Source organism: Musa acuminata, chromosome BXJ2-9 (genome assembly GCF_036884655.1).
Source record: "Musa acuminata AAA Group cultivar baxijiao chromosome BXJ2-9, Cavendish_Baxijiao_AAA, whole genome shotgun sequence".
In the NCBI taxonomy this organism is placed as follows: Eukaryota; Viridiplantae; Streptophyta; class Magnoliopsida; order Zingiberales; family Musaceae; genus Musa; species Musa acuminata.
This window is the reverse complement of record NC_088346.1, coordinates 32768515-32840603: the sequence shown is the minus strand read 5'-3', so window position 1 is coordinate 32840603 and position 72089 is coordinate 32768515. Positions and strand designations below refer to the sequence as shown.

At 39.6% G+C, this 72089-nt stretch overlaps 3 protein-coding genes and 1 pseudogene across 3 annotated transcripts in view; 2 read left to right on the top strand and 2 right to left on the bottom strand.

Annotated features, from left to right (window-relative positions):
• Positions 1 to 23542: 23542 nt before the first annotated feature.
• LOC135623357 (fasciclin-like arabinogalactan protein 2) lies at positions 23543 to 25239 on the top strand. The gene is made up of 2 exons (XM_065126226.1): positions 23543 to 25010; positions 25100 to 25239. Exon 1 carries the CDS (start codon positions 23802 to 23804, stop codon positions 24999 to 25001), a length of 1200 nt encoding a protein of 399 aa, XP_064982298.1. The 5' UTR covers positions 23543 to 23801; the 3' UTR covers positions 25002 to 25010; positions 25100 to 25239.
• A 464-nt stretch (positions 25240 to 25703) lies between these two features.
• On the bottom strand, positions 25704 to 39293 carry LOC103998374 (transcription factor BIM2). Its single transcript, XM_009419833.3, has 7 exons — positions 39043 to 39293; positions 38498 to 38615; positions 29341 to 29410; positions 29158 to 29250; positions 26832 to 27241; positions 26573 to 26705; positions 25704 to 26088 (listed from the first exon to the last, which is right to left on the bottom strand). The coding sequence occupies exons 1-7, from the start codon at positions 39110 to 39112 to the stop codon at positions 25987 to 25989; spliced, it is 996 nt and encodes a 331-aa protein (XP_009418108.2). The 5' UTR covers positions 39113 to 39293; the 3' UTR covers positions 25704 to 25986.
• A 30038-nt stretch (positions 39294 to 69331) lies between these two features.
• LOC135624069 (5S ribosomal RNA) lies at positions 69332 to 69443 on the bottom strand (annotated as a pseudogene).
• A 2459-nt stretch (positions 69444 to 71902) lies between these two features.
• Positions 71903 to 72089, top strand: part of LOC135622025 (uncharacterized) — a 441-nt gene continuing 254 nt past the window's right edge. The window contains exon 1 of the mRNA XM_065123655.1: positions 71903 to 72089. This exon is cut by the window's right edge and continues 254 nt beyond it. Within this exon, the coding sequence (XP_064979727.1) occupies positions 71903 to 72089 (187 nt within the window).

Here is a 72089-nt window from a genome sequence, read left to right as displayed (position 1 = left end):
AAAGTAAGGTTTTTGAGTTTTCTGTTTGACGATCGGTGGCCAAACGTTGTCAGTTTTGGCCCAAATTTTATGTGGAGAATCCTTGTAGCAAACTCTACAATCCTAATGGTGTTGATCTGTAGTTTACCCTCTCTAAGGTACTTTCCTGTGATATCCACTTTGTGAGATCTAGAATTCTCTTACGAGGAGATCCATCCTACATGATGAAGATATGCTATTCTTGAGCCAAGATCTATGATCTTGATGTTATTCTGATCCTCTAGTTATTCTAGAGAAGACCTATTATAAACCTGTTATCATTATTATTGATAGTGGAAGTTTGAGGTGGACTACGGTCTCATGGTTTTTCCCACATTGGGTTTTCCACGTTAAAAGATTTGGTCTCACTATGTGATTGATTTTTGCTCTATTGTTTATGCTGTGCTGGTTGATATTTTCATTTGGATATCGAGTTTGTATTTTGATGAGGAACCTATTTTGATACACAAAGAGGGAAAGAATTATTCCGCTTTAACAGGTTTCTTCCCAACACTTTGCACAACTCTTTCGATCGCTGAGCAACTCATTCTACCTTGCATGGTCTCATCCTTTACCAAGCACCTCGCTTGTCTTGAGCACCATCAAGTATAGTTGTCAACGTTGAGCCGTAGCTCAAACTCCGCCATCCCAACCTTTGTGCACTCCGCATTCTTCCAAGCTTGCCTGTTCTCGTGGTGCCTCTTGCGTGAAGGGTTGGCCATTCCTCTGAATGCCAATGTTAGATGCCCGCTCCTCTGAGCGACTCCTTTTCCCTACATCTCCATGCCCGTTTTCCCCTAAACGGTCGCGCGTGTGCTGATTGCCCCCAACGCAGCCCCGTTAGGTCCCCCACGTTTGCATGCTAAGTGTTTCTATGAGTGCTTGTCCCACTCTGATACCATCTATCTACGAAATTAGCTGGTTTTGCCTAAGTCGTGCGGCACCCTTGCGTGTCCGTCCGTAAAGGTCAGCCTCCCCGAAGCCTCCCATTGTCCCTTAGGACCAACAAAAGAGAGAACGGGCTAGAGAGAACGCCTCAATCAGGATCCACAAGCAAACATCTCCGAAAACACTTCATAGATAATGCAAATTAAAAACAGACTTTACAAGCTCTAAACAATGGCACAACAAAGGGTAAAATGATCCATTACAGACCGAAAATCTCTCGTATGTGTCCACATGACACAACCTTTATTTACAAGCCTAAAGAGGTCACTAACCCAACTAAAATGGGACTATTAAGCCTTCGGCCGCCCCTCTACATGCTGTACAAGGCATGAACATGCCAAAAGACACGGACATACATAAGCATTACATCAAACATCCTGTTTCGAAGTTTGTCTGTGACAATTCGTTGGAAGTTCTATCAGAATTGACCAAGAAGTCCCGGAGCTTGCCAAAGAAGCTCATCGGAACTCACCAAGTAGATCATCATAAAGTCCAGGAGCTTGCTAGGAGTCCGTTAGAGCATTGCCGAGAGATCGTCGGAAGTTCGCCGGACGATTACCGGAAGCTCGCCGGAAGAAACCTAGACTTACAGACTTTATTTAGTTTAGTAAATGTCTTAAAATTTATAGTTAGCACATAATAGGGATTAGAATTGGGCCAACCCAATTACGAGAAAGTTGGGCCAAGTCTGGGCTATGTTGGGCCAAGAGAAAGGCCCAAACAGTGACCAAATAGGTGAAACCGTCGTGGCACAGTCTCCGAGATTGTGTCAGGCGATGGTACCACCCAGACTTAGTCTCTGAGACAGTCTGGGCAGTGGTACCGCCCAGTGTCAGGCTGTAGGCGGTGGTATCGCTCATACCCTAAAATTTCGAGGGTTTGAATTTTAGGCTCCAAATTTAAATCTATTTGGGGCCTATAAATACCTCAGCTATTCCTGCATAGATAAGTAAGAAATATTGAGAAAAACTCTATGATTCTAAAGTTGTAAACCTTAGAAAGTTGAGTTCCCTCCTCCCAAAGCTTAGAGAGAGTTCTAAGGAAGGTGTGAGAGGGATACCTTGTAAAAAAGGGTTGTAAAAGGTTGTCTCCTAAACCTGTGAAAAGGAGAAGAGGGGTATAAAATGGTAGTTGGTCTTCGCCCATTGAAAGAAGATCGATAATGGATGTCGGTGGCCTCAACGGAAGATGAATCAGCGAAGTGGATGTAGGTCACGACGACCGAACCACTATAAAAATCTAGTTTGTGTTTCTCTTATGCAATTTACTTTACTGCAAACCACTTTATTTGCTTTACATCCACTATGCTCTTCCGTACGCTTTCAAAGTTAATACCTTTACGAAATGATTTTTCGTCGGAAATTGATTTAATTGTAACAAAGTTTTGAACCGATGTAATTTTTACCGCTGCACTAATTCACCCCCCCCCCCCCCCCCCCCCCGCCCCTAGTGCCGACTCTTTTCCTAACACGATCTAGTCCATGTGGCCATGTATGACCCAGCCCATGTGGTAAGATATGACCCAACCAAATGGCTAGGTATGGGCCAACTCATGTGGCTAGGTACGATCTGTTAGGATCAAGAGCACTAAGAGGGGGGGGGTGAATTAGTGCAGCGGAAATCTTACAGCAATTTAAAAGCTAAAGCTGCGTTCGTCCGACAAAAAAAATGATTTCGATATAAAAGCAGAATCACAGTGCAGTTTGCGTCTAAGCGCAGTTTTGCGTCTAAGCGCAGTTTGCGTCTAAACACAGTTTGCGTCTAAGCGCAGTTTGCGTCTAAGCACAGTTTGCGTCTAAGCGCAGTTTGCGTCTAAATGCAGTTTTACGTCTAAACGCAGTTTTACGTTCAAACGCAGTTTTACGTCAAAACGCAGTTTTACGTCTAAACGCAATTTTACGTCTAAACGATGTTTTGCGTCTAAACGCAGTTTTACGTCTAAACGCAGTTTTACGTCTAAACGCAGTTTTACATTTAAACGCAGTTTTGCGTCTAAACGCAGTTTTATGTCTAAACGTAATTTTACGTCTAAATGTAGTTTTGCGTCTAAAAGCAGTTTTGAGCCTTGAAAAGCGTTTTATGTAGAAAGCAATTTGCAGTTATAAATGGAATCCGAATGTAAGCGTAAACTGCAGTGTGAAGATTGTACGAAAACACGATTTACGTTTGAATGCAGATTCTGAAAGATCAAAGCTTAGAAACTCGTTCGTAAAGGCGCAGAGGGCAGTAGCAATGTAGGAGGTTTGCAGTAATGATAAAGTGCTCAAGGTAAAAGCAAACCAGAGATTTAGAGTGGTTCGGTCAGTCTTGACCTACTCCACTTTTGGCTTCCTCCTCCGACGAGGTTACCGACGTCAACTAGCTGCCTTCCTTCAATGGGCGAAGGCTAACTGCCCTTTTACAGTTTCTCTCCTTTTGACAGGCTCAGGAGACAACCTTTACAGATCCTTTCTCTCCTCTCTTTACAACTCAAGACTTGAAGAACAGAAGGAGGAGAACTTTAGGACTTTACACAAATTTGAGCTCTTAGAATCACTAAAAAGATCAAGAATTCGGTGTGGATCTGTGTCTTTTCAGTGCTGAATGGGTGGGGTATTTATAGGCCCCAACCTAGTTCAAATTTAGAGCTCAAAACGATCAAATCGATCAAATCCCAGAATTCTGGGATCAGGCGGTTGCACCTCTTGACTGGAGAGGTGGCACCGCCTGGCAGAGCTCGACGACTGAGCTCAGGCGATTGCACCTCTCTGCCAGAGCTCGAAGACTGAGCTCGATGGTTGCACCGCTTGGCAGAGCTCGAAGACTGAGCTCGTTGTTTGCACCGCCTAGCAGAGCTCGAAGTCTGAGCTCGGTGGTTGCATCACCTGGCAGAGCTCGAAACTGAGCTCAGGCTGATGCACCTCTCTGCCAGAGCTCGAAGACTGAGCTCGGTGGTTGCATCACCTGGCAGAGCTCGAGACTGAGCTCAAGCTGATGCACCTCTCTGCCAGAGCTCGAAGACTGAGCTCGGTGGTTGCACCGCCTGGCAGAGCTCGAAACTTGAGCTCTGGCGGTGCTACCTCTTGACAGAGGAGGTTGCACCGCCCAGTCTAGCTCGAAGACTGAGCTCTGGGCGGTTGCACCTCTTGGCTGGGGCGGTTGCACCGCCCAGCCTCGCATCCCTGGCGGTTGCACCTCCTGGCTGGGGCGGTTGCACCGCCCAGCCTCGCAGCCCTGGCGGTTGCACCTCCTGGCCTAGGCGGTTGCACCGCCTGGTGCAATCAGGGTCCGAATGGTTCGCTCCATTCGGCCCAATTTGAATCTTTTCAGGGGCCCAATTGCCCCAAGATTAAGCTAATGGGATCACCTCCCATTTTCAAGCTTAATCATCGTGCTAACTACGATTAACTCTAAGACAACTTCTGCAGCTTTGCTCTGATGCGTCAATCGCTTCTTCCGGCGAGTTTCCGGCGAACTTCCGTCGATCATCCGATAAACCCTCGGTGATCCTTCTGCGGACATCCGGCATACTCCTGGACTTTGCGACGATCCACTTGGCGAGTTCCGACGAGCTTCGCTTGGCAAGCTTCTGGACTTCTCGGATCTGTTCTCGCTGAACCTCCGACGACCGTCCGAACTTCCGTCGAACTCTCGAACTCCCAACGTGATCATAATCTTGACTCCGGCGCAACACCTGCTGCTTGTCTTACTCTCATCGTAGTTAATCCTACACACTTATCTCAACACATAGATTAGATAACAAATGACAATTGACTTCATCATCAAAATCCGAGATTCAACACGATCCAATCCATGTAGTCATGTATGACCCAACTCCTATGGTAAGGTACGACCCAACCATGTGGCTATGCATTGGACAGTTCATATGGTTAGGTACAACCCAATCCATGTGGTTAGATACGACCCCAACTCATATTTCTAGGACCAACTCATGAGCGAAGAAATGCCTATTCAATGGCAAGGCTCATCCCAACTTATAAGTGAGGCTTATCCTAGTTCATGAAGTTAAGCCTGCTCAGTTACGCGATTGGCATTAGACATATCATTGTTCCTTTTATATAGCCCATCGTATCTCAACTCAACTTAGTACTTGGAACAGGTATATGCAATGTATGTGGAATTGGTATATGCAGTGAATGTGACCCGTCCAAGACTCGGGTGGGTTGGTTCGGTTTGGGTTAGCACTATACGACATAGTCCAATTTCCTCCCTCTCTATTGGTTTGAGCTTATTAATTGACTAAATCAAATAGGTTTGATCAGTTAAAATCGGTTTAGTGTGATTCCAAACTAACTTGACTAGTTCAAACCTATTTGACCTAATTAAGATCAATTAAATCTAAATTAGACCAATCTAGGGTGATTCCAGACCAGTTCTATAAGGATTTAATGTTGATTCCGTTAGATCATAATCGAATTGAGTTTGGTTTAAGTCAATTGAGCTATTCTAATTAGGGTTTTGGTTGACTGAGGACTATTAAGATATTGATGTTTCATGTTTGATAAATTTAAAGGTTCTATATGAAGATATCATTTGAAAATGATTATTGGTTTTCTATTTTCTTATGTTTATGATATTGATAAGATAAGTATCATTTAATAAATGTGACTAGACTAGTAGTTCGCATTGGGAGTACAACATGTGAAAGGAGCTATGGGCTCATCATAGTGCGGAGCCACCAATGAACATAGTCTAGTGGATTTACATCAAGTATGGTCTCTCATAATATTTAATTATATTGATTTCTTGATGTATACGTGAGTGATTGGATGAGTGTAACTAAATGATCATGAATGTTTATGTATCCCTACCGAGGGCAGGTATGGCGATTCCCTTCGGGGATTAATGGGCCATCAGACGTGATGGTTAGACGGTTCCTCCATCCATTGTTGGGAGGAACGTGTCCCTACTTGGGCGAGTACGGGATACCACTTCATCCGCTATTGGGAGTGTGATATGGATTATCTCCATTCGCCGTTGGGAGGAATCCATCTCGTGGAATATGCCTCTCCATCTGTTGTTGGGAGAGTGTACCATCGGGTGATGTATGTCTTTATTATTATATATGTGTTGCATGTGGCTGATGCATAATTTTATTTATTATGTAAGAAATTATCATCATTTTTCTGATGCATAAGTTTTACGATGAATAGATATATATTTCTTATTGAATTATTGATATTTATTTATATTTCATAAATATTGAAGATTACTTTTATAATTTTTCTGAGGTTCCTACCAGCATGTGTGATTGCTGATATGTTTTTATTTTATATTTATTTTTAGAATAATCTCTTATTGTGTAATAGATCTGAAGCTTGGGTGAAAGAGACTTATAACCCTACCAACAAGATGTTATTATTTTTTTAATTAATAGAATATTTACTACTGTGAAGATAAGGATTTGAATTCAAAGACGAATGAAAAGAAAACGATGGAGTTTATTATTTAAATTATAGATAATAAAATATTAATTTATTATTTTTTTTATAAATCTGGGATGTGATATTTTCTCCGAGATTAAGTAGCATTAAGTACCGGCATTTGCAGTTCTCTTTCTAAGAGCTATGCTTTGTGTGTTACTTTGTCTGGCAGAAGGTCAGATGAGAGCCTGGACTATCCTCAGCTCCAGTTGACCCTCTTTTGCAGGAACTTTGAAGCTGTTTGAAGTTGTTCTGTGTTACTTTGTCCTGCGAAGCTCATCTTTCCTTCTTCTGATAGCATTGACAAAATAAGCTTCTTTTAGCATCGAAAGGTCATGTATATTTATTTAGTAATTTCTTCTGACTCTTTTTGCTGTTGCTTTCGATTGCATACTATGCAGCAAGGAAACAAAGAAGAAGCTAAAATGTGCCAACCTAATATTTATAGGTTTCATAGAGATGCTCATGTCTTTAACCTAATCTAGAAAGATTAAGATTGTATCTTCAATATGTTGTGCGATTATTACCAACATAAGTGTTATATTGTAGTTCTTTCCCCTCGTAGGAAATTTTCTTCTGAAGTATTTTAGGCTGCACTTTTTTCAGAGGAGAAAACTGTAACCACAGAAAATTAAAAAAAAAAACAAAAAGGAAATGCAGAAATATCAATTAGACATTAGTGATCTACTAGTGTAGAACAGCAACCTTACACATTTCTCTCGCGCTTTGGTAGGCCATCTCTATCCGGGGTTACAATATGCTGCACGAGAACAATCTGCCGGAATGAGACAGACTAACTACTCTGCCATTGCAGTACACGAATGATGTAGAAGGATATGAGAGAAGAATAAAGGCAACACGAACTGCCATGTCTCCATTCTTCCATTATGGAAGCAAGGATGCAGTTGCAGTGCTTATTGTGCTGGTTTAGAACACAATCAAAGCCCTGCTTTGCATGGTTTCGTTGTGCATCTCTTGCTATGGGTGAAAGGAACAAAATCATAAGTGAACTTATTAAGCAATTCTTTTAATTATATTGGAGATGTTAAACATATTTAATGTTACTGAAAAGGATAATCACTTCCAGAATCGACTCCCCCTATCTCTCTCTCTCTCTCTCTCTCTCTCTCAAGAAGAAAATAAAAAAAGAAATAAAGGAAAAGAATTGCTGTCTTATGTGATGGGTGAACAACCGGCTTTCTCTGTCACTCATCTCTTTGATTTGAGAAGCATCACAGTGACTTTGCAAATAGACCACCAAACTAACTCATTTGCTAAACCATGAAATGATTGAAATGCATTAACAATTGCTTGTATAGAGTATAACACTAAGCGAAAATTTGATTGGTTCCACAATTAGCATATGCATTTTAGCATAGGCATTGACACGATCGATTCATTGTGGTGGGAAATCACTTTCAACATCACCATTATGATTAGGATTGCATTATGGTGCATACGGACACTCGAAAAGCATGTATCCGCAAATAAGGTAACAAACAAAACACCATGTTAATGACTGCGATAATATGGGGAATATTTATCTCTCGTCACACAGTTCGATACGTTTCCTCTAATCAACAAAAGAAGACAAAAACATCAACCACCGATGGTCATTTATCTTTGGTCATAATTCGACACGTTGCTTACTAACGGGGGAGAGCCAGAAACTTACCAAGAAGCTATTCTACATGAGAATAAGAATGAGTGGGTTAAAGCTATGCAAGAAGAGATGAGATCCTTACTTGAGAACCACACCTATGACTTGGTAAAATTGTCTAAAGAGAATAAAGCTCTCAAGAATAAGTGGGTTTACAAATTGAAGACTGAAAGCAATAGCTCACAACAGAGATACAAGGCACGACTAGTTGTGAAAGGATTCAGTCAGAAGAAAGGTATTGACTTTGAAGAAATATTTTCTCCAGTTGTGAAAATGTCCTCTATCCGAGTTGTTCTTGGTTTGGCTGCCCGCTTGAATTTAGAAGTTGAGCAACTTGATGTAAAAACAGCATTTCTTCATGGTGACTTAAAAGAAGAAATTTACATGGAGCAACCAGAAGGTTTCAAAGTCAAGGGAAAAGAAAATCTGGTATGTAAGCTTAAGAAAAGCTTATATTGACTCAAACAGGCACCTAGACAGTGGTATAAGAAGTTTGATTCCTTTATGATGAGCCAAGGGTATGATAGAACCACATCTGATCATTGTGTGTTTATGAAGAAATTTTCAGATGATGATTTTATTATTTTACTACTATATATTGATGATATGCTGATTGTTGGCCATGATGTTAGAAAAATTGAAAAGCTTAAAAGAGAGCTAAGTAAGTATTTTGCCATGAAAGACTTGGGATCGGTGAAACAAATACTTGGCATGAAGATTCTTCATGATAGGAAGAAAAGAAAGATTTGGCTATCTCAAGAGAGTTACATTGAAAGGGTTCTTGAAAGATTCAATATGAGTAAAGCCAAAGCAGTTTGTTCTCCACTTGCAAGTCATTTCAAGCTGAGTTCGAAACAATGTCCTACAAGTGAGAAAGAAAAAGAAGAAATGTCCAGAGTGCCTTACTCATCTGCAGTAGGCAGTTTGATGTATGCTATGGTTTGTACTAGGCCAGAGTAGCTCATGCAGTTGGAGTCGTCAGCCGATTTCTCTCTAATCCTGGAAAGGAACATTGGGCAGCAATGAAATGGATATTAAGATATCTAAGAGGTACTTCCAGGTTGTGTTTATGTTTTGGCAGTGATGAACCTGTGTTAGAAGGTTACACAGATGCAGACATGGCAGGTGATATTGATTTCAGGAAGTCTACTTCGGGATTCTTGATGACATTTGCAGGAGGAGCAGTCTCTTGGCAGTCTAAGTTACAGAAGTGTGTTGCTTTATCAACCACAGAAGCAGAATACATAGCAGTTACTGAAGCCTATAAGGAAACTTTATGGATGAAAAAGTTTCTATAGGAATTGGGCTTGAAATAGGAAGTATATACTGTTTACTGTGATAGTCAGAGCGTCATTCACCTCTCCAAGAATTCAACGTACCATTCTAGATCCAAGCATATTGATGTGAGATATCATTGGATTCGTGATGTGCTTGAGATGAAAGAATTACAGTTAGAAAAGGTACATACCAATGAGAATGGATCAGATATGTTGACAAAGTCTTTGCCTAAGGAGAAGCTTGAAGCATGTAGGCGAAAAGCGGGCTTAGTACAGCCCACCATATGAGCTGGAGGGGGAGAATTGTTGGGTCCAGCCCGTATGTGGGCTTGGACAATTGGGCCTATTGAGCCCAAATCAGCAAATGAAAAAAATTAAAAAGAGGAGAGAGAAGATGAGGAAAATAGATCAGATTGCAGCGTGCAGCGTGCGGCATCGTGCAGAGAAAGAGGAGAGAGAAATAGAGAGAGAAAGTAAGGTTTTTGAGTTTTCTGTTTGACGATCGGTGGCCAAACGTTGTCAGTTTTGGCCCAAATTTTATGTGGAGAATCCTTGTAGCAAACTCTACAATCCTAATGGTGTTGATCTGTAGTTTACCCTCTCTAAGGTACTTTCCTGTGATATCCACTTTGTGAGATCTAGAATTCTCTTACGAGGAGATCCATCCTACATGATGAAGATATGCTATTCTTGAGCCAAGATCTATGATCTTGATGTTATTCTGATCCTCTAGTTATTCTAGAGAAGACCTATTATAAACCTGTTATCATTATTATTGATAGTGGAAGTTTGAGGTGGACTACGGTCTCATGGTTTTTCCCACATTGGGTTTTCCACGTTAAAAGATTTGGTCTCACTATGTGATTGATTTTTGCTCTATTGTTTATGCTGTGCTGGTTGATATTTTCATTTGGATATCGAGTTTGTATTTTGATGAGGAACCTATTTTGATACACAAAGAGGGAAAGAATTATTCCGCTTTAACAGGTTTCTTCCCAACACTTTGCACAACTCTTTCGATCGCTGAGCAACTCATTCTACCTTGCATGGTCTCATCCTTTACCAAGCACCTCGCTTGTCTTGAGCACCATCAAGTATAGTTGTCAACGTTGAGCCGTAGCTCAAACTCCGCCATCCCAACCTTTGTGCACTCCGCATTCTTCCAAGCTTGCCTGTTCTCGTGGTGCCTCTTGCGTGAAGGGTTGGCCATTCCTCTGAATGCCAATGTTAGATGCCCGCTCCTCTGAGCGACTCCTTTTCCCTACATCTCCATGCCCGTTTTCCCCTAAACGGTCGCGCGTGTGCTGATTGCCCCCAACGCAGCCCCGTTAGGTCCCCCACGTTTGCATGCTAAGTGTTTCTATGAGTGCTTGTCCCACTCTGATACCATCTATCTACGAAATTAGCTGGTTTTGCCTAAGTCGTGCGGCACCCTTGCGTGTCCGTCCGTAAAGGTCAACCTCCCCGAAGCCTCCCATTGTCCCTTAGGACCAACAAAAGAGAGAACGGGCTAGAGAGAACGCCTCAATCAGGATCCACAAGCAAACATCTCCGAAAACACTTCATAGATAATGCAAATTAAAAACAGACTTTACAAGCTCTAAACAATGGCACAACAAAGGGTAAAATGATCCATTACAGACCGAAAATCTCTCGTATGTGTCCACATGACACAACCTTTATTTACAAGCCTAAAGAGGTCACTAACCCAACTAAAATGGGACTATTAAGCCTTCGGCCGCCCCTCTACATGCTGTACAAGGCATGAACATGCCAAAAGACACGGACATACATAAGCATTACATCAAACATCCTGTTTCGAAGTTTGTCTGTGACAATTCGTTGGAAGTTCTATCAGAATTGACCAAGAAGTCCCGGAGCTTGCCAAAGAAGCTCATCGGAACTCACCAAGTAGATCATCATAAAGTCCAGGAGCTTGCTAGGAGTCCGTTAGAGCATTGCCGAGAGATCGTCGGAAGTTCGCCGGACGATTACCGGAAGCTCGCCGGAAGAAACCTAGACTTACAGACTTTATTTAGTTTAGTAAATGTCTTAAAATTTATAGTTAGCACATAATAGGGATTAGAATTGGGCCAACCCAATTACGAGAAAGTTGGGCCAAGTCTGGGCTATGTTGGGCCAAGAGAAAGGCCCAAACAGTGACCAAATAGGTGAAATCGTCGTGGCACAGTCTCCGAGATTGTGTCAGGCGATGGTACCACCCAGACTTAGTCTCCGAGACAGTCTGGGCAGTGGTACCGCCCAGTGTCAGGCTGTAGGCGGTGGTATCGCTCATACCCTAAAATTTCGAGGGTTTGAATTTTAGGCTCCAAATTTAAATCTATTTGGGGCCTATAAATACCTCAGCTATTCCTGCATAGATAAGTAAGAAATATTGAGAAAAACTCTATGATTCTAAAGTTGTAAACCTTAGAAAGTTGAGTTCCCTCCTCCCAAAGCTTAGAGAGAGTTCTAAGGAAGGTGTGAGAGGGATACCTTGTAAAAAAGGGTTGTAAAAGGTTGTCTCCTAAACCTGTGAAAAGGAGAAGAGGGGTATAAAATGGTAGTTGGTCTTCGCCCATTGAAAGAAGATCGATAATGGATGTCGGTGGCCTCAACGGAAGATGAATCAGCGAAGTGGATGTAGGTCACGACGACCGAACCACTATAAAAATCTAGTTTGTGTTTCTCTTATGCAATTTACTTTACTGCAAACCACTTTATTTGCTTTACATCCACTATGCTCTTCCGTACGCTTTCAAAGTTAATACCTTTACGAAATGATTTTTCGTCGGAAATTGATTTAATTGTAACAAAGTTTTGAACCGATGTAATTTTTACCGCTGCACTAATTCACCCCCCCCCCCCCCCCCCCCGCCCCTAGTGCCGACTCTTTTCCTAACACGATCTAGTCCATGTGGCCATGTATGACCCAGCCCATGTGGTAAGATATGACCCAACCAAATGGCTAGGTATGGGCCAACTCATGTGGCTAGGTACGATCTGTTAGGATCAAGAGCACTAAGAGGGGGGGGGTGAATTAGTGCAGCGGAAATCTTACAGCAATTTAAAAGCTAAAGCTGCGTTCGTCCGACAAAAAAAATGATTTCGATATAAAAGCATAATCACAGTGCAGTTTGCGTCTAAGCGCAGTTTTGCGTCTAAGCGCAGTTTGCGTCTAAACACAGTTTGCGTCTAAGCGCAGTTTGCGTCTAAGCACAGTTTGCGTCTAAGCGCAGTTTGCGTCTAAATGCAGTTTTACGTCTAAACGCAGTTTTACGTTCAAACGCAGTTTTACGTCAAAACGTAGTTTTACGTCTAAACGCAATTTTACGTCTAAACGATGTTTTGCGTCTAAACGCAGTTTTACGTCTAAACGCAGTTTTACGTCTAAACGCAGTTTTACATTTAAACGCAGTTTTGCGTCTAAACGTAGTTTTACGTCTAAACGTAATTTTACGTCTAAATGTAGTTTTGCGTCTAAAAGCAGTTTTGAGCCTTGAAAAGCGTTTTATGTAGAAAGCAATTTGCAGTTATAAATGGAATCCGAATGTAAGCGTAAACTGCAGTGTGAAGATTGTACGAAAACACGATTTACGTTTGAATGCAGATTCTGAAAGATCAAAGCTTAGAAACTCGTTCGTAAAGGCGCAGAGGGCAGTAGCAATGTAGGAGGTTTGCAGTAATGATAAAGTGCTCAAGGTAAAAGCAAACCAGAGATTTAGAGTGGTTCGGTCAGTCTTGACCTACTCCACTTTTGGCTTCCTCCTCCGACGAGGTTACCGACGTCAACTAGCTGCCTTCCTTCAATGGGCGAAGGCTAACTGCCCTTTTACAGTTTCTCTCCTTTTGACAGGCTCAGGAGACAACCTTTACAGATCCTTTCTCTCCTCTCTTTACAACTCAAGACTTGAAGAACAGAAGGAGGAGAACTTTAGGACTTTACACAAATTTGAGCTCTTAGAATCACTAAAAAGATCAAGAATTCGGTGTGGATCTGTGTCTTTTCAGTGCTGAATGGGTGGGGTATTTATAGGCCCCAACCTAGTTCAAATTTAGAGCTCAAAACGATCAAATCGATCAAATCCCAGAATTCTGGGATCAGGCGGTTGCACCTCTTGACTGGAGAGGTGGCACCGCCTGGCAGAGCTCGACGACTGAGCTCAGGCGATTGCACCTCTCTGCCAGAGCTCGAAGACTGAGCTCGATGGTTGCACCGCTTGGCAGAGCTCGAAGACTGAGCTCGTTGTTTGCACCGCCTAGCAGAGCTCGAAGTCTGAGCTCGGTGGTTGCATCACCTGGCAGAGCTCGAAACTGAGCTCAGGCTGATGCACCTCTCTGCCAGAGCTCGAAGACTGAGCTCGGTGGTTGCATCACCTGGCAGAGCTCGAGACTGAGCTCAAGCTGATGCACCTCTCTGCCAGAGCTCGAAGACTGAGCTCGGTGGTTGCACCGCCTGGCAGAGCTCGAAACTTGAGCTCTGGCGGTGCTACCTCTTGACAGAGGAGGTTGCACCGCCCAGTCTAGCTCGAAGACTGAGCTCTGGGCGGTTGCACCTCTTGGCTGGGGCGGTTGCACCGCCCAGCCTCGCATCCCTGGCGGTTGCACCTCCTGGCTGGGGCGGTTGCACCGCCCAGCCTCGCAGCCCTGGCGGTTGCACCTCCTGGCCTAGGCGGTTGCACCGCCTGGTGCAATCAGGGTCCGAATGGTTCGCTCCATTCGGCCCAATTTGAATCTTTTCAGGGGCCCAATTGCCCCAAGATTAAGCTAATGGGATCACCTCCCATTTTCAAGCTTAATCATCGTGCTAACTACGATTAACTCTAAGACAACTTCTGCAGCTTTGCTCTGATGCGTCAATCGCTTCTTCCGGCGAGTTTCCGGCGAACTTCCGTCGATCATCCGATAAACCCTCGGTGATCCTTCTGCGGACATCCGGCATACTCCTGGACTTTGCGACGATCCACTTGGCGAGTTCCGACGAGCTTCGCTTGGCAAGCTTCTGGACTTCTCGGATCTGTTCTCGCTGAACCTCCGACGACCGTCCGAACTTCCGTCGAACTCTCGAACTCCCAACGTGATCATAATCTTGACTCCGGCGCAACACCTGCTGCTTGTCTTACTCTCATCGTAGTTAATCCTACACACTTATCTCAACACATAGATTAGATAACAAATGACAATTGACTTCATCATCAAAATCCGAGATTCAACACGATCCAATCCATGTAGTCATGTATGACCCAACTCCTATGGTAAGGTACGACCCAACCATGTGGCTATGCATTGGACAGTTCATATGGTTAGGTACAACCCAATCCATGTGGTTAGATACGACCCCAACTCATATTTCTAGGACCAACTCATGAGCGAAGAAATGCCTATTCAATGGCAAGGCTCATCCCAACTTATAAGTGAGGCTTATCCTAGTTCATGAAGTTAAGCCTGCTCAGTTACGCGATTGGCATTAGACATATCATTGTTCCTTTTATATAGCCCATCGTATCTCAACTCAACTTAGTACTTGGAACAGGTATATGCAATGTATGTGGAATTGGTATATGCAGTGAATGTGACCCGTCCAAGACTCGGGTGGGTTGGTTCGGTTTGGGTTAGCACTATACGACATAGTCCAATTTCCTCCCTCTCTATTGGTTTGAGCTTATTAATTGACTAAATCAAATAGGTTTGATCAGTTAAAATCGGTTTAGTGTGATTCCAAACTAACTTGACTAGTTCAAACCTATTTGACCTAATTAAGATCAATTAAATCTAAATTAGACCAATCTAGGGTGATTCCAGACCAGTTCTATAAGGATTTAATGTTGATTCCGTTAGATCATAATCGAATTGAGTTTGGTTTAAGTCAATTGAGCTATTCTAATTAGGGTTTTGGTTGACTGAGGACTATTAAGATATTGATGTTTCATGTTTGATAAATTTAAAGGTTCTATATGAAGATATCATTTGAAAATGATTATTGGTTTTCTATTTTCTTATGTTTATGATATTGATAAGATAAGTATCATTTAATAAATGTGACTAGACTAGTAGTTCGCATTGGGAGTACAACATGTGAAAGGAGCTATGGGCTCATCATAGTGCGGAGCCACCAATGAACATAGTCTAGTGGATTTACATCAAATATGGTCTCTCATAATATTTAATTATATTGATTTCTTGATGTATACGTGAGTGATTGGATGAGTGTAACTAAATGATCATGAATGTTTATGTATCCCTACCGAGGGCAGGTATGGCGATTCCCTTCGGGGATTAATGGGCCATCAGACGTGATGGTTAGACGGTTCCTCCATCCATTGTTGGGAGGAACGTGTCCCTACTTGGGCGAGTACGGGATACCACTTCATCCGCTATTGGGAGTGTGATATGGATTATCTCCATTCGCCGTTGGGAGGAATCCATCTCGTGGAATATGCCTCTCCATCTATTGTTGGGAGAGTGTACCATCGGGTGATGTATGTCTTTATTATTATATATGTGTTGCATGTGGCTGATGCATAATTTTATTTATTATGTAAGAAATTATCATCATTTTTCTGATGCATAAGTTTTACGATGAATAGATATATATTTCTTATTGAATTATTGATATTTATTTATATTTCATAAATATTGAAGATTACTTTTATAATTTTTCTGAGGTTCCTACCAGCATGTGTGATTGCTGATATGTTTTTATTTTATATTTATTTTCAGAATAATCTCTTATTGTGTAATAGATCTGAAGCTTGGGTGAAAGAGACTTATAACCCTACCAACAAGATGTTATTATTTTTTTAATTAATAGAATATTTACTACTGTGAAGATAAGGATTTGAATTCAAAGACGAATGAAAAGAAAACGATGGAGTTTATTATTTAAATTATAGATAATAAAATATTAATTTATTATTTTTTTTATAAATCTGGGATGTGATATTTTCTCCGAGATTAAGTAGCATTAAGTACCGGCATTTGCAGTTCTCTTTCTAAGAGCTATGCTTTGTGTGTTACTTTGTCTGGCAGAAGGTCAGATGAGAGCCTGGACTATCCTCAGCTCCAGTTGACCCTCTTTTGCAGGAACTTTGAAGCTGTTTGAAGTTGTTCTGTGTTACTTTGTCCTGCGAAGCTCATCTTTCCTTCTTCTGATAGCATTGACAAAATAAGCTTCTTTTAGCATCGAAAGGTCATGTATATTTATTTAGTAATTTCTTCTGACTCTTTTTGCTGTTGCTTTCGATTGCATACTATGCAGCAAGGAAACAAAGAAGAAGCTAAAATGTGCCAACCTAATATTTATAGGTTTCATAGAGATGCTCATGTCTTTAACCTAATCTAGAAAGATTAAGATTGTATCTTCAATATGTTGTGCGATTATTACCAACATAAGTGTTATATTGTAGTTCTTTCCCCTCGTAGGAAATTTTCTTCTGAAGTATTTTAGGCTGCACTTTTTTCAGAGGAGAAAACTGTAACCACAGAAAATTAAAAAAAAAAACAAAAAGGAAATGCAGAAATATCAATTAGACATTAGTGATCTACTAGTGTAGAACAGCAACCTTACACATTTCTCTCGCGCTTTGGTAGGCCATCTCTATCCGGGGTTACAATATGCTGCACGAGAACAATCTGCCGGAATGAGACAGACTAACTACTCTGCCATTGCAGTACACGAATGATGTAGAAGGATATGAGAGAAGAATAAAGGCAACACGAACTGCCATGTCTCCATTCTTCCATTATGGAAGCAAGGATGCAGTTGCAGTGCTTATTGTGCTGGTTTAGAACACAATCAAAGCCCTGCTTTGCATGGTTTCGTTGTGCATCTCTTGCTATGGGTGAAAGGAACAAAATCATAAGTGAACTTATTAAGCAATTCTTTTAATTATATTGGAGATGTTAAACATATTTAATGTTACTGAAAAGGATAATCACTTCCAGAATCGACTCCCCCTATCTCTCTCTCTCTCTCTCTCTCTCTCTCTCTCTCTCTCTCTCTCTCTCAAGAAGAAAATAAAAAAAGAAATAAAGGAAAAGAATTGCTGTCTTATGTGATGGGTGAACAACCGGCTTTCTCTGTCACTCATCTCTTTGATTTGAGAAGCATCACAGTGACTTTGCAAATAGACCACCAAACTAACTCATTTGCTAAACCATGAAATGATTGAAATGCATTAACAATTGCTTGTATAGAGTATAACACTAAGCGAAAATTTGATTGGTTCCACAATTAGCATATGCATTTTAGCATAGGCATTGACACGATCGATTCATTGTGGTGGGAAATCACTTTCAACATCACCATTATGATTAGGATTGCATTATGGTGCATACGGACACTCGAAAAGCATGTATCCGCAAATAAGGTAACAAACAAAACACCATGTTAATGACTGCGATAATATGGGGAATATTTATCTCTCGTCACACAGTTCGATACGTTTCCTCTAATCAACAAAAGAAGACAAAAACATCAACCACCAATGGTCATTTATCTTTGGTCATAATTCGACACGTTGCATCCTAGTCAGCAAAAATAAAAATCCATCAATCATCATATCAGTCGTCATATATAAAATATTCAAAAAATATTTTTATTATATAGAATATTTTCTCAAGCCATTAGTAATCAAATCTAAACCAAATATAAAAGATAACCTAAGGCACATTTATTGACCTTTCTTACCTTAATACTCCTTTTAATCTATCTCGGTACTAACTTAAATCATATCGTGGAGAACCTCCTCTCCATATTGATCTTGAGTGCAGGTCAAGCTTGCATCATACCACATGGACGGAGAGACTCCTAACACAAGGCAAGCTAGAACTTAACTGAGCTAGTCCAACTTTTTTACATTGATCACCGATCATTTTCCATCACACTGCATTACTTATAGAATGATTAATATGTGCCTAAAATTGAACCTCAATTTCTTTCTTTTTCTTCTGAATCTGTGTTTTGTTTTCCCATATCTCGATAAAGAATTATCATTAAAGATAATGCTAATCGACTAAAAGTCCAGTTCGAATCATAATGCGCCCAAATATTAGTCAATTTGTACAAATAGCTGTTTAATATGATAGATTTATATCTGAGAATTAAGAATTCCACCACCAACCCCATGCGTTAGGGTTGATTAAACATAAAAACAAGTTGTGAAGGTCACCTAATAGAGGGCCAACAATAACTAATCGTATTTGCCAAACTATTTAAGAACATGACAATGATTCAAACCAACAAATGCAAAACACGAATTCAGGATAGACTTATAGCCATCATCACTCGCAAAGCTCATTAGGCACTTGGAAGTTTTCCGCTTACGAACTCTTAAGAAATCTACCATGGACTCGACTCTGCCCTGTTAGCAAGTCACAATTAGGGTCCCAACTAGCTCAAACTTTGCATGTGTAACTTTTATTCATCAAGAGAGCGAGTACACCCATCTCCTCTCTTATCAGAGGAGATCGAAACCTTCAAGTCCGAGAAAACACATCATACCAGAATTCATTACAATAGTTCATCCTTCCAAAATTTGCTAACCGATGTGTGTTATCTTATATTCTCTAAGTATTGAAGCAATCCAACAATATCTTGAAGTATGTTAGTGATCGTCCGAGGAGGAGTTGTCTTGGTATTCAACATACTGACTAGGCTTTCCGCATGGCATTCAATGTGGGTTCTTTGTATGCCCTTATTCCTCGTTCTCAAAAGCTCTTCTTTACTTACGACAGCTTAATTATGTAAGATAGATCTATCCATGGTACTTCCTGCAAAAACAGCACATCCTCATCAGTTCTAAGAATAAAGCCTATACGTGGCCAGTGTGAAGAAAAGGAGGATTAGTCTAATCCTTTCTCAAATAATAATAATAATAAGATAGTACTAGCCCAAGATCAAACTAAATAGAAATAAGAAACCAAGACGAAAAGGAAAAACTTTATTAAACTTCTTAAGAAAAATACTTACAGATCTTGAATGACTCTTAGACTCGACTTAAATACTCTTGATGCTTGAATTAATCTATATGTAGATGCTACCTATTTATAGATGTAAAATACAAGAGTCCCTAATCTCTACAACTCTACTTAATCTTAGTTGAAATATTCTAAAATATATATTAAACTAAAAAAATTTTATCCCTAAAAATTTATCTAATCTCATTTAAAATATAAAATATTAATTTATGATCTTCCAAAATATACTTGAACTTTTAACACTCCCCTTAAAGTATATTTTTGGAGATAAGTCTCGGCTTGATCTGCAAGGTCACACTCGTAACTGCCACTAAGTATGGGATTACCAATAAAAATATGACATCAATCAAAGTATTCTTCAGGATGCATGTGAATGTTACCATCCAAATCCTTTCTTACACTGCCTAGAAATATATACATGAATCAAGTTGTTTCATTTGAAAATTTGACAAACTTACTAGATAGAAGACCATTAAAATCTTTAACTCGTGCAAAAGGCACAACATCTATACGAATGTCCAATTTAAGAATAGACTTGTGCAAATAAAAAATATCACCAAATTTCTCCCGAAAATCAATAGGCCTTGACTGAGTTTCATTTTTTTGTACAACATTCATTTTTTTATTTATGGCATCCTTCCACACTTTAACACTTTTAGCTTTATTGGAACAAAGAGGTTTAAAATTATCAATTAGTTCAGAAAAGAAATAATGACATATACTTACATTGTCTCCATCTTTGTAATGTGATGGTTTGACAATTGTTCTTTTTTATCTTCTTAGTATTTGAATTTTTTCTTCATGAATATCATTACTCCCCCTATCACTTTGCTCTATCATTGGTGATAAAAAAATAATAGGAGTAGATACAGATGAGGAAGAAGACGAGTCAATATCTGTAAGAGCATTAGATGGCAAAGGAATCTCAATCACGGGTTTTGAACATATATCATTTTCATTATTATGATTGATATTTTTAAAAGAAATTACTTGTGAAGGATAATAACAAGAAACTTCATCAAACATAATATCTCGAGATACCACATACCTATGTGTTTATGGATCCATGCATTTTCAAACTTTTTTCCTTTTATCATGGTTAATAAAGATGCATTTCTTAATCTTAGCATCAAGCTTGCTTCTCTTTGAGTTGGTATGTGAACATAGCATAGAGAACCAAATACTCTGAAATATTTAACATCTAGTTTCTTACGAGCTTATATGGAGATTTCAGATTAATTGAACTAAGAAAATTTTAATTAATAACATAAGTTTGCATATATCATACCTTTTGCCCATAAAGCTTTAGGTAAATTCTTTGCATGAAGCCAACATTTATAAGTCTCCATGAGATGTGAAATCTTTCATTCAACCATAAATTTTGTTGCAATATATTTGCGTATGTAATTTCCCTTTTCATGTCATACTCTTTGCAAAAAGAGCAAAATCTATCAGAAGTGAACTCTCCGCTATTATCAATGTGCAATCCTTTAATTTTTCTTTCAGAGCACTTTTAATTGTTAACTTGAACCCTTAAAATTTTGGAAAAGCTTTTTATTTTTCCTTCACAAAATAGACATAAGTGAACCTTATAAAATTATCAATAAAGAGAAGCAAAAACATGGTGTTTGAATAGGGCTCATTAGATCGATATGTATGAATAAGCTCCAAGGGAAATTTACATCTTGAAAGTAATCAATCAAAAGGTTACTTGTGTATTTTGCTATATTAATATCTTTTACAAACTTCATTATCACTAAAAGTAGTAAGATTGGAAAGATCATTCACCAATTTTTTTACATTATAATCTTCAATTTAAGAAAATTTATATAACAAAGTCTAACATGTCAGATTAATGTATTGTCATTTGTACTCTTCTTATCAATATAAGAGATTGATGCTAATAAAATATATAAATCTTTGATTCTTTTACTAATGTGTACTATATCTGTATTTAATTCTTTTATATTATGAAGAAACTTAATTTCATTAGGACCAAAAAGAATATAATTTTCAGCATCAACTATATTTGTAACATAAAAGAGATTTTTCTTCGTACCTAGAACATGGCACACACACTTCAATATAATAGGATCACTGTCTTTATTTGAAATTATAATAGTGACTTCTTTGTCTACTTGGTGAACAGTATTATTTGCCATGATAATTATATCATTATCTTCGTATTGATTAAAATTTATGAATTTGGTACCATCACTAGTGAGATGATGATCACATCCTAAATCAACAATGCAGTCATGCACTAGTTTCCAGCACATCATTGGTTGGAAAATAAATGGGAGCCTCATCTAGACCGTCCTATCTTGGATTTTAAATACAAAAATGTAATTGAACTGATCATTACATCATCATTACATCACTTGATCATTGGTTGGATCGATGGGTCTATCGATTGGACCATATGTTTGATTAAAAAAAAATTTAAATATATAAATAATTAAAAATATATAATATCAATCAAATATTATAAACATAAACTTTTATCTAGATTAAATACCATGCAATGATATCAATCTAAGAGGTAATTATATTAATCTAACACAAAATAAATTAATCAATGATACAAAGGCAATGGATATTTTCTAGGATATAAAAATGAAATGAATAATATATGCATACGAATTTCTCATATAAAATGTAGTATGATAATTCAACCAAGAGTTTATTTTGTAATCATATTCTAAATTTTTAAAAGTATTTTTTATTTATTGCAACATTTGATTTATTTTCTCGTAATCATTTTTATGACTAGGGAAAGAAAAGGTGAGACGTGAGGATAGGTGGAGAGAGAACGATAGTGAGAGGAAAAGGAGGTAAACGAAGAGAGGATGGTCAAAAGAGAAAAATAATTACGTGAGAGATCTTTTTTTTTTCTCACGTTAATCTTAATTTTAAAATTAAAAAAAATATATTATCTTAAATAAATAATAAACAAATTAAGGTATGGATATTTAAATAAACCTAACTATTTTTATAAAATTAAAATCGATTTTATTCGATTCATCTAAATTCATCAGGTTTATTCAAGAGTCAATCAAGTCAATCGATTCATTTTAATATTTTAATATAATTGATCCTAACAAATTAGACCAATTAATGATCTAATCCTCAATTAGTCTGATATGATTATTTGGTTTGTTCCATTTCTAATAATTATGCTAACAGGACTACGAGGGCCTATGTGAAATTATTTGTTTTTAGTGAGCTTCTCAATTTTATTATTTTGAAAAGGCACTTATGAGAGTAAAGAATAATGAATAATTATTTATTTTGAGGAAAACAAGGGTCAATGTGAAATTATTTGTTTCGAGTGAGCATTCCGATTTTATTACATCGAAAAGGCACTTATCATTTATATTATTACTTGATAAATTATCATTTATATTGAAGGCACATTAAAAATATTGACGAGTATTAGTAAAACAGGGCATGAATTAAATACCGACGAACAGAAAAAGGAAGCAAAGTATTAGTAATAGAACTCATGGTTTGGATGAGATTGTGCAAAAACAATGCTGCCGATCAAACTATCGCTTCTCATTTTAAGTTTTGGAATCAAAGAAAAGAAATAGGAGCAGAAGAGGACGAAGAATTAAGTGAATACAAGAGGGACCGATGGAGAACCCCGACCAAACGCCAACTCCATCATCGTCATCATTGAAACGTAGGGCGGAGATGGGTGCTGCCGTGTACCCACAATGATTGCCTTCCGCCAACTCAACACCCCTGCTGCGGTGGGCCCTGCGGCGGAGCTGGCCGGAGTTGCCGTCTGTGGAAGCGAAGAAGCGGCGTCTCCTCCTCCGCCCTACTCTTCCGCCGCCGCTGCCGGATGTATAGAGTTTATACTTTGTTGCGCTGCCGACAGTTTTAGTTCGGCGGTCAGAGATGGTTTGATTTCTCCTTCAGCACATGCCGAGGTGGGCGTGTTGCCGATGTCGTGGTGGTAGCGACTTACGAACGCCAGCATTCCTCTCCCTTTTCGCCCGTTGTATTTGTAGAACACCAAACACGAACTCATGGTATCCTTCCGGATTTAGGTGATACGTCCATACCAAGGTGCCCCATTTGCACCAACTTGATGTTGCTTCCTTTCTTTTTCTTTGTTGTGGTGGGAAGCGTGATTGATCTTTGGCGGTACCTAATCGTCAATAATGCAACGGGAATTTGAGTTGCTAATCTAATTGAATCTTGTTCTGGCTACAAGCAGCAGCTATTTCATTGAAAGACGATGGTGATTCTCCAACACATCCATTGTATAGTAAGACATGGCTGACGCCTGTCTTTCGTTTCGTAACTAAGCACTTGACTCGCGTCTCAGTGCATGAGCTACTTCGTCTCCGCTGCTTCTTCGACCTTATAATCTCCGTTCCCCTTCTTCCCCGCACACCACACAAGCGCTCCCTGCTTCTCTCTTCCTCCTCCTCCTCAATTCCTACGGTTAGTGTAGCATTCACCATTCTACAGCCAGCAGAGGCAATGCAGCGAGCTGTTCCTCTCCTTGCCGCTTCTCTCCTGCTGTTGGCCGCTGCTGCCACCTTTCCGGTTGCACGCGGCCACAACATAACCAAGATCCTGGCGCAGCACCCGGAATTCTCCACCTTCAACCACTACCTGTCCGCCACCCACCTAGCCAACGAGATCAACCGCCGCCTCACCATCACGGTGCTCGCCGTCGACAACGCCGGCATGTCCGACCTCCTCGCCAAGCACCTCTCCCTCCTCACCCTCCGCAACGTCCTCTCCCTCCACATCCTCAGCGACTACTACAGCTCCAGGAAGCTCCACCAGCTCAGCAGGGGCTCCACCATCTCCTCCTCCGTCTTCCAGTCCTCCGGCCACGCCCCCGGCACTACCGGCTACATCAACATCACCGACCACCGCCGGGGAAAGGTCACCTTCATCACCGAGGACGCCGGCGGCGCCCCGCCTGCTGTCTTGGTTAAGTCCTTGAAGGAGATCCCCTACAACATCTCCATCCTGCAGATAAGCACCATCCTCAGCTCCCCCGAGGCGGAGGCCCCCGTGGCGGCGCCCGCCCCCGTCAACCTCACCGTGCTCCTGGCCAAAAAGGGCTGCAAGGCCTTCGCCGATCTGCTACTAGCCAGCCCGGACGTCCTTCAGATCTTCGAGGACAACCTCGACGTCGGGCTCACGGTCTTCTGCCCCAGTGATGGCGCCGTCAGGGCCTTCGGCCCCAAGTACAAAAACCTCACTGGCGACGGTAAGGCCTCCCTCCTCCTCTACCACGGCGTGCCGGCGTACTACTCTCCCCAGCTCCTCAAAACCAACAACGGCTTCTTCACTACCCTCGCCACCACCAGCCGCAACAAGAACTTCCATTACACCGTGCGGACCGACGGCGACGCCATCACGGTCAAGACCCGAGTTGTCACCGCCACCATCACCTCCACAATCCTCGACCAGGATCCTGACGCAGTCTACGCTATCAACAAGGTGCTCCAGCCCCGGGAGCTGTTCAAGATCCCCGAGGTCGTCGAGGCCGACGCTCCCGCCCCGGCTTCCAAGAAGTCCAAGCACGCCGCGGCAGGCCCCGAGGAGTCACCTGCGGACGAAGAGGCGTCGGACAACTCTGTTCTCAGTCTCAGCGCCGCCGGAAGGTGGCTCACCGCCGCCATGGCTGCCACTTTGGCGGCAGCAGTCATAGTCGTCGTCTGATATAATAATGTAAAGGTTCACGCATTCTTCTTCTTGTCCTTCTGTTATTTATCTGTGCCATAAAAAATTTTCCTGTTTTACTTCTTCTGGTGTTGCAGTCTCACGATTTGGGACGGGGAATAATTGAGGACCAGAGAGATATACATATAATCTTCTATATATACACATATACTCTCTTCCTCCGGTGAATTTGTTCTGTAGATTGTGTGGTTTTAAATGGTGATGATGAGTTACTTCATACATGGTCACTGTTTGGAGACTGCATCATGGATTTAGTGAGTGTTTACACTCTGTCATACTATAGTTATACTCTTCTGGTGTTCAACTTTATAATATTACCAGAGAACAATACAAGAAAACAATTGAATTTGGATGATATCATCCCAATCCGAGCAATATGTTTGTTTAAATCCTGTAAAATTTTCAAAGGCAGATGTTCATTTTTCAATGAAATGCCTTTCGTACATGCATATACAAAACAATTAAATTATCCACCCAGTTTTCCTTGCCAAGGAACGGGAACAGGCAGTTGCAGCCACAGCCTACCTTCAGAGAACTGATGAGAACGCCATATGTACTCAATCAACCGCTTTACAAGCATGCATGCAACAATCCTCCCCAGCAGAGATATGTTTAGCAATCTCCAATAATTTATGATGATTCGGTGCTCCAACAACACATGGTCGATCAAACTCATCCAGGTTTAGAAGAAAACCACTGCCGTGTAATCGATCAGTACAATTCACAGCGACCAATGGTCGAAAAGGACAGATTCATACAAGGACTTGGACGTTACAAGACTCCATAGAGAGGACCAGAAGCATACACGCCAATTAGCTTCTCGGTTCTGCAAGAAAAAGCTTCACGTGATTACAAAAGAATACACAATGCTATTACAACGAGGACAAGAGGCAACGCCTTGCAGGTTCATCAGTTGGATGATCACAAAAAATTCAAACTGTTGAAACATAGTCACTTGCTGGTATCAGCCTTTTTGCCGCTTTGGCACTTGTTCAGACTCCTCAATGTTGCTCCCTGGCACCGTGTTTCCCATTATTTGATGAATATGTGAATTGTCCGAGTGATCCTATAAACAATAATATGGAACACGTTATTTAGTAGTTTCTAAACAGGGTAAGGCCATTAAGTGTGGATTCTTGCGCGTCCACATATAGTTCCCTCAGCAAAACTAGCCATAAATCCATAACGGTCCAACCACCACGTTAGAATACCAATTTAATAAAGCACTGCTTAAATATTGTGTAAAAAATTATTAATGAGATCAATTAACTGGTGAGCATATCCACAAGAAGAAAAAACACATGATGTTGATTAACAAAATATCTTATGTATGATGTTATTCATCTTATGTTGTCATCATCTGTTGGAAGAACAAGGAGATAATTCCATTAGAAACAGGTAAATCTATAGTGCATCTGCCCACCAGCATTGGGTACCATGAGAACTTCCAAGAGAGTTATCTACTGAAATTGGATTCAACATGTTCCATAATCACATTAATCATTCTAGTTGCTAAATATAGGACAAGGAACAAACAAGATAGTTCACACCTTTGCATTGGACATATTAGCAGTGGTAGGCCTTTTGCTTGCACCCTTGCCAAGATTTATCTGCACAGAAATGCTGGCTTGAGACAGATCTACTCCTGAACTAGCCATGGCTTGTGACAATGCGGTCAATAACCTGCACGCAGGTAATCCATAAGGAGTTCATTCTACATTTGACAAGAAGACAAATTTTCCCATGAAAGCGCATAAAAAGTTGTCATGACAATCTGAACAAAAATGTTTCAGTTGAATGATGACTCACCCTTGGGAGTAGACACTAGAAATGCTAATTGTGCCCTCATCAATTATTAGCTCTTCATGTTCATTCAGCATATCACTGCTCAAATTGCAATCGGCCATGCATGATGAACTTTGCCACTCAGATTGAGACTGAGACACTGGATTATCTGAGTCTGAAATCACCCTCTCCTGAGGTTGCATAAAACCAGATCCCCTTCCAACAGAAGCATAATAGTTTGACTGCATGGGAACAAGCACTGCACCTGGACTCATATCAGCTTCTGCCACATTGTGTGCGTTTGAGAGGGACATTGGTGCCCCAGGGATGCTACTATCAACAAACTTTCCAGAAAACAAATGGCCAGATTGAGAACCATTTTTTGTAAGGTTAGGAGGATCAACCATACCATCTCCCGGGCCTTGATTGCTACTCTGGTACAAGGCAAGAAATTTATCAGATAAATCTAGATACCGTATTGAACTACTATTTAGTGTCTTAAAAATTTTGTTCCTCTTCTTCTAATGTACACTAGCAAGTGCTCACATCCATCCACATACATGCGCATGCACAAGCACATACTAAGTTGTGGGAACATCATGAGATTACTTTAATTTGAGGAGATTGGTTTTTTCTTTCATACATCCTAGAGTAACCAGATACATCATTTTAATCCTGAAGAAAAACAAAAGCACACATGGCAGGGCCTTAAATTGCATATGAATAGACATTAAAATACAAAGAAAACAACAATTATTAAGGCTATCACTAGTGAAGGATGAATTTTGATTCAGTTTTCATTTAATTTCCAATTCAAACCGAACATGTTGCATTTTCCAAGATTTTAAACTATTATGAACCAAATCAAATAACAGATAGAAATTGAATTTGTTGGTTTCCGATTGGTTTTTAATGCAGTTTTTAATAGGTAAGATATCTCAAAGATGCTAAGTAATATACAACCAAAATATACACCTGAAATATTATATTCATGATGGTAAAGTATGTTACATTAGTTTATGTATATACATTTTGATAGTTTAATAATATCTACTACAATTACAAGAATTAATATTTAATATAAATGTATTTAACTATGTGATATTTGGTTGTGTTCAGTTTTATGACATGATGTCTGACACAACCTCATAATTCTGACTGATATAAACATCTGATACAGAAATATTTAACTGTTCCCTTATGTGACATGACCAGCAGTAAGTTGAGTTAATCGGTTAATAGAACTGCAAGGTTTCAGTCATTTATGATCGATTCTTAAATCTGTCCTAGTTCCTTCTATGGAGATTGTGTTCTACTTGCACTCCTGAAGAAAATAATTGTCATTTCACCACAGATCCAACTCTTCCCAAATGCCAACAACTTCGCTTATTTCTTGTCAACTAATGAGATTAATTTGGAAACAGGGGAAGTATTTAAATTATCAATCAGCATTAAACATCTAAGGAACTATGAAGATTGCTCCTAAATTGCATTTGATTGACTGAAATAAGGAAGTTCATTTAACATAGCGTCTCTCCAGAGACATATTTGGGCATGAACATTGTGATAGTAAGCTAGAATCCAGACTTAGAATGATTAATCATGTCAACAGTAAGTAAAATATATGTATAACAAGAAAAAGAAATTGTTGCAAAGAAAAATGGAAGTAACAAAATCATTGCCTGATAAATAAATTAAAAATGATTTGATTACTAGCATCACTTCGCACAGGGTTTAGCTGGACCTCTTACAGGAAGAATGGGAAGCTTTGGACAAGAATTTGGGCCCCCACCAATACAGAGTCAGGCATGGCTAGGGATGATGAAGGTGCAGACCAAAGCTGGACCATTAACATTACAAATATTGAATAACAGGATGGACAATCAAGTCATCATAAGACCCACAGAAACTGATAATCTTTAGCTGGGACAGGTATGTCAATAAACGGAATAAGACACACTGGTTCTCAGAACCCCTTGCTTCTTTACACCCCTAACCAGTAAGTGTAACTAATAATTTTATAAATTAATAGATAAACCCAGTATACCAACAAAACGGTTAAGTGCAATATTATTCTGTTTTCTTAATGTATGAATATATTGTAACATGTGGATTGTTTAAGTAATCCAAGCATGAAATGCAGCACAAAAATGCATGCTTCCTCCTTGCAAGCGGATAAACCAAAAATTTTTGGTCTTCAAAATTTTGTCAACATGGTCAAATAAGCAAGCCAATGATTTGTTTTTAACTCATTCATCGAACAATTAAATGATTTGCCTCTTGATGCCTAAATCCTAGGTATGTATTCATTCTCATGGCAAATGTAAGGAAAAAATGACAGAAGATTTACCCATGGCATCAATTTTTCATTTTCCTGATTCCAACCTGGAAATGATTCATACTTTTGTACCTTCTCTTGTAAAAACTTGATGTATTCAATAACCTGCATGAGAACACAGCTCCTATGAAGTACTATTCTAATAACTTAACTGCAAAGAGAAAGCATTAAAAAGCATAAAAAAACTGCAGCTACCTCCAAAAGAAATGAAGCTTTATCCCTCTTTTGATCACTATGTGGTATCAGGTCTCTAAGTATCTGAAATCTGCATGTCATAAGACGAGCTGGTAATAGATAAAATGTAATAGCACAAAGCTTAGTACTTCAATTTTAGAGTTTGTCAGCTGTTCATTTTGGCTTTTCCGGTTTTCCAAAGACAAAGTAAAGACATCCAATTTCCAGCAAGAAATAAGAAACTTTAAAAATAACCATGAAAGTCCTGAGGAATGTGATAAAAACAAACCAAATAACAGAATAATCATCGCACCTTCTGTTGTAATCCTAATAATAATATATCAATAAAGTCTTATACACAAATCAAATAATATGCTAAACTGCTGCTGTTTGAATATGCCCACCTAATCATGCTTTCATGGACGGCCATGCTGATACTAAATGAGTGCTCATCAGTGCATATTTGTTGTCTCATACTAGCATGTAGGTGGGCACAGATGAATGGTCCTTCTTGACAAGCTTTTTACAAACATACACATGAGAATACATAGTAGTTTAACAAATTATCCCAAGTCAGTCTGTATAAGCAAATTAAATTAATTATATGCCTAGCATGGCATGTTGTTGTGGTATAAATAAGAAAGAAGCCCAGATGTTCCACATCAATGGGATATTGATGGGAAGTTGAGGAAGCTCATGGCCTATAAACAAGTGCCTGACATGGAAGACCAAGCAAATCCTTGGCCCACATCATTGGTGCCAACTGTGGGAACCCATAGTTTATCCACAATACAAGCTATTTCAGCTAGAAAGGCTCTGTTTTTGTATAATTAGAGGACCAAAGTTCCCACATTGTTGGGGTCAAATAACCATGTGAGCTACATGTAAAAGTCCATTCTTGATCAGGTGTCTTTTCTAAGGACAAAATCATGCAGCAAATTGCCCAATCGAACAATTTCTCATGCAAAACAACACATTAAAAGGCTTTCACTCACAATTGCTCCTTGAATGATTTCATCTAACTTTCCTAACATCCCAATTGACTCAAATCATATAGTTCCTTTTTATGAACATAAGCTCTCATGCTATTATCTCTTCTAGTATTGCAACAAAGGACAAAGAAACCCATTTTACATTAATTGGTTTGGGTCAATGACAGCTAATTCCACACACTAGGTTGGCCATTTCCCATTTTCTCAGTCAAATTTAATATGACTTTAGTAAATTCCAATCCGGATCCATTCTTTAAACAATTTTTACAAACACAATTTTGCAAAATCATTTGCACCCTCAGCATTATAAGGTGTGGCACCACCATGGTTTAAAATTTTGGTTTCCACCAATTGCTGCAGACGTGTAATTGTCAATCCAATGGCAGACCAGTATGCAACCCAAGCAAATTCACCCAATCTGTAAACTCATTTGCACCCTCAGCATTATAAGGTGTGGTCCCACCATGGTTTAAAATTTGAATTTGTACCAATTGCTGTGAACCAGTAATTGTCGGTCCAATGGCCGACCAATATGCAGCCCAAGCAATTTCATTCAATCCAATCTGAAACCTAGCTTACCACCTGGTAAAGTCATTGTACCAGAATTATTGAGTGGTAAGCTGACCAATACCAAGCTATATTGGACAGTAAGCCCATCATTGATATTAATACCAGGTCTTCTTTGTCGCAATGTTTTTCTGTTTGTGTAAACTGCCAACAGCTGTCTTATCTTTTTGTTTACCTTCTTTTCCTTATCTCTCCCCTTCTCCATCTCCTTTGTCGTGTCCTCCAACTTTTCCTCTGCCTCCTCTTCTCCTTCTCTTCCTTCTCTCCTTCCTCCTCTTATTCAGCCATCGCCTCCTCTTCCTCTCACTCTCTGCTGGTCTGGCTTGTATCGATCTGTAGCAGTGATTGCAAAAGGCGCTCGGGCGCTCGCCTAGGCGCTCGGGCGAGGCGAGGCGAGGCCCGAGCGCCTCGCTAATGTCCCAGGCGGCGCGCTTCAAACAGGCGCCGCCTGGGCGCTCGCCCGAGCCCAGGCGCTGGGCGCTTCGGGCGAGCGCCTGGGTAAACCAAGGCGACCGAACCAAAATTTTAGGTCTGGTTCGGTCCTGGTTCGGTTGTTTATTGGTTCAATAGAACCAACTAAACCGATATAACCCCAACCCTAACCCTAACCCTAACCCAACACTAACCTGCTGCCGCTGTCGCTCTCGATCCCGATCTCGATCGCGATCTCGTCGCTTGCTGCCGCTGCTCGCCGGTGTCGCTGCTCGCGCCTCCCTCGAGGCCTCCCGTTGCTCGCGCCTTCCGCTCCCTTTCCCTTTTCCGCTGCAGCTGCCGCCGCTCGCCGCTGCTGCTGCTGCCGTTGTCGTCGCTCGCCGCTGCTGCCGCCGCTCGCCGCTGCCGCCGCTCGCCGCTGCTTCCTCGTTTCTCCATCAGGCTCAGTATACTCTTAATATTAAGTTTATTTAAATTTTAAAATGATTAATTTTCTGTTAATAGATTAATAATATATTATTTTGATTTTAATGTTATTAATTTTTATTTATTTGAAATTATTGTTAGGTTTCAACATAAATGGCAAGTGCAGAAAACAACTCAATAGAGTCTCCAATGGTATAAAAAAAAATCCTGCATGGAAGTATAATTATTTGAAGGATCCGAAAGATCCTAATGCAGTGACTTGCATATTCTGCGATAAGACTACCAGAGGTGGTATTTTTCGTGCAAAACAACATCTAGTAGGAAATTTCAAGAAGGCAGCAGCTTGCAAAAAATGTTCACCTGAGGTAAAAGAAGAGTTGTTGAATTATATAAATGAAAAGAAGACACAAAAGAATGAATCTTATGGGAATTTACCAGAAGACAATGTTGAACATATCAGAGATGAAGAAGAAGATTATTCTACGAGTATTAACCCAAGTGAAAAAAAAGTATACGACAAAAAGGGAAAAGTTATGAGTACTAAGAAAGGTAGAAAAGGACCGATGGATCTATATATGCTTCAAGGATCCCAGAAACAACAAGGGCAAGCAGGAGGCTCAAAATCGAGACAAACAAATATAAGTGATGGTTGTGATAAAGAAATAAGAGGAAGAACAATTCAGCACATTGCTCGCTTCTTCTATCAGGCTGGTCTTCCCCTTAGTACAACTCGTTTAGACAGTTTTAAGGATATGATTGAAGCTATTGGAAGATATGGTGCAGGATTAAAACCTCCAAGTTATTATGAGATGCGAGTTCCATTGCTGCAAAAAGAGTTGAATTATACAAATGACTTACTAAAGGGTCATAAAGAATCATGGGCAACACATGGTTGCTCTATTATATCCGATGTTTGGACTGACAGGAGGCGCAGGAGTATAATTAATTTTATGGTTAATTGTTCTTTAGGGACTATGTTTATGAAGTCAATAGATGCTTCATCTTTTGTAAAATCTGGAGACAAGATATATGATTTACTTGACAACTTCGTGGAAGAAATTGGAGAACAAAATATCGTTCAAATCATAACCGACAATGGAAGCAACTATGTTTTAGCTAGTAATATTCATCTTTTGATTTTGTTAATTATCTTATCTTCAATTAAGTGTGTTAAACTCTTAAGTCTTATCATTTTTGTTATCCTTTGTCTCAGGTAAATTGCTTGAATCAAAAAGACAACACTTATATTGGACTCCATGTGCAGCACATTGTATTGATTTAATGTTAGAAGATATTGGAAAGATCTTAGAAATCAAGAAAACTTTAGAAAGGGCAATTTTTGTTGTTGGATTTCTTTATAATCATATTGGGGCTTTGAATATGATGAGAGAATTTACAGGGAATAAAGAATTAGTGAGACATGGTGTTACCCGATTTGCTACTTCATTCTTGACATTACAGAGCGTGCATCGTCAAAAACATACTCTGAGAAATATGTTTACCTCTGAGAAATGGGTGACAAGCAAATGGGCAAAAAAAGCAAAAGGCAAGAGGGCTGCTGATATCATCTTAATGCCATCCTTTTGGAATCATGTAGTTTATATATTAAAGGTAATGGGCCCTCTTGTTCGAGTCCTTCGGTTGGTGGATAATGAAAATAAGCCTGCAATGGGATATATTTATGAGGCTATGGATAGAGCAAAGGAGACGATTAAAAGATCTTTTAATGAAAATGAAGAAAAATATGAGAAAATTTTTACAATCATTGACGAAAGATGGAATTGTCAACTTCATCGTCCCTTACATGCAGTAGGATATTATTTGAACCCTGAATTCTTTTATAAGATTAAATCTGTTAGATTTGATGCAGAAGTTTTGGGTGGGTTATATCAGTGTGTTGCAAGATTAGTTCCCAGTATTGAGGTTCAAGATAAGATTATTCATGAATTATCTTTATATAAAAATGCTGAAGGTCTCTTTGGAATTTCAATTGCCGTTCGATCCAGGACAACTACCTCTCAAGGTATTAATAATTTGATATAATTAATTTCATATATATTATGTTACTATGTTATTGCTAATAATAACATAAATTTTGCAACTGAATGGTGGAGTCTATTTGAAAATTCCACCCCGAACTTACAGAAATTTGCTGTCAAAGTACTTAGTTTGACATGTAGTGCTTCGGGTTGTGAGCGAAACTGGAGTGTCTTTGAGTATGTAACTATTACTAAATATTTTTATTTTAATTAATTTATTTATTTAGATATATGTATTAATATATTTTTAAATTATATGACATGACAGATTCACTCGAAGAGAAGAAATCGGTTAGAACATCAACGATTGCACGATCTTGTTTACATAAAGTATAATCAAGCTTTGAAGACTCGTCATGATTTGAAAAATAGATTTGATTCAATCTCATTGCAAGATATTGATGATTCAAATGAGTGGTTAGTAGGAGAAATGGGTGCTAACTTGCAAGATGCTGAAGACGAGCTTGTATTTGAATATGATAGATTGACGTGGGGAGATGTGGCAAGAGCTTCAGGTGCTGGAGAATTACAAACATATACAAGACAGATGTCAAAGAGAAAAATGAGTGCAAAAGCATCAAGCTCGGCTCCTGCTATTGTTGAAGACATAGAGAATGAAACATATCTTGATGAAGAGAAAGGAATCGAAGAACAAGAGGAAGAAGACGAATTCAATGAAGATGATTTGTGTGAAAATGACGATAATATTGATTATAATGAATGACTTTGATGTAAAATTTTAATGTTTTGAATTTTGAAACTTTTTGTTAATGTGACATTGTGATTTTGTATCTTAGATTTTCTTAATTTATTAGCATATTTTTATTTAAAATTTTAAATAATTATATTTATTAATTATATTATATATTTTTATATTTTAGCGCCTCGCTTCGCTCGGGCGAGCGCCTAGCGCCTCGGGCGTTTTTGGACCTTGGCGCCTTTTGGCGCCTAGCGTTTTTTAAATCACTGATCTGTAGCACCCTATACCTATACTTAGATGTATGGCAGTGATTTAAAAAGCGTTAGGCACCAAAAGATGCCAAAGTCCAAAAACGCCCCAAGCGCTAGGCACTCGCCCGAGCGAAGCAAGGTGCTAAAATATAAAAATATATAATATAATTAATAAATATAATTATTTAAATAAAAAATATGCTATTAAATTAAAAAAATCTGGTACAAAATCATAATAAATAAATAAATAAATAAATCATAATAGTATATTTTTATTTTTTAAATAAAAAATATACTATTAAATAAATAAAAATTAATAGTATTAAAATAAAAATAATATATTATTAATCTAATAAATAAAAATACTATTATTAGTATACAGTTAGCAGTATACTGTTAATATACTGTTAACAATATAGTGAGAAGACCGAGGCTACTAAGACAACGGCAGCGATAGCAGGCGATAGTTGTAGCTAAAGCGGGAGCGACGGCGACAGCGAGAGCAGCGAACGACAGAGGGAGTGGGAGCGGGAGCTGCGAGCGGCAGCAGGAGCGGTGAGCGACAACGGGAGCGACGACAACAGCGGCGAGCGACGACAACAGCAACGAGTAGCAATTGTGGCAGCGGCAAGTAGTCGGCGAGCAACGATTGTGGCAGCGGCGAGTAGCGACAGTAGCGGCAAGCAGCAATAGTGGCAGCGACAGCAGAGAGCAGCGACAGCAGAGAAAAAATCTCAACTGCAAAATCGCAAGTGTTAGGGTTGGGGAAGTTGGGGAAATCGCGAGAGGGAGCCTGATATCGATGATTTAGTTGATTCGATTGAACCAACTAAAGCACCGGAGACCAACCAAACCTAAAAATCTAGTTTGGTCGCCTGGTTTAACCCAGGCGCTCGCCCGAAGCGCCAGGCGCCTGGGCTCGGGCGAGCGCCCAAGCGACGCCTCTTTGAAGCGAAGCGCCTGGACATAAAGCGAGGCGCTCGGGCCTCGCCTCGCCCGGGTGCCCGAGCACCTATTGAAATCACAGATGTATGGTACAGATATTGTACCAGTCTGGCCACCAATGGATATCGATATCGAACCAAGATTTTTATTCTTGGATATCACAATAGTCCACTTAGAAAAGAATGAAAATATACATGAGTTACGTGGTCTTTTACTAAATATTTAAAAAAATTTAACAACTTAAGCAAGTGGCTGCTCCACTCAACAAAAGCTATAAGGCTAGTTAATCACTTGGATCATGATAAATAGTGTCTATTAATTTCCATGATCCCTTCACATGGGCTAACTCATTGTCAGTCACATTGATGATCCAAGTGAACCGAACCCAATGAAGAGAGCAAGATCATTAAGGACAAGGCCAACAACAATTGGTGGCCATTTCCCGTGTTACCCTATAGGAGGCTTCAAAAAAATATATTAGGAGGCTATTAGAGATTTAAGTGAAAATTAAGATAACTCAAATTGCTATACCGAGAAGACAAGATCATTAAGGATGTGGCCAACAACAATTGGCAGCCATTCCCCAGTGTTACCCTATAGGAGGCTTCAAAAATATATATTAGGAGGCTGTTAGAGATTTAAGTGAAAATTAAGATAACTCAAATTGTTATACCAAGAAATAACGAGGGTACCTAGAACATTTTAGGCCATGTGCCTGGACCTACTCCATACAAGTTACTAAATAATAGGTCTAGAATAATGACACAGTGACAACATGCTCTCACACCTCTTACCCACTTCGTTAAATAATGGTGCAAGCTTTAAACTTCTTGGAAGTGGATCATAATCAACTCATCTATGGACATCAGGCAAACAAAGTGACATAAATTAAATAAAACACAACTAAATTGGTCATATAAACCCACGAGAGATTATAGTGCATCCATGAAACGTCATATAGGTAACATAAAAGGCAAGAAAAAATGGACAAACTCAGTGCACAAGGTTCCATCCGATGCAGGCAGGACTGCAGACTTAAATATGTGACTTAGATGGTTTACCAAAAATTTAGGCTAGAACATTTTATGCCTAGTGTCTAGACCTACACCATATAATTCACCACAAAGTAAGTCTGAAATCATGACATAGCGATAACATGCTCTCACACCTCTTATTCACTTGAAAAATGGTCCAATATTTTGACTTCTCACATGTGGGGTCATAATCAACTCGTCTATGGAGATCAAGCAAACAAAGTATATTAACTAAACTGGCTGTATAAATCCACAAGAGATTTTAGTGCATCCAATTAAATGTCATATATATAATATAAAAGGCAAGTTAAAAGAGGGTGAATCTAGCGGATAACGCTCCCGCCAATAATGGAATCGTGGGGACCAATGTATCCAACCTCACCTCTAGATACAGTGAGGTTGTCTTCGTGACTCAAACCCTAGTCACATGCATCGCAAAGGAGTAACTTAACCATAGTACAAAGGCCCATCCTCATATAAAAGGCAAGCTACCACAAGGAAAGGCCTTTGATAAAAGATAACAAAAGTGAACTCCATTTGAAGGAATAAAAGAAGGCACCAGATTACACTGAATGGATGAAAAAACTTTATGAAGCTATCCTATAAAGCTAGAACCTAGTACAATAAATTTCCATCTAAACAAACTAAAAAATAATTTATCTACTTTTGTTTTATTGGAATGAGAGCAACAGCAACTGATGATAAAATAGCAGGATAAAGTATAGTGGAAGGATTTAGGCTGCGTTTGGGAACACATTTGCATTTTTAATATGCAGTTAGAGGAAGGGTTTTGAATAAATGTGTAATCATAAAATGCTTTGAGTGTTGGTAAATAATAGATGAAAACTGCAATTTAAATGTGCCTTGATGTAAGTGTTGCATGGTAAAATTGTATCTCAAAAGTCCATTGAATATTTTATGACAAACTTACCCTTTTAATATTTTTAATATTTATTCAAAAGTAAATACATAATTTTTATTTAAATTAATAATAAAATTTAAAATAAATAAATAAATGTATGTAATCTTATAAAAAATTTCATACAGCCCAAATATACAATAAATAAAAAATATAATCATATAAATAAATATAAAATAATCTTTAAAAATAAATAAATAAATAAAATTCTACCTTTATGAAAAATATAAATTATATTGATTTCTCACTAAATCATTTTAGTAATCTTGTAATTTTAGATAAGGTCATAGGGTACTTTCAAAATTTTAAAAATATATTAGCATCCTCCAAATGCTAATGCTACTATGAGGGGTGTTTGAACATTTCCAATACAACATCTAAACTTGATGTGATTTAAAAAAAATTTAGTAAACACCGATTCACATTTGAAATGTGCATTGGTCCCTGAATGCACATTTTAAATATATTTCCAAACACACCCGTAGTTCAGGTTTGCTCAAGTTTCAATAACATACCTATTTCGACTTAACTACTTAAACGTACTTTAAATATCCAACTTAACTGCCTTGCAATATATTCCTTTGTTATTAATATTGTCAAAATCATCTTTTGAAGATCATTGCATGAGAAATTCTACCCAGTAGACCCAGAAATTTAGTAACTATTCATGTTAAGAGATTGGTGAAGGTACTTGGCAGATCTAGTACTGCAATCACTATAGAATTGCGATCAAGGCTATCTATTCATAGAAAAGAGAATTGAACTAGAAGAGACTAGAAAGTTGATGCGATAAGAACTACAATGTGTTAAGGAGCCGATCAAAAAATCACGATAGACGATAGGAATATGTGATCAAATTGACTGGTGACTGACCTGTCATTGATTTTGCACCTCCGACGCTGCTCGGTCGCAGAATGCTTTGATCTTGGCGTAGTTGGCGTGCCTGGCTTCTGTTCACTACTCTTCCCATCAACCTTCACCGTGAGTTCCACTGGAGAAACCCACAGAAACGAAAATTGATATTTTTGGCAAAGAAAGGCCATTCGTACCTCAAAAGTACCTCTTGTTTCTTGGGCTCAGCAAAATATTTAGCTTTTTAAAAGCAACATAGGTTTCAAAAGAGAGATGGGCACCCTTTTCAGAAAAATGGTGTATAAAGAGGGAAAACCAAAAGAAAACGCCAAAAAGTCTATATTTTATAGGTTTTGATTAGGTAATTGGAAAAATAGATATTAAAACAGAGGATAATCACGGTAAAACTCGTTCTCAGCATATGAATTTTCGGAAAGAGAACAGATCATGCTATGATTTTGCCTATGAAATTTGAACTTCGCAAAACAAGGCCTTTCATAAAAGAAACATAACAAAATGTAAAGAGAGAGAGAGAGAGAGAGAGAGAGAATTTCTCTTCAAGGAACCTCTTCGAGACGATTCCTGCGCTCTCCCCATCTCGTCCTCGTCGCCGCTCGATCTCGAGACCGACTCCATCAGCCGCTTCCCACGCCCAGGCTCACCAGCTCCCGAAGCAACCCTTAGGTTGAGAAGAGAGGAGGAGATCGACGGAAACCCTAATCTGAACTTTACTCTCACCCAAGTCTCTAATTTCTCTCCGCTACAGGAAAACAAAAATGGAAAGAAGAAAAACCAGAAAGGAGGACAAGAGCAAACTGGCATTCTTGCCCCCGGTGAAGTCCCAATATCCCCAATCCAGGCTTTCCAATTGACGTCCTTGCCCCTAATAACTTGCAGGAAATTACACGAACTGTCATGGAGTGTCTGCGGCCAATTGGACAGGTCCGTAAACAAACATAATCCGAGTCATTAAAATTCAATGTTTGATGGGAAGAAGCATACCGCAGTTCCAAATATTAAGATTATAATTTCTTTCTCTACTTTGTTGATTGATTAATTAATATTTGTGTGATGTTATTCTCTTGTCTTTATCCTCAATTGATTGATTTCCAAAGAAGAATGATCGTGTCAGTCATCAATCATTTAATCTTTTGTGCATCTGCGATTTTGAGTTACGATGTCATCTTTTCCAAGGCTTCGTGACGGAGAGAATAATAATGTCCTTTTTCTTTCACCAACCAATGGAGTAAAATCCTGATTTTGCCGCTCCATTTTGTACCAAGATAAAGTTTAACCTTTTATATAAAATTGTTGGGGGTAATTTATTAAAAGAAAAACTCAAGATTTTATCAGATGATTGATATGCTTATATTTAATTTTAAGAAGGAAGATTTTATTTTTAGATCTTGATCAAAATATCCTCGATGAAATTATAAAACATAATAATTATATTTTATTAGGTTTTTGAGATCTTAATCGATTTCTTTGAAATGAACCCACACCTCCTCCACCAATAATTTAATCTGATCAGATTGATTCAATTAAATTTTAACTATCTAATTTGATTTAATTGAGTCTCTGATTACTTAATGATTTCTTCAAATTAAATCTAAGTTAAACTTGATCATCTAAACTATTTTTAAAATAATTTTTTTTATTTTTAGATGATTTAAGATAATTAATTATCAATTTTTTTAGAACTCTATTAGAATATGATCTTAATAAAAAATATACTACTACTTTTATTTTTATAATAAATTAAAAATTAATTTATATAAAAATTAATATATTTTTAAGATATTATGTGAATAAGTATAAACTCGATTGTAACCCGAATGAATACTAAATGTAATATAACTTTTTTAAAATAAACTTTGAGGATAAAAAAGAGGGAGCAGTAGAGGAGAAATAGAAAACAAAAGGAAGGAAAATGAGAGAGAGGAGGAAGAGGGAGAGGGGGAGGATGCAACAAGAGTGGGAAGAGGAGGATAAAGCCAATGGAAAGGAGAAGGAGGCGAAGTAAGTCAACTAGGAGAGAAAGGAGGCGATGAGGTAGAGTGAAAGGAAGGAAAAGATAGGTTCATGGTTGGTGGAAGGGATTTGACCTATTTGAAGAGATTCAACCTATATCAACTTGATTCATATTGAGACACCTCGACTTGATCCAACTAGCCCACAGATCGATTAGACTTGAAATAGCTAGATTCAAAGGTATTATCAAAATTAAAATATATATATATATACACATAGTAAACACTAAATACGAGGGCGTCAACTAATAAAAGTTTATTACTAAGGACTTGTTTCGTTATGAAATCACCGATGTAGAAAAATAATAATTAAAATAAAATAAAATCTAGAATTAAAATAAATGTTAGAGGTGTTGTCACACCAACGTGCACTCACTATTGGTTGATTAGTATATCAGTTATCTTTTCATCATTAGATTTTGGTTAATTTGATACTCAAAATATGATTAACTTTTGACTTAATATGTTGACCTAATTTTGCTCGATACAATTAGAAATTGTGGATTCAATATTGGGATAAATTTTCCATGCACTTTTAAACCCTTGTTATTTTTGTAGGAGTTGGTTGTAACCAAGGGCATATTTAATTTAATTTGATAAGAGTCTCTATCCATACGTTATATTATGATGTTAAATTTAGAGCTACCTAAAACGAAAGGACATACTCAATAGATTGCAAATGTTGTAATATTTACAATTATAAACTAAGTCTCGACTTTTTCATTCAAAAGAACTATTTTAGTTTCGGTTTCAAAAGAATTATGTGCATAATATGATTGCATTGGAATAATCATCCCAATAACTTGTATGAAGATTCATTCAATGAGTGTTTAAGCCTAATTTAGTCAAAGATGATCTTACTTAATCATCTTGAATGAAGAAAGATTTTGGCATCTTAAAAAAGAATATCGATCTTTTAAAAAGATGAAGAATATCTTAAATAATTTGAAAGAAAGTAGAATCCTCTTCAAAAATGTTATAATCCCTTAAAAGTTGATATTTTTATAAAGTTATCAAGATATCTAATGAAAATAAGAGATATCATCTAGAAGATTACGAAAATAATGAGTTTTTATCTTTTATGAATGTATTCTTATACTCTCGTCTCCTATAAATAGATAAGAGGATGGTATTGTGAATGTAAGCTTAAATATTTGAACCCATCAAAGTTAGACTTTTATCTTCTTTCTTAATCATTCTTCTTCCACAACTCCATAATATTTCTAACAAAGTAGTATCATAGCTAAGTTACTTATGATGACCACCAATATATCATTCACTATCTTCCATCTCACTAATAACTATAAAAATTAGAGTATCCAAATGAAGGTCTTAATTGGATCACAAGATGTATTGAAAATATTAGAGAAGGTTACAATGAGCCCCAATATAAAGCTACACTAATGCCAGACTTAAGAGGATTCCTTAAGGGATATGAGAAAAAGAGATAAGAAATCTCTCTTCTTAGTTTATTAAAGGCTTGATAAAAAAGCATTCGAAAATGTTGTCATTGCCACTAACTCCAAGCAACCATAGGAGATTTCTAAAAAATTTTATAAAGAAATAGAGAAGGTAAAGAAGGTGTAACTCCGAACTCTAAGGGGTGAGTTTGAAACATTAAAGATAAAGGAAATGAAGTTCATTTTAGACTACTTCACAAGAGTCTTAATCATTGTGAACCAAGTAAGAAGAAATGATGAGATATTATAAGATAGCAAAGTGATCGAGAATCTCTTAAGGTCCTTAGATACAAATTTTGATTATATTGTGATGACCTATAAGCTCATGAATATAAAATACAAAAGAAGTAAGAACAAATAGAGTAAGTTCTTTAAAGCATACTTTCCCTCAAAGATAAGAATGAAAAAGTTAAAGGAGAAAGAATCTAAACGGTTATGGTCATAGCCATACCATGGTAGAGGCTATGGAAAAGGAGGATCAGCGATGAATAATGCTCCAATAAAAAAGAGAGGTGGTTCTTCAAGAGGAAGAAGATATAACAAATCCAAAGTTCATTATCAAAATATTGGTATAATGATTCTAAATAAGTTAATGAGAAGGTTAACTATGTGAAAAAGGATAAAAAAGAGGATGACTCTATCTTATGGCTAGCACAAAAAGAAGATAGAATAAGTCAATGGTTATTATTCAAGCTAAAATCCTTATTTAAGCTAAAAATAGATATCATCATTTTATTTCTAATATTTATTATGTGTCAAACATGAAGACTAACATTTTAAGTTTGAGATTACTTTTGAAGAAATGATATAATGTGCATATGAAGAATAGAACTCTCACACTAAAAAATTAAGGCATGAAAATAATTGCACAAGTGCAAATGACCAAGAACAAGTTATTCATATTGAACAAAGTATATTGATAATAAATAGTTAAATGCTACCTTGAAAGATAGCTTTTGGATATGACACTTTGGACATCTCAACTTTAGTATACTTAATTTATTGTTAAACAAAATAATAATGGAAGAACCACCATATATTAACTCTCCAAATCAATTTTGTAAAGTAAGCAACAAAGGAAGAACTATCCAAAGGAGTTAACTTATCATGCAAAGAGACCTCTTGAGCTAATCCACACCAATATATGTGGACTAATATCTCCAACTTTTTATGGTGAGTATTGTTATTTTCTAACATTCATTGATGATTTTAGTGCGAAAACTTGGTCTATTTCTTAAAGGAGAAATTAGATGTTTTTAAATATTCAAGAAGTTCAAAGCATAAGTGGAGAACTAAAGTAGCTACACCATCAAAGTCTTATGATCGAATTATGGAGGAGAATTCACATGGAAGGAGTTTGAATGATTTTGTGAAACATGTGATATTGAAAGACCATTGATGGTGCTCTATTCCCCTTAACAAAATAATATGATGGAGAAAAATAATTGATCCATCCTCTAAATGATTAGAAGTATGCTTAGACGCTAATGGAGTTTTAGGATAAAACTATTGCATGTGCCATATAGTAGTAGGAAGCTTGGAGTAGTAAAAACTTTAATATTAAAGATTTTTGGATGTATTACATATGTTGATATTTCGAATTATAAAAGAACAAAAATGAATGATAAAAACTTCAAATATATTTTTATTAGCTATAATACCCAATCTAAAGCTTATAAGTTATTTAATCTAAAAAACATAAAGCACATGTGAGTAGAGCTATGGAGTTTCATAAAAATAGAGTATGATATTGGAGCACAAATATAGAGAAGGTGCAAAATGAAGATGAAGACAAAGTCATAAATGATGAGCCTACATCTTTATCATCTCCTATATCAAGCTCATCTTTGAAAGAAAGTCCAAAACCAAGAAGAATAAGGAGTATATAAGAATTATATGAGGTGACAAACCAACTCAATCTTATTTGTCATTATGCTAATGAAGAAGTTATTTTTTTGAAGATGTAATGATAAGAAATGGAAGAAAGCAATAAATGAGGAGATCAACATCATAAATAAGAATAAAACACTGGAGATCACAACTTTACCCAAGGGTCATAAACTCATAGGAGTATATGAGTTTTCAAAGTGAAGAAAAATACTCAAGGAGAAATTGAAAAATATAAAGCAAGACTAGGGACAAATGACTATAAGAAAAAGGTTGCCATTGACTATGATGAGGTGTCTATCCTATTACTCGAATAGAAATCATTGGAACACTTATATCTTTAGCTGTTCAAAACAAATGATAAGTTTATCAATTAAATGTGAAGTCCATATTTCTAAATAATTTTCTTGAAGAAAAAATTATATTGAATAACCCATGGGATATATTGAGAAAGAATGTGAAGATAGAATTCTAAAATTGAGGAAGACTTTATATAGCTTTAAACAAGCTCTAAAAGCTTGGAATGCTAGAATTGATATTTACTTTAAAGCTAATAGTTTCATGCAATGCTCTTATAAATACTCCTAGTACTTTAGAGAAGAGGATGAAAATATGTTATATATTTGTTTGTATATATATAATATAATCTGCATAGGGAACAATCCTTGTATATTTTAGAATTTCAAATAAGTTATGACAAAATAGTTTGAGATGATCGACATGAGTTTAATATCCTATTTCCTTAGCATAAAAGTAAAATAAAACAAAAGAAAGCATCTTCATATTACAAGAGGCAAATGTAAGACAAGTACTCAAGATATTCAAGATAGAATATTGCAACCCAATTAGCATATCAATGGATTGTAGTGTCAAACTATCAAAGAATGATGAGGGCAAAGCAATAGATGTAACTTTTTATAAAAATTTGATTGAAAGCTTAAGATCTTTGACACATACAAGACTAGATATTTTATATGGTGTTGGATTGGTGAGTCGCTTCATAGAAAAACCTAAATCAACTCATTGGAAGACTACTAAAGGGATTTTGCACTAAATCAAAGGTACTCTTCCCCATGGTTTATTCTATTAAAGTTCTAATAATTTTGAACTTTTTGTATATTCTGATAGGGATCGAGGAGGAGATATTAATGATAGAAAAAGTATATCCAGATTTGTATTTTGTATATGAGGTATCATAATCACTTGGATATTCAAAATGTAACAATGGTGACACTCTCAACTTGTAAAGCTAAATACGTTATAGCATCTTTATGTGTGTGCCATACCATATGATTAAAAAGTTTGCAAGACAAGATGCATATCAAACAAGAAGCAACACAAACTTACAATAATAATAAATCCACTATTGCACTAGCAAAGAAGTGCATCATGAAAGTAGCAAGCACATTGATTTGAAAATTTACTTTATCTGGGAGCATATGAAGATAAATGAAGTTGAACTTATTTATGTCAAGACTCAAGATCAAGTAGTTGATATATTCACTAAACCACTTGGAGTTCAGCTATTTACTAAGTTTAAGACACTTCTTGTCATGATGGATGAAAGAAAAATTAAGCTAAGGGGGACTGTTGAACTTAAGCCCAATTTAGCTAAAGATGATAATTACTTAACTGGATGAAGAAATATTTTAATATCTTAAAAAAAGGATATGAATCTTTTGTCAAGATGAAGAATGTTTTAGATATTTTTGAAAGAAAACAAAATCCTCTTGGAAGATATTGTATTCCCTAAAAAATTGATATGTGTTGTCAAGATATCTTATGAAGGGAAAAAATATTATCTAGAAAGTTGAGGAATCCTTAGTTTTTGTCTAATGTAATCTTGTATTCTCATCTCCCATAAATGGATGAGAGGATAAATATAAACTTCAACATTTGAACTCAACAAAATTAGACTTTTATTTTCTTCGATCATTCTTCTTCCACAATTCCACCACAAGAGGATCTCATTATGAATATAAGCTTGAACAAATCCAATAAAATTAGAATTTTTATCTTCTTTTTCAATCATTCTTCTTTCACAACTCCATCACATTTCTAATAATGAGTAGTCAACAGACATGAATTTGATGATTCAACACTAAAAGATGATGCATAGTTTTTTTTTTTTTTGGACTACTTGATCACACACTTCCTCGGTATTAATCGATGAAACGGTGTTGTTCTATATTAATAAATGTATAAAATAAATGACACCAGAACCAAAGAGGCAATTCATAAGATTTCATATCACAAACTTGCAAGTATTCTGGATGGGTACTTCCGTACTTGCACTTTGCATCTGGAAAAGTGCATGGATGAGATGTTCATAGAACTTAAAACCCACGAAATCTTGAGACTCTTTTGGTTCACCCTTTGATAGATCTCTTTTGTAGATCTTCGCATCAAGAAATAAAAGAAAAACTACTATTAGTTGGTTAACTTTTGTACTTCCTAAAGGCTTATCAGTTATATCCTTTGTTATCTCCAATAATAATAGCTTCTCATCATTTGAATAGTATTGGGATAAGCATCTCGGATTTTATAATTGAAGTTTTATTCGGCAAATGCTATATAAGTCTAAGAATATAGGAGCACGGATGGCACATCACAATCAAGAGAAAAGACATGGAGTTTCTGAAGAATGGTCGATTTCTCCTCCCTGCAATTCTAGTCTCTTCTTGTTACAGAAGCCGATTGCTGCCAACCTGCAGAGCAAATCTTCACTACAAAAGTCTGCTGCTACAAGTAAAAAGGTTATAATGTTCACCCTTTGAGATCCAAACATGTCAATGATTGAAAGAAACGATGCTTAATTTGTTGGATATTTTAATATCTGTCAAAATTATCATGAAGAATACAAACCGATCTTTCGTTTTGCTAAGGAAGTAGACACTTTTAATGTTATCATGACCTAATCTATTATTCCTGACAATGGACAGTCTTACATTGTATATCTTGGTGCGCATGCTCATGGACCTGAACCATCATTGGAAGAATATGATCGAGCCACAGATTCGCATCACGAGTTCTTGGGATCTTTTCTAGGAAGGTAACTATGAAGATGAAGTACTGATCTTGGCATTCTTGCTTTTTCTTTGTTCAGTTAAGTTTAATCTTCTTTGTGCATGTAATTTCGTCAGCAAGGAAATCGCTCGTGATGCAATAATCTATTCCTACAACAAATACATTAATGGCTTAGCTGCAGTATTAGACGAAAAAGATGCAAAAAGAATCTCAAGTTAGATCTCTTTTTTCCCTTTTTCTTTTCGTACAGTTGGTTTTGTTTGTGTGATTGATATGAAGTTGATTCTTTTTGCTTTTTGTTTACTGAAGAACATGCGAAAGTCAAATCTATATTTGAGTCTAAGGTTAAGCAACTTACACACCACTCGATCATGGAGTTTCATGGGGTTGGAGAGAGACAACAAAGTCTCAAAATCATCCATTTGGGCGAAAGCAAGATTTGGGGAAGGCACAATAATTGCAACTCTGGACACCGGTTGAATATAATTACTTATCCATATTTTATGCATCGCTTTCAGTTTAAATATCGACATCAGATTCATGATTGGGTACCTCTTTGTAGGTGTATGGCCCGAGTCGAAGAGCTTTGACGACGAAGGAATGGGACCAATACCATCGAGATGGAAAGGAGAATGCCAGAAAGATAAAAGTAAAGCCTGTTCATTGCAACAGGTCGAATTTTCTCCAATTTAAAGATTCTGACCATAGTCCAACATTTCTTCACATTTTTGGGTTCATTATTCACAAACTAACGTAGTAATTGAATAGATCTGTAGTGCATGTCTTCTATCTTTTGTCTTGGATTTTCTAGTTCGTGTTTGATCTCAGTTTTGCATGTCACGCATGATCACATACGAGACGACAACCATAACAAGAATTGATTTGATTCAGGAAGCTCATTGGAGCCCGATCCTTCTATAAAGGCTATGTAGCCAATACTGGTGCGTCTTCCCCATGCGACTTCGATGGCCACGGCACCCACACCCTCTCGACGGCCGCTGGTCGCTTTGTGCCCGGTGCCGCTGTCCTCGGAAACGCTTATGGAACGTCCAAGGGCGGCTCCCCTAACGACTTCGTCGCCGTCTACAAAGGTCTGCTGGTCCGGTTGCTAAGATGCCGACATCCTGGTGGCCTTCGACGCCACCATCGCCGACGGGGTCGACATCATCTCCATGTCTATCGGCGGGGAGCCGGTGGACTATACGGTTGACTCCATCGCCATCGGATCGTTCCACGTGGTGCAAAATGGAATCATCGTGGTTTGCTCCGCCGGCAACTCTGGCAACCAAGGCCCGGGGTCTGTCACCAACGTGGTCCCTTGGATCTTTACTGTCGGTGCGAGCACCATTGACAGGGACTTCATCTCCACCCTAACTCTCGGCAACAAGAAACAGATTCAGGTCATATTTCTTCTGCTGCCTGATTAACTCTCGATTAGGGATAGAGCCGATCACTCGAGTCTCTTGACGAGGATAAAAGTTATCCATTGATCAATTCCATTGATGATGATTATTGGGAAGATGTGTAAGTGCCTTCTTAGGGGGGTACTAAGTGTTCTTGTTTTAGACTTGTGAATGACTTGAGCTGTGATAGTCAGTCCAGGCAGTTTGTTCTCACGCTTCAAATACGTCTTAGTCAACTTGTCATAGAGTTATTCAAATGATATTAGTGAGTCATGTGCCCGAATTACAACAGTCAATTTCTTGTATTCGTCTCCGAGGCCATTAAGGATATGGATGATGATCTCTTCGTCATATAAGGAATGGCCTATCAAAGCCAAGTCATGATAAATTTGATATTTTGTAGATAATAAGTGATAGTACTTTCCTCTTGTTTTGCCATGTTTTGCCATCATTAGTTTCGATAGAAGACTGAGCTTGCAAGTATGTGAACGATTCGTCAAGGTTGTTTATAGATTAGATCACGCTTATGTAGCAGTCAGACATAAAGAGATCAATGCTGGAACATTAGAAGAAGATAATTAAGATATCCTAGGCAGTGGTTTTTTTTTTTTTTTTTGTCGAGCAATGGTCTCACGGGTTCGGGAGGGAGAGGTGAGGGAGGAGGCTTGTGAGAAGAGTAGTGGAGAAAAGATGGGATTTGAGGAAAGAAGAGAGGAGGGAAGAGGAAGTTGCAATTGTTTGCAGCGGACATTAGAGGAAGCCGCAGCTGCTTGCAGTATGTAGCTCGTCCATGTTAGTGGGTTCTGCTCTTACTCTCCACGGAAGATGATGCTACTTCCGTGGTGGTTTGATCGGGTTCTGCTCTTACTCTCCACGAAAGAGGATGCAGCTTCCTTGGGATTTTAGAGGCAGATCTCTACTACTGCAACTACGAGTACAATGGTGTGACTGAGAGGCTGGTGCAGCTGCGACCCAAGGGCGGTGAACTCTAGCCTGGAAGCGACCATGGGGCTACGATTGAGGAGGTGCTATCTGCTAGTCATAGGTGCCCAGCAAGCCAATCACGTGAGTGATGGCACGTGTGACTTGATACAGAATCTTTTTGCTTATTATATTTTGGCGTATATCACTTTATAACTATTGCATAAATGCATATATATATTGTGATGTCCTTGGATTTGTGCAATGGGAATCAAATCGTGATGAGATCACGATAATGAGATCGATTCACCTTTAAACATATATCCTAAATAATCCCGGTCATAGGTTACTCGAGAGGGACATCGTGATAACCGGATAGACTGGTGTGCTGTATACCCGTCCATATGATGGATGCAGCTGGTCTCATAGCTGCTCGTGTAGGGACACTAGGGATACAATACAGGTGCTCATTGGAGAATGAGTTCACTGATTGATCCGCTTACGGAATGCTGGATGGTTGATGATGCCTTATTGTCAGACAGCGATTCCGTAGTCCTAGTGGTGTATCTGGTCCTTAGACTTGAGACACCAAGGATGTCCTGTATGAGTGCTCCACTCTTTGATACTAGACTTATAGGTTTGGCTGTCCCAGATCTAGTACAGCTGGTCATTGGGAGTGGTAGTCGACCTTATGAGGGCTATTGAGTGTCGATAGAGGATCATCCACTCTCGACGTCATGAGAGGAATATCCCATGTGTTCTTGCTCAGACAAATCCCTGGCCAGGGTCATTCGGGTTGAGAGAGAAAGAGTTCTCCGGGAGAATTCGATTAGAGCGAGACTTGAGTAGAAACCGTATGGGTCTGACAGCACCATACTCGATATACGGTCTCTGGGATATTAGATGGATGAGGGACTATAGGTACATGGTAACTGAGGACAGACAGGTCCAATGAATTGAATTCCCTTGTATCGTCTGGGGACTACGGCGTAGTGGCCTAGTATGTCCGTAGTCGATGAGTCGAGTGAATTATTACAGAGATAATGATTCACTGAGTTAGAAGGAGTTCTGACAGGTATGACTCACGGCCAGCTCGATATTGGGCCTAGAGGGTCATACACATATGGTAGGCATTGCGATGAGTAGAGGTTCGGATATGAGATATCCGACGGAGCCCTTATCTTATTGGATGCAGATCCAATACCCACTAGCGAAGGACCCATTAGGTTTTTGACACGGGATCTCTATAAATAGGAGGGATTCACAGCCTCATAGGCTAGAGTCTTTGCTTGCCTTTCCTATTCTCCTCTCCCTCTCCACCTTAGGCTTGGAGATTTGAGGAGCGTCGTCGCAACCCTGCTTGCCTTTCCTATTCTCCTCTCCCTCTCCACCTCAGAGTAGGCTTAGAGATTTGAGGAGCGTCGTCGCAACCCTGCTGTCCGCTAGAGAGGAGGACGCTTGACCTCCTTCACCCTCTCCTAAGGATCTGCAAGGAAACAGGGATATACGATCTCCCTAGGTAACACGATCTACTCTATACGCAGTTTTGAGTTTCGCGGATTTTGCGCACCAATCTTCGCACGTCGACGAACATCTTTTTGGGAATCGGGGATTTTGTTTTCTTGTTCTTCCGCTGCGCATATGATGTCGCCCCAATGATTTTCCAACAGTGGTATCAGAGCCAGGTTGTTCGTGCGAATGATTGGTTTTGAACTGCTTGTGTTGTGTTTAGGAAGAATTTTGACGTCAAAATCGTTGACGCAAAAGCGAGAAAGGGCAGCAACAGTTGCTGCCCTCGATCTGCGTGCGTGAAGCGCAGCCGAAGGCAGGCAGCACAGGGGCTGCGTCTGCAGTAGCCGGCCGGCGACCTGCTTGCAGCAGCCTTGCTGCCGGCGGGGCTGGCAGCCCACGGGCAGCGGCGCCTGCAGGGCAGCGGCGTCTGCCGCCACAAGGAAGCGGCGTCTGCCGCCGCAAGGAAGCAGCGCCTGCCGCCGCTGCTCCCGCGGGCGAAACCCCACCCCCCCCCCCCAGGGGCGGTCGCCCCGGCGGGACAGCACCACCTGCGGAGGCAACGGCGCCCGCGGGGGAGCCCACCTACAGGCGAGGGCAGTGCCCTCGCCCCGCCGCACAGGCCGCCGCCAGCAGGGTGGCGGCAGCTGCGGCAACAACAAAGGATAGTAGGGCATTAGGGTTTTCTGGGAAAAAGACAGTTTTACCCCTCGGAATTTAAGAAATTCCAGTTTCTGTCTTTTATCCAAATTACGAAAATACCCTTATAAATTCAGAAATTCCCTACATGTCCCTGATTTCAGAAAATATTAATTAATTAAAAGGTTTAGTTGATTATTATTTTTATTATTATCTAGTAGTCCTACATGATGATGATTATTTATACATGTGATGTATGATGTGTGGACGGATGATCATGGACCGTGTGATGTGTGTACTTGTGATTATTATTATTGAGGTCTGCGAGCCTCCATTATATTTCTCGTTTATTGTCGGACCTGCGTGCCTATGATTAAGTTGTAATCACATGAGGAGGCGCAGCGGGAGCGTGGATGCGATAGTGGGACCCACGAGACGGATGATCGTGATGCATAGAGATGCATCAAGAGCATGGAGATGCACCGTTGCACACATAGATCTTGATGTGAGTGATTAGGCCTACTGGCTCGGGCCTAATCATATTAGGTTGTGGTCCATGATCATCTGGTGTGATTGCTTATACACATACTAGATAAGTATATATATTTGCATGTGATGTAGATATATATTAAATATGTATATGTGTGACATGTCATATTAGGAGACCAAATCTTAGAAACATCTCTCGATAATATTAAGTCGGTAAACGTGAGGCAATTAGATTGACCCACGTGGCCTTCCATCGTTATAAGTAGGAACTGATTCCCGGTGTAGGTTGAGTTGGTCGAGTCCCTCGAGACTCACCTATATCGCGATTCGCTATCTTGCTTATGACATAGAGATGTCACCGGTGACCTGAGGGCATGGTATACTTGGTTGAGTCCCTCGAGGGTATATCATCAAATCAGACTCATCTTGTAACGAATGTGTTGACTTAATCGAGCATCATGGTTGGTCGAGTCCCTCGAGGCCATGGTGATTCGGAGGCCGAACAGGACGGGAATCACAAGGAGTTGTGATCGGCAAGAGTTGCCTACCTTTTAGGCTTAGTGTGATTGGTCGAGTCCCTCGAGGTTACACTAAGACGCTGATTGGATCCTGATCCCCACTAGAAGTCTGCCGGAGACTTCCGTTTCACGTGCTGAGGGTGTCGTGTGACTCGTTAGTAAAATAGTGGGAGCATATTAAGATAGAAGTTCATATCTTGATAGTTTATTTCTTGCAAAATCTGCATGTTATTCATTTCTACTACATCTTTATTTTCAGAAAATGTCGCTTTCAAATCCCTTACGTGGCATACTTGATGTCAACCGCCTCACTAGTCCAAATTATACGGATTGGCTCCGTAACTTGAGAATTGTTCTCACAGCGGAGAAAATCGTGTACGTCCTTGATACAGTGATGCCTACGCCCGAAGAAGGGGCAAGCGAGGATGAGATCGCTCGCTACGTGAAGTACATGACTCCACTCTTGCTCAGTGCTATATGTTGGGCTCTATGACTCCAGAGTTACAGAGACAACATGAAAAGATGGATGCCAGATCCATTCTCCTACATGTCCGCAAATTGTTTGAGGAACAGGGAAGGACTCAACGATATGAGATATCCAAGAGCCTTTTCCGCGCTAGGATGACTGAGGGGACACCGGTTCAGAACCATGTCCTAAAGATGATTGAGTGGATAGAGAAACTCACAGGTCTAGGAATGGTCCTAGAGGATAACTTGTGTGTGGACATTGTGCTTCAGTCCCTACCAGATTCCTTTTCACAGTTCATAATGAATTTTAATATGAACAAGCTTGAGGTGACTCTCCCAGAGCTCCTCAATATGTTGAGGGAGGCAAAGAGTACTATTAAGAAAGAGAAGCCAGTTCTCTACACTGGTGAGACCAGAAAGAAAAGGAAAGCAGAAATGTCCCTTAAGAAGGGAAAGGGCAAGGGCAAACAAGGTAAAGCAAAGGTTGCTAAGAAAGACCCAACAAAGGACAAAGGCCAGTGCTTCCACTGTGGTAAAGATGGGCACTGGAAGAGAAACTGCAAAGAGTACCTTGCAGAAAAGGCGAAACAAAAGCTTGATGAAGCTTCAGGTACATTCATGATCAGTCTCCATTTGTCAGACTCTTATGATAACAAATGAGTATTGGATACCGGTAGTGCTTATCATATATGCAATTCGTTGCAGGTTCTCGCAAGGCCTAGGAGACTAGAGAGAGGCTAGATGGACCTCAAGATGGGTAATGGAGCAAAAGTTGCTGTATTAGCTGTTGGCGAGGTCGCCCTACATCTGCCTAGTGGAGCTTTTATTGCATTAGATGCATGTTATTTTGTTCCTTCTATTATCAAAAACATTATCTCCATTTCATATTTAACAGTTAGTGGATATAAATTTGTTTTTGAGAACAATGGTTGTTCGATATTATTAGATGATAAGATCATCACGAAAGGAACATTGCATAATGATTTATTTATGTTAGACACCACTCCACATATCATGAATGTAAATGTGTCCAAAAGGAAACGATATGAGTTGAACAGTGCATACCTGTGGCATTGTAGGCTAGGTCACATCCATGAAAAAAGGATTCAAAAGTTGCTAAATGATGGATATCTAGATCCATTCGACTATGTGTCATATGCAACTTGTGAGCCTTGCATTCGTGGAAAACTGACCAAATCTCCATTTAGTAGAACTGGAGAGAGAGCCAATGAGTTGTTGGAACTCATACATAGTGATGTATGTGGACCCATGTCAACTCATGCCATTGGAGGTTACTCCTACTTCATTACATTTACTGATGATTTCTCAAGGTATGGATATGTGTACTTAATGAAGTACAAGTCCGAGGCCTTTGAGAAATTCAGAGAGTATAAGAATGAGGTGGAGAACCAGACTAGAAAGAGTATCAAAACTCTTCGATCAGATCGAGGAGGTGAATACTTAAGTACAGAGTTTACTCAGTTCCTCACGGACCATGGGATATTATCCCAATGGACACCTCCTTATACACCTCAGCTTAATGGTGTCTCTGAAAGGAGAAATCGTACATTATTAGATATGGTACGGTCCATGATGAGTTTCGCTGACCTACCCATCTCATTCTGGGGATATGCCCTAGAAACCGTAGCTTACCTTCTGAACAGAGTTCCAACTAAGTCGGTAGTGTCTACACCATATGAGATATGGAAAGGGAAGAAGCCTGATCTTAAGGTTGTTAAGATTTGGGGCTGCCCTGCCCATGTTAGAAGACACAACCCCGATAAGTTAGAATCAAGGACAGAGCGATGCAAATTTGTGGGATACCCCAAGGAAACTTGTGGGTATTATTTCTATCATCTCGAGGACCAAAAGGTCTTTGTAGCTAAGAGAGCAGTGTTTCTTGAGAAGGAACACATTCTTGACGGAGACAGTGGGAGAATGATAGAATTGAGCGAGGTTGGAGAACCAAGCTCAAGCACCACTCTACAGCCCGAGTCTGTTCAGGTACCTAATACACAAGTATCAACTTTACGCAGGTCTGATAGAGTATCCCATCCTCCTGAGAGATATGTGGGACATATTAGAGCAGAGGATGTAGAGGATATTGATCCTCAGACCTACGAGGAGGCTATTATGAGTATAGACTCCGGGAAGTGGAAAGAAGCCATGAATTATGAGATGGATTATAAGTACTCCAATAAGGTTTGGAACCTAGTTGATGCGCCCGAAGGTATTGTACCCATCGGTTGCAAGTGGATCTTTAAGAAAAAGATCGGAGTAGATGGAAAGGTAGAGACCTATAAAGCAAGGCTAGTGGCTAAGGGGTATCGTCAAAGGCAAGGTGTTGACTACGACGAAACTTTCTCACCCGTAGCAATGCTAAAATCCATCAGAATTCTATTGGCTATTACATCACACTATGATTATGACATCTGGCAGATGGATATGAAAACCGCATTCCTCAACGGGAACCTCGAGGAGGAGGTGTATATGATGCAACCTGAGGGATTCGTATCCAAGAACTACCCAGATAAGGTGTGTAGGTTGCTTAGATCCATTTATGGACTAAAGCAAGCTTCCCGAAGTTGGAACATAAGATTTGATGAGGCAATCAGATCTTATGACTTCGTTAAGAACGAAGATGAGCCTTGTGTATACAGAAAGGTAAGTGGGAGCGCTATCACCTTTTTGGTGTTATATGTGGATGACATCCTCATCATTGGGAATGACATAGGAATGCTATCCATAGTAAAGGCTTGGTTATCTAGACACTTCTCCATGAAGAACTTAGGGGAAGCATATTATATTTTGGGGATTAGAATCTATAGAGATAGATCCAAGAGGATGCTTGACTTGTCCCAGTCCAGGTACATAGAAACCATTGTCAAAAGGTTTGGCATGAAAAATTCCAAGAGGGGTCTCATATCGATGAGACATGGGATATCGCTTTCTACGAGTATGTCCCCAAAGACTCCAGAAGAAAGGGCGAACATGGATATGATACCTTATGCCTCAGCAATAGGGTCTATCATGTATGCCATGCTATGTACTAGGCCTGATATAGCGCATGCTCTGAGTGTCACGAGCAGGTATCAGGTGGATCCAGGCTTGGAGCACTGGAAAGCAGTAAAGTGTATCCTTAAGTACTTGAGAAGGACTAAGGATCTTTTACTAGTATATGGAGGTAATAGCCTTAAGGTTGAAGGCTACACTGACTCAAGTTTTCAATCTGATGTCGATGATAGCAAGTCGAATTCAGGGTATGTGTACACCTTGAATGGAGGAGCAGTGTGCTGGAAGAGTTCCAAGCAAGATACCACTGCTGACTCGACCACAGAGGCGGAGTACATTGCTGCATCAGATGCAGCAAAGGAGGGAGTCTGGGTGAAGAAGTTCATCACAGATTTGGGAGTTGTTCCAGGTAGCAAGGAGCCGATCTCCTTATATTGCGACAACAACGGGGCGATTACTCAAATAAGGGAACCCGAGTCTCATCAGAAGTGTTCTGAGGAGGTTCCAACTTATCAGAGAGATCGTAACCCGAGGAGATGTAGCAGTGGAAAGAGTTCCATCCGAAGATAACATTGCAGATCCATTGACAAAGCCGTTGTCTCAGATTGTCTTTGAGCGTCACAGGAGTCTGATGGGTATCAGACACATAGGTGATTGGCTTTAGGTCAAGTGGGAGATTGCTAGTCATAGGTGCCCAGCAAGCCAATCACGTGAGTAATGACACGTGTGACTTGATACAAAATCTTTTTGCTTATTATATTTTGACGTATATCACTTTATAACTATTGCATAAATGCATATATATATTGTGATGTCCTTGGATTTGTGCAATGGGAATCGGATCGTGATGAGATCACAATAATGAGATCGATTCACCTTTAAACACATATCCTAAATAATCCCGGTCATAGGTTACTGGAGAGGGACATCGTGATAACTGGATAGACTGGTGTGCTGTATACCCGTCCATATGATGGATGCAGCTGGTCTCATAGCTGCTCGTGTAGGGACACTAGGGATACAATACAGGTGCTCATTGGAGAATGAGTTCACTGATTGATCCGCTTACGGAATGCTGGATGGTTGATGATGCCTTATTGTCAGACAGCGATTCCGTAGTCCTAGTGGTGTATCTGGTCCTTAGACTTGAGACACCAAGGATGTCCTGTATGAGTGCTCCACTCTTTGATACCAAACTTATAGGTTTGGCTGTCCCAGATCTAGTACAGCTGGTCATTGGGAGTGGTAGTCGACCTTACGAGGGCTATTGAGTGTCGATAGAGGATCATCCACTCTCGGCGTCATGAGAGGAATATCCCATGTGTTCTTGCTCAGACAAATCCTTGGCCAGGGTCATTCGGGTTGAGAGAGAAAGAGTTCTCCGGGAGAATCCGATTAGAGCGAGACTTGAGTAGAAACCGTATGGGTCTGACAGCACCATGCTCGATATACGGTCTCTGGGATATTAGATGGATGAGGGACTATAGGTACATGGTAACTGAGGACAGACAGGTCCAATGGATTGGATTCCCCTGTATCGTTTGGGGACTACGGCGTAGTGGCCTAGTACGTCCGTAGTCAATGAGTCGAGTGAATTATTACAGAGATAATGATTCACTGAGTTAGAAGGAGTTCTGACAGGTATGACTCACAGCCATCTCGATATTGGGCCTAGAGGGTCACACACATATGGTAGGCATTGCGATGAGTAGAGGTTCGGATATGAGATATCCGACGGAGCCCTTGTCTTATTGGATGCAGATCCAATACCCACTAGCGAAGGACCCATTAGGTTTTTGACACGGGATCTCTATAAATAGGAGGGATTCACAGCCTCATAGGCTAGAGTCTTTGCTTGCCTTTCCTATTCTCCTCTCCCTCTCCACCTCAGAGTAGGCTTGGATATTTGAGGAGCGTCGTCGCAACCCTGCTGTGTGGATCACCGCTAGAGAGGAGGACGCTTGACCTCCTTCACCCTCTCCTAAGGATATGCAAGGAAATAGGGATATATGATCTCCCTAGGTAACACAATCTACTCTATACGCAGTTTTGAGTTTCGCGGATTTTGCGCACCAATCTTCGCACGACGACGAACATCTTTTTGGGAATCGGGGATTTTGTTTTCTTGTTCTTCCGCTGCGCATATGATGTCGCCCCAATGATTTCCCAACACTATCAGGGAGCCACCTCGATGAGATCAGGTGAATAGTGGAGGAGTCGGGTGCAATGGTGCGACTAAGAGGCTATTGCGACTGCGACCCAAGGGTGGTGAACTCTAGTCTGGAAGGGACCATGGGGCTATGACAGAGGAGGCACTGTTAGGGAGCCACCTCCATGAGGTTAGGTGATGTTGGGCTGACAGCCCATATTCAGCCTAAGGTGGGCTTTATCAGCCCACAGCTCACCCCCTCTTAACCTAACCCTAATTTATATTAGGGGGTGTGTGGTGGTTATAAAAGAGGCAGAAAAAGATAGCAAGATGGTAGTTCTTGGCAGCCACGGGATTCTAAAGAAAATAAGAAGAACAAGGCAAAAAAGTAAGAGAAAGAAAGGGAAGAAGACAAGGACAACACAAAGAGACTATTCTCAATCATCTAGTAGTGCCTTTATCTCAGGTTAGATTATATCTATAATAGATTTTTACTATGATTACTTAGGGAGAATTATGAAGGATTTAGATATTATGCACAGTGACGTGATCCTTGTATATCAGTTATTCTCTTGTGATTGTTGCTAGGGTTTTGGGCAAAAGATTGAGATTTGTATATTCATTATTATTATAGCGGATTATCTCTAGTTTACCTCGTGGTTTTTATCCTTCACATTGGAGGGGTTTTCCACATATATCTTGGTGTTCTATTTGATTATGGTTTTATTTAATTTCGCTGTGTATTATGATATGCTAGTATTTGTTCATATACAAAAATTTATTTTTCTTTATATCCTATCAACTGGTATCAGAGTAGGGTTGTAGCGATTTAATTTTGCATTTGAATATGGAGGCCAGTAATGTTTCTCATATGATTTGTTTAAATGGAAACAATTGGATGATATAGAAACCAAGAATGGAAGATCTCTTGTATAGCAAAGATTTGTATAGATCTTTACAAGGGGATAGTGCAAAACCCATAACTATGATAGATGATGAGTGGAAGAGGTTAGATCGAAAAATAGTTGGGTTTTCTCGATAGTAGCTTGATGATAGTGTCTTTCACCATGTTTTTGCTGAAAGTTCTGTATATTCTCTTTGGAAAAAATTGGAAGGTCTCTATAAAAGAAAAACAACTAGTAAAAAAAATTTTTGAATCAGAAAATTTGTGAACCTAAAATATAGAGAGTGTTGAATCTCGTATTTTGATGATGAAACTACTTGATATATGTTTATGATTTAATCTGTGTTTTGAGTGACGTAGGATGCTTCGATCAGGATGAGATAATTAAAGCAGCAACATCATGTTGTGCCAGAGGAACATGTCAGAAGATTGGACGTCGGGCCGGTGGATCGGTCGACGTATCGACAGAAGGCTTCGGGTCATGGACTCGGGCATCGGGCCAAGAAGAGCGGGTATTGTGCCAAGGATATCGGAGTTGCGGAGTCAACTGGCCGATTGGGCAATAGGTTGCAAGAAAGGACGATGCGCCGAAGAATCGGACGAAGCGTCGAGGGACCAATGACATGCTAGACAACTTGGTTAATTGCTTAGGATTAATTGTCTCGATTGAAGTTTTTGTTTTAAGTGTGTAGGATTAACTACGATGAAAGTAAGACATGCAGCAGGAGTTGCGCCGAAGTCATGACAATGATCACGTTGGGAGTTCAAGAGCTCGACGGAAGTTCGGACAGTCGTCGGAGGTTCTGCGGGAACAAATCCGAGAAGTCCAGAAGCTTGCCAAAGGAGCTTGTCGGAACTTGCCAAGTGGATCGTCGCAAGTCCAGGAGTTTGCCGGAAGTCCGCAAGAGGATCACCGAGGGTTCATCGGATGATCGACGGAAGTTCGCCGGAAACTCGCTGGAAGAAGCGATTGACGCACCGGAGCAAGCTGCAGAATATGTCTTAGGAAATAATCATAGTTAGCACATTGATTAAGTTAGAAATGGGAGGTGATCCCATTATCTTAATCTTGGGGCAATTGGGCCCCTGAAAGAATCAAATTGGGTCGAATGGATTAACCCATTCGGACCCTGATTGCTGTGGGAGGTGCAACCGCCCAAGCCAGGAGGTAGCACCGCCCAGGCTATGTCTCCCAGCGAGACTGGGGTGCAACCGCCCCAGCCAAGAGGTGGCACCGCCCCGAGCTCAGTCTCCGAGCGAGACTGGGTGGTGCAACCTCTTCTGTCAAGAGGTAGCACCGCTAGAGCTCAAGTTTCGAGCTATGCCAGGAGGTGCAACCTCCCCAGTCAAGCGGTGCAACCGCCTGAGCTCGGTCTTCGAGCTCTAGTAGAGAGGTGCAACCACCCCTGACAGAGGTGGCACCGCCTAGAGGCTCAGTCTTCGAGCTCTGCCAGGCGGTGCAACCGCCCCAGTCAGGAGGTGCAACCGCCTGATCCCGGAATTCCGAGAATTGACAGATTTGAGCTCCAAATTTGAACTGGGTTGGGGCCTATAAATACCCCACCCATTCAGCACTGAAAGCACAGAACACACACTCGAAATCTTGCTGTCTTTCTGTGGTTCTTAGAGCTCAAAACTGCTAGTTCTCCTCTTTCTGTTCTTCAAAGTTTGAGTTGTAAAGAGAGGAGAGAAAACTTCTGTAAGGGTTGTCTCCTAAGCCCGTCAAAAGGAGTGAATATCTAAGAGGGTGGTTGGCCTTCGCCTATTGAAGGAAGGCCTCTAGTTGACGTCGGTGACCTCGTCGGTAGAGGAAGCCAAAAGTGGAGGAAGGCCAATTGGTATCAGAGCCCGGTATTTCTCATTTCGGACTTACACCCGAGAGAAATGGCTCTTCATGGCTTTCAAGAGGGCTTTTCGGTTTTTCGTCCACCGTTGTTTAACGGATTGGACTATACCTATTGGAAGACCCGAATGAGTATCTTTCTTATTTCTATGGATGTTGAACTTTGGAATCTTATCGAAAATGGTTTTTCGAAGTCATCTCTTCCAATGATCGAATGGTCGGATTTAGAAAAGAAGCATTTTTTTTTAAACGCAAAGGCTATGAATCCCTTATTTTGCGCTTTGGACAAAAATGAGTTCAATCGGGTTTCTTTGTGCGAAACGGCTTTCGATATTTGGCGCACTCTTGAAATCACACACGAGGGAACTAGTAGAGTCAAAGACTCGAAAGTTAATATTTTACTGCATGATTTCGAGCTTTTTCAAATGAAGCCAAGCGAAACCATTGGTGACATGTACACCCATTTTACGGATGTCGTCAATGGTTTAAGAGCTCTTGGCAAATGTTTTTCGAATTCTGAACTTATGAACAAGATTTTGCGTTCTCTTTCTAAGAAGTGGGATTCAAAAGTAATGGCTTTACAAGAAACAAAAGATTTAAATATTTTTCCACTTGAAGAACTAATTGGTTTATTGATCACATATGAAATGACGTGCAATGCACGTGAAGAACTTGAGAACCACCTTCCAAAGAACAGGAAGGATTTGGGACATAGAACATTTGAAGACCACTCGAGCATAAGCTCAAGTGATGGTGAACTTAAACAACAAATGAAACAAAAATTAAAAAGTAAAAAGAACGGAACTACTTGCTTTGAATGCAAGAAGAAGAACAAAAATTGGGATGAATCGAGCTCCTCTGAAAATGAGGAGAAAATCAACAAAGGCGAGGTGGCAAACTACGCCTTTACGCCTTTCGACGCTGAGGTAATCAAAATGCCTTTAATTTACTTTGAAATTACATAATGCTTTTCATAATGCAATTTTCTTTTTTATTTAATTTTCTTAAAAATTGTATGTTTAATAATTTTATAATGAAAATACAAAAAATTGTGAAATCATGCTATATGTGGTTGAGAAGTAATAATGTGTATCATGTTGATTTCCATTGTTATTTCTCGATTTTGAGTATATGAAATCATGTTTAATTTGAAGTTATGATTAATGAGTATATATTTTTGAAATTATGTATGATGATTCTTGATATTTATGGATTATCGATTTTCATAATAATAACAGTGGCTTTAAAAAATTGATGCATGAAAAGGCATGCTAACATGAAATCGACCACTTAAAATGAAACACTTAAAAATGGGGAAAATATATTATCAATGAAATCATGAATCTATTTATGTTATAAATTTTGTGAGCCATAAAAATGATTTTGATGATTTAAATTTGAAATGAGTTTTATCAAAATCATGATCTTGATTTATCAAATTGAATGAATTGAAAATGAATGATGATTTTTCTCTTGAATGATTGTGACTTATATTCCTTGTATTCATGGTATGATTTTTATGCAATTCTTTGTATTCATGAAATATTTATCTCATCACCCAATTATTTCTTTTCAATATTCCTCAAGTGATGATATGAATGCATGAGATATTCATGAATTTATTTTGATGTATGCAAATGAGAAGTTTCGATCATGCATGGTAGGATGCAATGTGACAAATTAATACCATGATGATTTGAAATATTTATGATTTGAAATTATGCATATGCTTTTTATTATGATAATGTATGATGTGTATCATGAATGCTTAAAAAAAAAAATATTAAATAAATAAATGTTTATATCATGTTAGATGGTTTTACATATTATGCATGACAAGCTATAGTGATGAGTGAAACAATGATTAAAATAATATGAATGATGATTTGAAATCATGCATATAATAATGAGTTTATATGTTTTGAAAATGTGCATGTTTTAATTTGAAAATATAATGATGCACAAATGAGATTGATACTAACCTTTGTCATGATTTAAAAATTGATGTAAAGGGTTTTTCCTTTCTTTTTGACAATGACAAAAGGGGAGATAGCTAGCTTGCACAATTCAAGAAGAAAGTAAAAAATTGCACTTCTCAAAAGAGAAAAAATTGCTATCTTGAACATCACCAAGAAGTGCTATCTTGCAAATCTCAAGACACACAAATGCAATCATGCAAAATTTGTAATTTTGCACATCATTAAAATTTATGATGCTTTGGTGATTATGCATGTTCTAAAATATTATAAAATTCACTAGCTTGCATGATGTAGAACTTAGCTATATTGAACATCACCAAGGAATGCTATCTTGCCTATCTCAAGAAGCAAAAAGTTAACTTGCACATCTAGCAAAACTTATATTTCAAGAAGTAAGAGTTGCTTTCTTGAACATCTCAAAATTGCTAGCTTGCGGGCCTTAAAATGTTGAAAATTTTTGCTAGCTTGTATATGGTAAACTTGCTATCATACTACCATGATGATGAGCATGTCTTATCTTCATGATTATATTTGAAAAACTATGGTAAAAATATGTCCGAATGATTAAACGTGTTAAAATTATTTTTCGGACTTTTTTGATTGAATGATCAAATCACTTGATTGCCATAATGATTTTACACAATTACTTGCCATGATTACATGTTGGAAACTATGTGCTTGAATACAAAAATTTCCATGATAATAAGCATGTTTTACCTTCATGATTGTAATTGAATATCTCTAGTAAAACCCTGTCCGAATGTATGAAAGTGTCAAATTTCACTTTCGGATTTTCTTGATCCTAACAATTGGATTTTCTTGATACATTATCCTCTTCCGAACTTAACAAGCATATGTCATATCAAGTTTAATTCACATCATTGATTTTTGACATATGGAATCATCTAGCAAATGCACTTATCATGTGAAAAATATTTTTCGAGAAACATATTTGATGATTCCCTCTTATAAAAGGAAGATATTTTTACATACAAGGATTTGACTCACTTACATATCTTAATCCTTGCAAAAATGAAGTGTGCTTTAATATCTTATCGATTTGAACTTCACATATGGCTTTCCTCCTTCATGTAAAAAGATAACAAATAAAAAGGAAGAAGCAATAAAAGCCATCTCCATGTCATGTTCTCCTCGAGATGTTTGCATAATTGGTATCCTATCACTCACTGTTGGAAAATGACATGAACCAACTTATGGCAACGCACTTATATTTAAAATTTGCTTATATCGTTCTCCTTGTTGTTGATGACAAAGGGGGAGAAATATATAAATTGATACTATGAGTGCCATATTTGAAGAATATGAATAGATGTCATCAATGCCATATTATGATGAGATATCAAAAGCAGCATTCATATGAATAGGTGCTATAAATGTCATATTATGTTAAGATATCAAGAACTTGAATCGCAATTTTACATATTGATATCTTACCATTTGATGATTTAAACTTACATCACAAACACTTGATTGTGGTACTTCTCCTTTTTGTTGATGACAAAGGGGGAGAAGTATGTTGATGACATGACATGTTATGCATAAGTTTATGATGACATGTTGCTTGGATTTTTGAATCCACGAGTTTCTATCAATATGGCATATTGATAGGGGGAGTTTGTTTAAACTCTGGGAGTTAAGGTTAACTCCGTTTATGATGACATGTTGCTTAGATTTTTGAATCTAAGAGTTTCTATCAATATGACATAATGATAGGGGGAGTTTGTTTAAACTCCGGGAGTTAAGTTTAACTCCGTCATCAAGTGGTTGTCATCATAAAAAAGGGGGAGATTGTTGAATCTCGTATTTTGATGATGATACTACTTGATATATGTTTATGATTTAATCTGCGTTTTGAGTGACGCAGGATTCTTCGATCAGGATGAGACAATTAAAGCAGCAACATCATGTTGTGCCGGAGGAACATGTCAGAAGATTGGACGTCGGGCCGGTGGATTGGTCGACGTATCGACAGAAAGCTTCGGGTCGTGGACTCGGGCATCGGGCCAAGAAGAGCGAGTATTGTGCCAAGGATATCGGAGTTGCGGAGTCAACTGGCCGATTGGGCAATAGGCTGCAGGAAAGGACGATGCGCCGAAGAATCGGACGAAGCGTCGAGGGACCAATGACATGTCGGACAACTTGGTTAATTACTTAGGATTAATTGTCTCGATCGAAGTTTTTGTTTTAAGTGTGCAGGATTAACTATGATGAAAGTAAGACATGCAGCAGGAGTTGTGTCGGAGTCATGACAATGATCACGTTGGGAGTTCAAGAGCTCGACGGAAGTTCGGACAGTCGTCGGAGGTTCTGCGGGAACAAATCCAAGAAGTCTAGAAGCTTGCCAAAGGAGCTCGTCGGAACTTGCCAAGTGGATCGTCGCAAGTCCAGGAGTTTGCCGGAAGTCCGCAGGAGGATCACCGAGGGTTCATCGGATGATCGACGGAAGTTCGCCGGAAACTCGCCGGAAGAAGCGATTGACGCACCGGAGCAAGCTGCAGAATATGTCTTAGGAAATAATCATAGTTAGCACATTGATTAAGTTAGAAATGGGAGGTGATCCCATTTGCTTAATCTTGGGGCAATTGGGCCCTTGAAAGAATCAAATTAGGCCGAATGCATTAACCCATTCGGACCCTGATTGCTGTGGGAGGTGCAACCGCCCAAGCCAGGAGGTAGCACCGCCCAAGCTATGTCTCTTAGCGAGACTGGGCGGTGCAACCGCCCCAGCCAAGAGGTGGCACCGCCCCGGGCTCAATCTCCGAGCGAGACTACGCGGTGCACCCTCTTCTGTCAAGAGGTAGCACCGCCAGAGCTCAAGTTTCGAGCTCTGCCAGGAGGTGCAACCTCCCCAATCAGGCGGTGCAACCGCCTGAGCTCGGTCTTCGAGCTCTGGCAGAGAGGTGCAACCGCCCCTGACAGAGGTGGCATCGCCCAAAGGCTCAGTCTTCGAGCTCTGCCAAGCGGTGCAACCGCCCCAATCAGGAGGTGCAACCGCCTGATCCCGGAATTCCGGGAATTGACAGATTTGAGCTCCAAATTTGAACTGGGTTGGGGCCTATAAATACCCCACCCATTCAGCACTGAAAGCACAGAACACACACTCGAAATCTTGCTATCTTTCTGTGGTTCTTAGAGCTCAAAACTGCTAGTTCTCCTCTTTCTATTCTTCAAAGTTTGAGTTGTAAAGAGAGGAGAGAAAAATTCTGTAAGGGTTGTCTCCTAAGCTCGTTAAAAGGAGTGAATATGTAAGAGGGTGGTTGGCCTTCGCCTATTGAAGGAAGGCCTCTAGTTGACGTCGATGACCTCGTCGGTAGAGGAAGCCAAAAGTGGAGTAGGTCAAGATTGACCGAACCAATCTAAATCTCGGTTTGCATTTCCTTTGAGCATTTTACCTTCACTGCAAACTTCTCAATAGCTTACTGCCCTCTGCGATTTTACGAACGAGTTTCAAGGTTCAGACGTAAATCTGTGTTTAGACGTAAATATGCTTTTTCGTATGATCATCATATTGCAGATTGCGTTTACGTTTTAAGCTTTACCATAACTGCACACTGCCTTTATACTCCTACTTAAACTGTGTCTTATCTAATCAAGTGATTTACGAATCAACATTTAGACGTAAATCAGTTTCTTCATACGAACGTCGGATTTCAGTTTGTGCCGATATTCTGGTTTTCATCATAGCTGCAAACTGCCTACATAGTTTGACTTTAACCTTGCTTAGTATCAACTTTCATACAGAAGTTGTTTTTATCGTTCGAACGCAGCTTTCGATTTTAATCGCAGAAAGTTTTCCGCTGCACTAATTCACCCCCCCCCCTCTTAGTGCTCTCGATCCTAACAGAGAGGATGCTTCTATTGCTGAGCATTTGAATGAAATGCAGAGTATCACTAAACAATTAGCCTCTATGAAAATATCTCTTGATGATGAGTTGTAGGCATTGTTACTTCTCAATTCATTACTAGAAAGTTGGGAGACACTAGTGGTTTCCCTCTGTAATTCTGTGCCAGATGGTGTTATCACCATGTAGTTTATTGAATGAGGAGTTGAGAAGAAAGAATTCAGCAACATCTCAGAATGATTCACAGGCATTTATCTCAGAGAACAAAGGAAGGTCAAAGTCTAGAAGCAGTTCACGCATGTGTAGGAGCAAGTCAAGATCAAGAAAAGATATTGTTTGCTATAACTGTGATGAAAAAGGACATTACAAAAACCAATGTAAGCAACCTAAAAAGAGCAAGAAAAAGGAAAAAGAAGTAGAGTCTATAGAGTTAAAAGATAATATCACAGCTATAGTGCAGGGTGGTGATTATTTGATTTTATCTCCTTTTGATGATATTTTTTCTTGTGTGTGTCAGGATCTTGAGTGGGTGATTGATACAGATGCTTCTTATCATGCTACACCACGGAGGGAGTTTTTGGCTATCTATAGGTTTGAAAATTTTGGTGTTGTCAAGATGGCCAAATATGGCACGACAAACATCATTGGCATGGGTGATATCCATTTAAAGACCAACCTTGGCTACAAGTTGGTGCTTAAAGATGTGAGGTATGTGGTTGACTTGAGACTGAATTTAATTTTAGTTGGAAGATTAGATGATGAAGACTATGATAGTAGATTTCACAGAGGGCAATGGAAGCTTAGTAAGAGTTCTCTTGTTTTAGCTAGTGAAAAGAAATGTCACACCTTATACTGGTTGTAGGCCAAAGCTTATGGTGAGCAGTTAAATGCTACAGTGAAAGACTTCAGCATGGAGTTGTAGCATAGGCAACTGGGACACATGAGCGAGAAGGGGCTGCAAGCTCTTTCCAAGAGAAAAGTATTGTTAGACCTCAGAGGTACACATCTGAACCCTTGTATTGATTGTTTGGCTGGTAAACAATACAGAGTTTTATTTGCTAGTCTTGCTATATCTAGAAAAATGCATGCCTTAGACCGTGTTTATATAGATGTATATGGTCCTTTGAGGACAAAAACTCCTAGTGTATATGTTGATGTTCTCGGTGTAAGTGTTGCACTTTATTTTGTCACTTTTATAGATGATTTTTCCAGGAAAGTTTTAGCCTATGCTTTGAAGACTAAAGATCAGGTGTTTAATGTCTTCAAAGAGTTGCATGTCAAGGTTAAAAGAGAGACAGAAAGGCTATTGAAATGCATAAGATCATATAATGGTGATGAGTACATAAGATTATTTAATGATTATTGTAGGTCACATGGGATCCAACATGAGATGGCAGTTCCTGGTACACCTTAGCATAATACAATTGTAGAGAGGATGAATCACACTATCATAGAAAAGATTAGATGTATGCTTTCACAGGCCAAGCTACATAAAAGGTTTTGGAATGAGGCTTTAATGACTACAGTTGATGTGATCAACTTATCACCATGCACAGCCCTAGATGGTGATGTTGTAGAGAATGTATGTTTAAGGAAATATGTTTCTTATAGGTATTTGAGAGTCTTTGGTTGTTATGCATTTGCATATGTTCTAAACAATGAAAGGTTCAAGCTGGATGGTAAGACTAAAGAATATATTTTTCTTGGTTACTCATATGATCAGTTTGGTTATAGGCTTTGAGATCGAAAAAAATAGAAGGTGTTCAGAAGCAGAGATGTAGTCTTCTTTGAGGATCAAACCTTTGAAGATTTGAAGAAGAAGACACCGGCCAAGACTTATGTAGAAGAATTAGCAGATTGTGACCCAGTTACTCCTCTAGTATATCAGGGTGATGGGGGAGATATGTAGGAAGATGGTGTAGAGCCTGATGTTGATCTACCCGCAAGACATGTTGAGCAAGAAGAAGTTGGAGAGCAACTTCTCGTAGAACCTCAGTTGAGAAGATCTTCTAGACAACGCCAACCTTCCAGAAGATACTCTACAAATGAGTATTTGAAGCTTACTGATGCAGGTGAACCAGAGAGTTACCAGGAAGCAGTTGAAAGTGAGCAGAAAGAGAAGCATTTGCAGCTTTAGAAAATTCACATAGATGACAATGGAGCAAACATGTTAATAAAGACCTTACCAAAAGAAAGATAGGAGATATGCCGACAGCTGGTTGGCATGGCTTCACATTGATGAGTCATGGGACAACCTCCCTTTTGGGCTGAAGGGGGAGGTTGTTGGGTTGACAGCCCATATTCAGCCCAAGGTGAGTTTTATCAGCTCACAGCTCACCCCCTCTTAACCTAACCTTAATTTATATTAGGAGGGGTGTGGTGGCTATAAAAAGAGGCAAAAAAAGGCAGCAAGAAGGTAGTTTTTGACTCCACGGGATTCTAAAGAAAATGAGGAGAACAAGGTAGAAAAGGAAAAGAAAGAAAGGGAAGAAGACAAGGATAACACAGAGAGACTGTTCTCAATCATCTAGCAGTGCCTTCATCTTAGGTTAGATCAGATCTATAGTAGATTCTTACTGTGATTACTTGGGAAGAATTAGGGAGGATTTAGATATTGTGCACAGTGACGTGATCATTGTATTCCAGTTATTCTCTTGTGATTGTTGCTAGGGTTTTGGGCAAGAGATTGAGATTTGTATATTCATTATTATTATAGTGGATTATCTCTAGTTTGCCCCGTGATTTTTATCCTTCATATTGGAGGGGTTTTCCACGTCACCCATCCTAGTACTACTCTCGCCCAAGCACGCTTAACTTCGGAGTTCTGATGGGATCCGGTGCTTTTAGTGCTGGTATGATCGCACTCAAAAATTAAAATATAATGTTTCCGACCTGCCGGATTCGAACTAGCGACCACGCTACTTACCAAAAAAAAAAAAAGGGGGGGGTTTTCCACGTATATCTTGGTATTCTATTTGATTATAGTTCTATTTAATTTTATTGTGTGTTATGGCATGTTAGTATTTGTTCATATACAAAAGTTTATTTCTTTTTATATCCTGTTAGGTGAATGGAGTCCCGTTGGCCTCTTGTAAGGTTGGAGTGTGCGACGCTCACGATCTCCCAAGTGGTGGCTGTCGCTACGACAACAATGGTTCGGGTGGAGCTGTCGGACTTGGCGAGGGATGGGATGTGCACCAGCAACTACTGTGATAAACTCTGGCCAGGAAACGATCGTGAGGCTGCGTCGAGGCAAAGTGGATTCTTGGCGTCGGCTCTACTTCTGTAGGAAGAGGTAGAGGAAAGGCGAAAGTAAAGAATGCCAATGACTCAGGTAGGAGAAGAGGCCAAGTCATTGTAGTTCAACGTGATGATGATGCAGCTAAGGTGGAGTCCGACGGGGAAGTTGGTCCACTTCGAGATGTTAGAAGTGGATCTTCACGGCGATCTGCTCGGGGACTTTCATGACTATTTGCTCGGGGACTACTTGCTGAAGAAGCTATTTTCTCATTGAGATGTTTTCCCTATTAATACAGGTTAGGAAGAAGGATTTTTACAGAGTAAGAGATTTCCTCATACAGTTAGGAAAATCTTATCTGCTATCACTTCAACCCTTATCACTTCACCCCTTAGTTACTTTGAGTCGATCGGAGATAAGGATGCTGGTGCAATCCTCATCAATCCTAGTATGTTGGGCAACTACTTCTTCGTCGATCCTTTCACCAAACCGCATGCGGTGATTAATGCAACTGATGGTGTTGCTCTGCGTGATGGGATATAAAGAGAAATAACTTTTGTATATAAACAAATATTAGCAGGTCATAATACACAGCGGAATTAAATGGAATCATAATAAAATAGAATATCAAGATATACGTAGAAAACCCCTTCAATATGAAGGGTAAAAACCATGGGTCAAACTAGAGATAATCCACTATAAGAATAATGAATATACAAATCTCAATCTCTTGCCCAAAACCCTAGCAACAATCATAAGAGAATAACTAGGATACAAGGATCACGTCACTGTGTACAATATCTAAATCCTCCCTAAGTAATCACAGTAAAAATCTACTATAGATCTGATGAGGATAGTAATTATGATAAGACTCGGCTGACGTTAGATGACGCCTCACGCAACAGCACCTGGTCAATGCAGACCGGAACGCCGACCGAGGTGCATTAACATCCTGCCAAAGCTCAATTCTTCACGCCACGCTAACACAAAGTCAGACGCTACTAGCCTGCCCCCTGCAAGCGGGCAACTCAGGAAGCAGTAAGCTTCCCTATAAATACCCTCACATTCATTAGAGAGAGGGAAGGAGGGACAGACACACAAAAACACTTCTTCATATGAAACCCCCTCCACATCTGCTAACTTGATCGTCGGAGGGGTTGGGCCGAGCACCTCGGCCCGACCTTTGTGCAGGTGCGAAGCCGAAGGTCCCCTCCGGACGCAGGCGAGAAGTTCCTGCCCGGAGGAGACGGCTACACCGTCCCAATCAGACACTGCACTCGACCGCCTCAACGGGCTCGAGGAACGCCCAAGGGAGATCCCTGTCGTCCGGACCCGAACCGAGCCACGTCGGCCCCGAGGCCATGGCTCAAAGTTATTTCCCACCATAGATTGGCGCTAGAAGGAGGGCCGGAATGTCAGGTGACCACCCGAGCGGCTCAGATGAGCCCACGACTGAGAGGTCACACCCGACCATAGCCTCGGGGAAACCTCCCCCTCATAGAGACCATCGTGACGAACACCCCGCCACGACCTCCGAATGATATTGGTGAATATTCAACGACTTGGGCTTGCCGTCGCCCGATGGCGCCCCAGCCGACTCAATGCCCGTGTCGTCCGAGGCCTTTCAGGACCTCGCTCTTCAAGTCCGAGCCCTGATGGAAATGGTGTAAACCATTATCCCACTCATTTCTCATTCGGTGCACCCGCTTGCGATTGAACCACTGCGACAACGCAAGTCGCCCGTTCGGGCCCACATGACGCTTTCGGAGCTCCCCACTTCGCCTCGGGTCCGACCGGCCCCACTCGAGGATCCAATGATGGCAAACCCGAGTGGCCGCTTGGAACCCGAGGCACTCTCTTTGGACTCCCTGCGGGCCCAGTTACGCTTCGTCAGCCAGCGACTCGACAAGGTGCAGAAAGAGGTTCACATGTCCAAGGGAGAGCTTGGGGAGGACGCACACCAAGGGTCTCCCTTCACACCCGAGATACGGGATCTGACAGTCCCCCCGGACTTCCAGCTCCCCTCTTTGGACGCTTACGATGGCTCTACCGACCCGGCGAACCACGTAGCCACTTTTCGCACCCAAATGGCGCTATACGGAACTTCTGATGCCCTGATATGCGGAGCGTTTCCTACCACTCTAAGAGGGCCGGCCCACGCATGGTATGGCGGCTTGAAGACCGGAACGATTGCTTCCTTCGACCAGCTCGCCAATGACTTCGAGCTCCACTTCGTAGTCTATGCACGGCCAAGGCCCTCCGCGACACTGCTCC

What these genes read in the sequence shown, in the direction of transcription:
- LOC135623357 (XM_065126226.1), top strand. Translation starts at nt 23,802, where the DNA reads ATGCAGCGAGCTGTTCCTCTCCTTGCCGCTTCTCTCCTGCTGTTGGCC.
- LOC103998374 (XM_009419833.3), bottom strand. Translation starts at nt 39,112, where the DNA reads ATGGAGTCGGTCTCGAGATCGAGCGGCGACGAGGACGAGATGGGGAGA. An exon ending in AAGCTTCATTTCTTTTGGAG is followed by an intron (nt 29,251 to 29,340) that starts GTAGCTGCAGTT and finishes GTTCTCATGCAG; the next exon opens with GTTATTGAATACATCAAGTT. An exon ending in CTAATATGTCCAATGCAAAG is followed by an intron (nt 26,089 to 26,572) that starts GTGTGAACTATC and finishes TATTGTTTATAG; the next exon opens with GATCACTCGGACAATTCACA.